At 34.3% G+C, this 72089-nt stretch overlaps 3 protein-coding genes across 3 annotated transcripts; 2 read left to right on the plus strand and 1 right to left on the minus strand.

Annotated features, from left to right (window-relative positions):
* The first annotated feature begins 21628 nt into the window (after positions 1–21628).
* Positions 21629–26378, plus strand: LOC115709434 (WAT1-related protein At1g43650). Its single transcript, XM_030637545.2, has 7 exons — positions 21629–22081; positions 22259–22321; positions 22413–22529; positions 22609–22852; positions 23449–23607; positions 25115–25266; positions 25966–26378. Exons 1-7 carry the CDS (start codon positions 21861–21863, stop codon positions 26138–26140), a joined length of 1131 nt encoding a protein of 376 aa, XP_030493405.2. The 5' UTR covers positions 21629–21860; the 3' UTR covers positions 26141–26378.
* Positions 26379–50286: 23908 nt separating this feature from the next.
* Positions 50287–51186, plus strand: LOC133032184 (uncharacterized). The gene has a single exon (XM_061106050.1). It carries the CDS (start codon positions 50287–50289, stop codon positions 51184–51186), a length of 900 nt encoding a protein of 299 aa, XP_060962033.1.
* A 1189-nt stretch (positions 51187–52375) lies between these two features.
* LOC133032185 (uncharacterized) lies at positions 52376–53036 on the minus strand. The gene is made up of 2 exons (XM_061106052.1): positions 52536–53036; positions 52376–52429 (listed from the first exon to the last, which is right to left on the minus strand). Exons 1-2 carry the CDS (start codon positions 53034–53036, stop codon positions 52376–52378), a joined length of 555 nt encoding a protein of 184 aa, XP_060962035.1.
* Between the last annotated feature and the right edge of the window lie 19053 nt (positions 53037–72089).

A 72089-nucleotide genomic window follows, 5' to 3' on the forward strand; every position in this document is an offset into this window, starting at 1 on the left:
AAAACCCTTCAAACAACATGTGGTCTGACACTTTTCCAGGATACACATGAATAAATTTTTGTAACTTCTTTCAATTCCCAACGTTTTTCCACTTATTTTAATTACCACTTAAATGAGTGTTGTAATCTCTTCTAACAACTATATAATATTGATAGCTTTCAGTCTCGTGATAAATTTGTATAATAACTCACTTAATTACACACTTTAAATTTAAAAGAGCTACAATTACAAATAGTTACTCTTTTTATTTAATTGTCACATTTCAATCTTATTATAATATTTAATAATAGCAGAATATAATCATGCATGATTTTACAAAGGATCGGTGTACAGGTTATAATGTATTTTTATCAGCTCAATATAAATATTAGATTGCAAATATTTAATTATAACTTGGTCAATAAGAAAATACAAAAAAGTGTAACTTGCCCAATGATTTTTATCGGTTCGGCCGGGTTAACCTGTTTAAACCGATTTTCATTTTATATTTTTTTTATTATTGTTTGGTGTTTAAATAATTGATTTGGAAAAATAAATGTATAATATATGCTTTTCAGGATTAAAAGGGTTGTGGTTTAAATTAGTGTTAAAAAACAAATATAAATTAAATAAACATTAAAGAATTAAATAATATTTTTTTAAAAAAAAAATAGAATAAAAACAATATACTCATATGTAAATTTTAAATTTCAACTTCAATATTCAAATACAATCAAAATTATCAACTATAAATTCTAAATTTCAAATTAAACACTATAAAATACAAACTTTAAATGTAAAATAATTTAATTATTAAACATAATTTATATATTATATTATAGATAATTTTAGTAAAAAATATGTAAATCGATTTATTCAGTTTATTCATGTTATTTGGGCGGGTTAGAATAATGTTCAACCCTCCCAATCTATACATCGAAGGTTTGAATTTTCGTAAAATTATTTGAGTTGTATTTTTTGTCGGTTTATTCGATTTAATTTGGACGGTTTATTTAGATTTGACGGTTTGTAAATTTTTTCAAATAGCCTTAGAAAGTAGTGTAAAATTCATCGAAATAGATGGGTTTCAAATAGTGATCTCAACCACAATGTAATACCCACATATAAGCTAATTAGGACTTTTTCCCCTCGGACTTTGACATGTACCAAATCACGCTCCCTTTTAAGGTCGTTGAAAATGCCCCTGAACTATTAAGATTGTTGAATTTAAAGACTTTTATCAAATTTTAGTAAAAAAATCTAACATGGATCAAAGTTCAGAGGGCATGATTTAGTACATGTCAAAGTTTGAGGGGCATGATTTGGTAGATATCAAAGACTGGAGAGCGTGGTTTAGTACATAAACAATCACTGAAATAGTAAAATTGAATGAAATTAAACAAAAGTCTTTAAATCTAACAATCTCAATAGTTCAGAGGGAATTTTTAACGGCTAAAAAAATTCAGGTGGCATAATTTGGTACATGTTAAAGTTTAGGGGGTAAAAATCCTAATTAGCTTTACTAATAAGCACCATACGACATTGTTAATTAAATTATCCTAAATCTTTAATATTGATTTTTGCTAACCAAATATTTTCTTTTCAATATATATGTTAAAAAAATTACTTATATTTGATTTGGTTTTGGTTGTAATACAGGTGTATTTAATATTTCAAAAGGATTGTTCGAGTCTCAAAGTAAATATTTTTGTTTAAATTATTCTGATATCGTTTTTGTATGTTATTTGGTTAGACAATGAGTTTTCATAGTTGAAAATTATCTCTCCTTCAATTAAGTCTGTTGCTTATTCATTTTGAATAAAGTAACAAAAAAAAATTAATACATAAATAATAACATATAGATTGTTTCACTTTGATGGTTGAGTATATGTTAAGAATAAACATTTTAAATTCAAATAATGTTTTTTTAATATAAAATTTATTTTGTATTTTTTTAGTGCTTCTCTTTAGAATTTAACCTTCAATTATTGAAGTGAACTTTTTACTATTATATGTATTAACTTTTAATTATATATATTTTGAGAAAAAGAAATAATTTTATTAAAAAAGGCACGAAGCTAAAGAGATCCTCTGTTAAATGATAGTATAGTTAGTTACATTAGTTAATTATTTTTCTGTTATTGTGAGATGTCTGAATCTTGTTGTAACCAACTTCTCTTCTCCTAGCTTTGTATATAAAAGTTGCCATGTATAATCAGTGTAACTTAGTTCATCTTCATCAATAGAATCACACTGGTTTATTTACTTCTAGTTTTAACTTTTTTCTGTTCTTGTCCTCAACATGGTATCAGATGCCTAAACAGTCCTCGTCATTTCTCAATGGCCAATTATAGCTCAAATTTTAGAATTCTTTCTTCTACTTCGTTACCCAAAACAAACAATCTCACCATCAATCATGTAAAGACCGCATATGGTTAATACCTTGAATTATTAAATAATTAAGATTTATGTATGAGATTACTTAATAATTATGAAATGTATATTTTGGAAATATATTTAATATCATTTATGTTATTATGCTATTCAATGTAAATTACCCAAATACTGTGTTTGTGTTTGGAAGCGGTGGAAAGCGGCGTTGGGCCTTTAGAGAGTCATATTTTGTATTTCTAGAATTTTAGTGGGGTGTTATAAGTTAAATTTTAGAGACGTTAGAATTTTCGGGGTTTGTTATTTGACCAATTTACCCTTGGAAGTTTTTATTTGTTTAAGCTTGGTCAAAGGTTAAATAGGTCTTTTTACCTTAATGAGCTTTGTCTTGTAGTGGATTTAGGGGCTGGTGGTATATTTTCATTAATAGAAGGTAATTATTAAAAAAAAAAAGAGAGAGAGAGAGAAAAGAAGAAAGGAGTGAGTTAGAGGAAACTTAGCATTGAAGTCTCCATATTCATCTCTCTCTTTCCCTCTCTTTCGATCCATCAAGCCAGCAAGGAGGGTGGTTTTTCTTGCTAAAATCTTACTAATCTAGTTGAGTTTTGAAGTTCCAATCAAGGTATTTCTTCTTGCTATTCTTTCTCAGGTTTTCTTTAGTTTAAGTTAGGTTTTGTGAATGAATTTTAAATTTCTGTTGCTGTAAGATATATAAGAGTTTGAGTGGATGTTCTGGAGTTTATTTGTTATTGTGTGAGATGATTTCAGCTAGAGTTAATGGTTGATTTGAGGTTGGAGTAAAGTTTGAGTTTATGAACTCAAACTTAACTCTCTAATGGTGATTTGAAAATTTGTGTGAATTGTTGAGTTTTATTGCTTGGGATTGGTTGAGTATGATGTTTACAGGTATTCTGGAAGTTTTAGTAAAGTTTAGGCTTGATTTGAATTAAGGGGATCGAATTTTTGTCCCCAGCTCAGAACCGGTCGACCGGTTCTGAGAAGCCCCTTACAACCGGTCGACCGGTTGGTACCCAGGAACTGGGGTTCCGGTTGGGAACCAGCCTGCCGGTTGGGACTTTTTTCCCGAGCCCTAGTTTTTCCCGTTTTCAAATAATTTAAGGTGTTGGCATCCTTTTTATCGATAGGGTTAAGCTTAGTCTGTACTTTAAATCCCCGTAAAGTGTTTAGCGTGTCTCTCATCAGATTTTGAATGTTATGGTTTAGGGCCCTGTAAAGCGTCTAGCTGCGTTTCCACTCAGGCTGACCGGCACACTTGAGCATAGAACGAGGTAAGATAGCGTAAGAATATATATATGAATGTGTATGCTTGTTTTGTTTGTTAGTACTACTAACACTGATACGATTGATTGTTAGGGTGTTAGTATAGTGCTGCATATTGATGTGGTTACAGTGTTACCAACACGAGTACCCGGGGTACGTCGTGTTCGTGGTACAACACTTAGTAATTCCCGGGAGTACAGTTAGGGCTCTACCAACACAAGTACAGATCTTGGTACTTTAGTTCATTTGGTATAGTAGTCGTACTTCCCTTAAGAACGTTCTTAACCATTTGGTGAGCTTGGTTATTGGGCTCAGGGCGGCTCAATCATAAAGCCGACATTTCATTATGTTTATATTTTCTTGCATATCTTACTGAGTCTGTTGACTCATCAGTTTGCTACTTTGTGTAGGTAAGGGAAAAGCAAAGCTGGAGGAACAGTGAGGCAGAGCTCGGCATGATTGTACATATCGCGGCAGTGCAACCTGGAGGGTTTCGATCTCTTAATATTTTGGAGTCTGTATTTTGAAGATGCATGTTCGCAAAATTTTAAAAAAATATAATAATAAATAATATATGTACATATTAGTAAAGTACTTTTAACTTGTATTTTGATACTCGGGATCCCGATCCATATGGTTGTTAAGATATAAATTATTAAAATTAATCTTCGAGTTTATTATTATAAAATACGGGCGTTACAGTTTGGTATCAGAGCCACCAGGTTGTCCACTGAAGACCGTCAAGATATGTACAATCAAGGCCAGTGTCGAGTTCAACTCACGGTTCCGTAAGCTTTATTTCTCTTTGCAAACTGTTTTAAGATATGTTGTGTTGTATATATGATTAAATAAGATGTTCAAAACTCTAATTGCGGTCTTGAAAATATTTTGACCACTGTCTGACCTACGTGCCTTGTGGGTTCGCAGGCTAAGTCCTAATTAATGGACGACCAGCGAAACGTTAGAAGACAAGGTGAGTTGGTTGAGACCGGAGGTGGTCGGGGTGGTAGAAATCCCCAAAACCCCCGTGGACACGGTAGAGGCCGCAGTCGTGTCCCGAGAGGTGGACAGGAGAATCCACCTCAGGCCCCGGTTGATTGGGAGCAAAGGTTTGCTGAGATGCAAACTAGAATTGAGCAACAAGAGGAAGAGATCCGACGACTCAGGCAACGGGATGCTCCTGTTGAGCCTCCCCCGCTGCGGTGCCAGCTGAGCAGCATGTTGCTGGTAACCGTATGGAGCCTTTATATGAGAGATTCAGAAAGCAAGCACCTCCAGTATTTCTGGGAGGCCCTGATGTTTTAAAAGCTGAACAGTGGTTGACTGTTATCGAAAGAATACTGAATTTTATGGGAGTGGTCGGGAATGATAGAGTGGCATGTGCCACGTTTCAATTTCAAGAAGATGCCCAGATTTGGTGGGAGATGGTATCCCTCACCAGGGATGTGACCATAATGACCTGGGAAGAGTTTCGGGAATTATTTAACGCCAAATATTACAATGAGGTGGTCCGCAGTGCAATGCGGAAGGAATTTTTAGAGTTGGTACAAGGTGAGGGTATGTCAGTGACTGAATATACAACCAAGTTTGATCGCTTGGCCAAGTTAGCCTCCGGAATCGTACCAACAGATTTCAGCAAGAAAGAAAAGTATTTGGCTGGATTGAATGCCAAGATCAGGCATGACCTGGTTATTACAACGAATGATACCACAACTTACGCAGAAATGGTTGATAAGGCTCTTCGAGCTGAAGGAGCAGTTAAATTTTTGCAAGAAGCCAGAGAGTCTTCTGGTGTTGGTGGGTTCACTATTCTCCCTATGTCTGGTCATGAAAAAGAGAGTGGGGGTTCTACCTTTGAACAAAAGAAAATAACTTTTCCATCTTTGGGAAGTTCAGGGCAAGGTAAAAGGTTTAGAGGAAACCAGAACAGAGGAGGACGTCAGACTTATTCCTATCCTGAGTGCCCGCGTTGCAAGAAGCATCACCCCGGAACTTGTAACCGGAGAGCCTGCTTTCAGTGTGGTTCAGTGGGACATCTCAAGAAGGATTGTCCTCAGTTGAAGAAAGAGGAACCGAAGCCTGAGGTCAAACCTGTGCCTGCACCTGCTCGTGTATTTGCTATAACTCAGGCTGATGCTGCTGCCAGTCCTTCAGTAGTTACAGGTCAGCTTCTAATCAATGGTTTTGCTTATACTGTTTTATTTGATTCGGGTGCTACTCGATCTTATGTGTCATCAAGGGTTCTTGATCAGCTTGATAGACCCAGTGATATTTTTGAGACGGGGTTTGGAACCCTGTTGCCCAATAGTGAGTTAATTATTTCAAGAAAGTGGGTTAGGTCAGTATTAATTAGAATTGAAGATAGAGAATTGAGTGCTGATCTCGTGGAGTTACCATTGGCCGAATTCGATATTATACTTTGTATGGACTTTTTGTCCAAATACTCTGCTAGTATTGATTGTAAACGGAAAATGGTGACTTTTGAACTGGAGAATGAGGAACCTTTTGTTTTTGTTGGTTTGGTCCAAGGGTCTCGTGTTCCAAGAGTCTCAGCGTTGAAAGCTAGGGATTTGTTACGTAATGGATGCGTTGGATCCCTAGCAGTGGTAGTGGATTCCAGTAAGCCTGTGCTTCTTGGACCTGAAGAAGTTAAGGTGGTTAAGGAATTCCTGGATGTGTTTCCAGAGGAGTTGCCTGGGTTACCACCTCAGCGGGAGATAGATTTCATCATCGATTTTAATTCCTGGAGCAGAACCTGTTTCAAAAGCACCCTACCGAATGGCACCTGCTGAATTAAAAGAACTGAAGATACAACTCCAAGGGATGTTGGATCTAGGATTCACTCGGCCTAGTGTGTCACCGTGGGGAGCCCCAGTGCTATTTGTGAAGAAGAAAGATGGAACTCTTCGGATGTGTATCGATTATTGGGAGCTGAATAAGTTAACCATTAAGAATAAATATCCTCTGCCTAGAATTGACGATTTGTTTGATCAACTTCAGGGCAAAATGGTATTCTCTAAGATTGACTTGAGGTCTGGATATCATCAGTTGAGAATTCGAGAAGAGGATATTCCAAAGACAGCCTTCCGAACCAGGTATGGTCATTACGAGTTCCTGGTTACGTCTTTTGGGTTAACGAATGCTCCGGCAGCCTTTATGGATCTCATGAATAGGGTATTCAAGGATTTCCTCGATAATTTTGTAATTGTATTTATCGATGATATTTTTGTGTACTCTCGGTCAGAAGCAGAACATGAGCAACATCTTCGAATGGTTCTGCAGCGACTTAGAGATCATAAACTTTATGCAAAGTTCAAAAAGTGTGAGTTCTGGCTGTCACAAGTGTCTTTTCTGGGGCATATTGTTGGAAAAGACGGAATTATGGTTGATCCAGGGAAGATTGAAGCGGTGAAGAATTGGCCTAGACCTAAAACAGTCACCGAAATTCGGAGTTTTCTTGGTTTAGCAGGTTATTATCGGCGTTTTGTGGAAGGATTTTCCAAAATTGCGATGCCATTATCTGAGTTAACAAGGAAGAACCAGCGGTTTATTTGGTCAGATAAGTGTGAGAGAAGTTTCCAAGAGCTGAAGCAACGATTGATTACAGCTCTTGTTCTAGCATTGCCATCTGATCAAGAAAAGTTTGTGGTGTATTGTGATGCATCAAGGCAGGGTTTAGGCTGTGTGTTAATGCAAGCAGATAAAGTCATAGCCTATGCTTCTCGGCAATTGAAAGATTATGAGCAGCGTTACCCAACTCACGACCTAGAACTTGCAGCAGTGGTGTTCGCCTTGAAAATATGGCGACATTACTTATATGGTGAAAGGTGTGAGATCTATACTGACCACAAGAGTCTCAAGTATTTCTTCACTCAGAAGGATCTGAACATGAGACAGAGAAGGTGGTTAGAGTTGGTAAAAGACTATGACTGTGAAATCCTGTATCATCCTGGAAAGGCAAATGTTGTAGCTGATGCCTTAAGCCGAAAGGGACCCGATCAGATATCCAACATGGTTATGATTTCTTCTCAGTTAGCCTCGGAGATGACTAGGGAAAATATTGAGTTGGTGACTGAGAAATTATTTAATCTGACACTTCAGTCAGATTTGTTGGAAAGAATCAAAATGGCCCAATTAGAAGATCCTGAATTGGTTAAGACTCGAGAAGATGTCTTAGCAGGCAAAGCTAAGGACTTCTCAATTTCTGACAATGGGATGTTGTTGTTTAAAGAACGGGTGTGTGTCCCTGATATCAGTGAACTTAAGAAGGAAATTCTGGAAAAATTGGGCAAGTTGCTTATCGGTTGGCTTTACCTCCATCTTTATCAGCTGTGCATAATGTATTTCATGTTTCCATGTTAAGGAAGTATGTATCTGATCCAATGCACGTTTTGAGTTATGAAGCATTGGAATTGCAACCTGACCTATCATATGATGAACAACCAGTGCAAATTCTGGATAGGAAGGAAAAGGTTCTCCGAACTAAAACCATATCATTGGTCAAGGTACTTTGGAGAAACAGTAAAGTGGGAGAAGCCACTTGGGAGTTAGAAGCTGATATGAGGGCTCAGCATCCTGAGTTGTTCAGGTAGATTTCGGGGACAAAATCCTTTTAACGAGGGGATATTTGTAAAGACCGCATATGGTTAATACCTTGAATTATTAAATAATTAAGATTTATGTATGAGATTACTTAATAATTATGAAATGTATATTTTAGAAATATATTTAATATCATTTATGTTATTATGCTATTTAATGTAAATTACCCAATTTCTGTGTTTGTGTTCGGAAGCGGTGGAAAGCGGCGTTGGGCCTTTAGAGAGTCATATTTTGTATTTCTAGAATTTTAGTGGGGTGTTATAAGTTAAATTTTAGAGACGTTAGAATTTTCGGGGTTTGTTATTTGACTAATTTACCCTTGGAAGTTTTTATTTGTTTAAGCTTGGTCAAAGGTTAAATAGGTCTTTTTACCTTAATGAGCTTTGTCTTGTAGTGGATTTAGGGGCTGGTGGTATATTTTCATTAATAATAGGTAATTATTAAAAAAAAAAAAAAAAGAGAAAAGAAGAAAGGAGTGAGTTAGAGGAAACTTAGCATTGAAGTCTCCATATTCATCTCTCTCTTTCCCTCTCTTTCGATCCATCAAGCCAGCAAGGAGGGTGGTTTTTCTTGCTGAAATCTTACTAATCTAGTTGAGTTTTGAAGTTCCAATCAAGGTATTTCTTCTTGCTATTCTTTCTTAGGTTTTCTTTAGTTTAAGTTAGGTTTTGTGAATGAATTTTGAGTTTCTGTTGCTGTAAGAATTATAAGAGTTTGAGTGGATGTTCTGGAGTTTATTTGTTGTTGTGTGAGATGATTTCAGCTAGAGTTAATGGTTGATTTGAGGTTGAAGTAAAGTTTGAGTTTATGAACTCAAACTTAACTTTCTAATGGTGATTTGAAAATTTGTGTGAATTGTTGAGTTTTATTGCTTGGGATTGGTTGAGTATGATGTTTACAGGTATTCTGGAAGTTTTAGTAAAGTTTGGGCTTGATTTGAATTAAAGGGATCGAATTTTTGTCCCCAGCTCAGAACCGGTCGACCGGTTTTGAGAAGCCCCTTGCAACCGGTCGACCGGTTGGTACCTAGGAACTGGGGCTCCGGTTGGGAACCGGCCTGCCGGTTGGGACTTTTTTCCCGAGCCCTAGTTTTTCCCGTTTTCAAGTAATTTAAGGTGTTGGCATCCTTTTTATCGATAGGGTTAAGCTTAGTCTGTATTTTAAATCCCCGTAAAGTGTTTAGCGTGTCTCTCATCGGATTTTGAATGTTATGGTTTAGGGCCCTGTAAAACGTCTAGCTGCGTTTCCACTCAGGCTGACCGGCACACTTGAGCACGGAACGAGGTAAGATAGTGTAAGAATATATATATGAATGTGTATGCTTGTTTTGTTTGTTAGTACTACTAACACTTATACGATTGATTGTTAGGGTGTTAGTATAGTGCTGCATATTGATGTGGTTACAGTGTTACCAACACGAGTACCCGGGGTACGTCGTGTTCGTGGTACAACACTTAGTAATTCCTGGGAGTACAGTTAGGGCTCTACCAACACAAGTACAGATCTTGGTACTTTAGTGCATTTGGTATAGTAGTCGTACTTCCCTTAAGAACGTTCTTAACCATTTGGTGAGCTTGGTTATTGGGCTCAGGGCGGCTCAATCATAAAGCCGACATTTCATTATGTTTATATTTTCTTGCATATCTTACTGAGTCTGTTGACTCATCAGTTTGCTACCTTGTGTAGGTAAGGGAAAAGCAAAGCTGGAGGAACAGTGAGGCAGAGCTCGGCATGATTGTACATATCGCGGCAGTGCAACCTGGAGGGTTTCGATCTCTTAATATTTTGGAGTCTGTATTTTGAAGATGCATGTCCGCAAAACTTTTAAAAAAAATAATAAATAATATATGTACATATTAGTAAAGTACTTTTAACTTGTATTTTGATACTCGGGATCCCGATCCATATGGTTGTTAAGATATAAATTATTAAAATTAATCTTCGAGTTTATTATTATAAAGTACGGGCGTTACAAATCACTCATTAACTGTTAAACTCAATAAAAATAACTTCCTACCATGGGGACATTAAGTCTTTGCTGCCATCAAAGGTCGCCATCTAATCAAATTTCTTGATCCAAAATCGATTCTACCCAATTTCCTCACCACTGAAGATAAACTTACAAATCATATCTCCGAAGAATTCATTGAGTGTGACATATTCATGATAGTCTTCTAGTTTCATGGCTCTTATCCTCCATGTTCGAGAAGATCCTCGCTCGAATGGTTGGTTGTAACATAGCTGCTAAGATCTAGTCCAACCTTGAAGAATACTGCTCTTCTCAAAATTGTGCCAAGATCAGTCAATTTCATACACAACTTTGCAAAATCAAGCTCACTTATTCTCTGAATGATTATCTACTCAAGATTAAGCAGCTCATAGACTCTCTTGGTTTGATCGGCCATGTTCTCCCCAGTCAAGATCAGATCGAAGCAATCTTCAATGGATTACCTCGAGAATACTTTTTATTCATCACTTCCTTATCAACTCAAAAAGATGCTTATTTTGTTGCTGAAGTTGAATCTTTACTGATGGCACAAGAAGTACAAAATAAAATTGCTGATTCTAAGCTTGACATAGCCAAACCAGAAGTTAATCTTGCAGCTTAGTCAAAGAATTCGTCACCTCAACCTAGATTTCCCTCTCATCCTCCACCAGCCACTCCTCAATCGAATGTTAGTAGAGGTATGTCCTTTTTACCAAGAGTTGGTCATCCTATGTTTGGATCTTATCCTACTCCTTTGTACAACAGCTATGGCTTGCTTTCTCTTCCATCATATCCATCCTTCTCTCAACCATTTCAACCTCCTTGAGGTAGTTTTTATGGTGCTAATACAACTGGTCGAGGTTCATCCAAGACAAAACCTCAGTGTCAACTTTGTCACAAACAGGGGCATACTGTTAACAAATATTTTTACAGGTTTGACAAAACCTTCACTAGTCCAAAGTGTTTTCAGCCATTCCATGGTGGATCTGTAAATATGGCAGAAATACAGGCCATGCTAGCCACTCCTCAGACTATCAATGACTCAAGTTGGTACCCTGACTCAGGGGCAACTCATCATCTCACACCAGATGTCACAAATCTACAAAACACTCAAGAACTCCAAGGTTCAGATCGAATTTACATTGGAAATGGCTCAGGTTTGCATATTCAACACACTGGCTTTTCTACCATTCAATCTCCTTTCAATTCTCAACAACTTTATTTGAAAAATCCTCTTCATGTTGCTGCTATCACTAAAAATCTCATCAATATCAATCAATTTGCTAAATATAATCATGTCTTTTTGAATTTCATCCTAATCTCAAAGATCAGGTCAATATGAAGACTTTGTTGGTTGGGAATATTGAATATGAATTGTACAAGTTTGATCAACCAACTACCTCATTTCAGTCAAGCCTCAATCCTACTGCTGTGTCAAACTAGCACTCATTTCCTATTACTAGTGACGCTACTTTTCAATGCTTTAGTTCCTTTTCCAATGTACCTACTTCCAATTTCAATTTGTGGCATAACAGGTTAGGCCATCCAGCTAAAGCCATTGTATGTTTGTAATGGAAACATGTAATATTTCAAATAACAATAAAACTATTTTCGATCTATGCACTGCTTGTTGCCTTGGCAAACTCCACAAACTCCCTTATCCTAACTCAAAAACAGTCTACATAGCTCCACTTCAAGTGTTACACACTGATCTATGGGGTCCTGCCCCAATAGACTCTTTCAATGGCTATAGATATTACATAAGCTTTGTAGATACCTACTCTAGGTACACTTGGATTTATCTGTTAAGAACTAAGGATGAGGCTCTTCCTACTTTTACTAAGTTTGAAACACAAATTGAACTTCAACTAAATCTAAATATAAAAGAAATACAACTTGACTGGGGTGGGGAGTTCAGATCCTTTACAATTCTTCTAGAAAGTTATGGAATAATTCATAGAGTCTATTGTCCTCATTCCCATGAGCAAAATAGGATAGTGGAAAGGAAACATAGGCATAATGTGGAAACTTGTTCGACCTTATTAGCACACTCTAGCTTACCTTTAAAATTTTGCAATGAGGCATATAGAGTTGTTGTTTATCTAATCAATAGACTACCTACTATGGTGCTACACAACACCACTCCTCATGAAAAACTATTCCACACAAAACTAGATTACTCTGCTTCAAAAACATTTGGCTGCCTATGTTTTCCTATCCTCAAACCCTATAACAAAAACAAGATGAGCTTCAAATCAACACCATGTACTTTCCTAGGGTATAGTCTTACACAGAAAGGCTACAAATGCCTTTCCCTGATGGTAGACTTTACATGTCCAGAGATGTTCTTTTCAATGAACATGACTTTCCTTACAAAAAGCCAGCAAATTCATCTCATACAACAGCATCACCTCCTTCTAATTTCCCGACAGCAACTCCACCTATTGTTTCTTCTCCCTTAGTCTCACAACAATCTCCTAAGTCATCTTTAGTATCACCCTCATTCTCCTCATCCAACTCTTTTTCTCCTGTTTCCAACTCTGAAACAGTGTTTGAATCATCTTCTTCCCAAAAAAATTCTCTTCCCTATCCTATATCTTCTTTACCTCCTTCTCCCTCTCCATCTACACATTCTAACCCTCCTGTAACCAAACTCATCTTAGATCCCAATTTCACATTTGCCTTAAAAGACCTGGGGGAACTTAACTATTTCTTGGGAATACAGGTTGCACATACAGATTCTTGGCAATTACTTGTCCCAAAAGAAATATCTTCAAGACCTATGCAGAACAAAGATGTAGGCTGCCACGTCAAGCTCTACTCCCATGAAAAATGGCCTCAAACTCTTTCAGTTTGGAAGTGATCAAGTACTTGATTCTTCTCTTTATAGATCAGTGGTAGGAGCTTTGCAATATGCCACAATAACCAGGCCTGACATTGCATACTCAGTCAATAAAGTATCACAATTTATGCAATCTCCACTTGAATCTCATTGGATTGCAATCAAAAGAATTCTTAGATACTTGGCAGGTTCTCTTGACTATGGAATTCACTTAACAAAATGCTCCAATCTTGACATTCAACCATTCTGTGATGGTGATGTTGGAAATATTTTACCAGGATCTAGATTTACTTCCAAGTATGTTTCATTAACATCCTAATATGAATTCTAAAACAATGAAATAAACACATAAGAGTTTAAGAAAACCTTACACTGGGTGCAGCGGAATATAATGACTCCTTCCATTCAGATCTCTAGCCCTTGATTCCTTTCTGTAGCAGAGCATAATCAAGATCTAAATCTGGATCTCCTTCTCTCCTTCTTTGATGCTGATTATCCACAGTCTTACACACTATGATTGAGGTACCACTTGATGTGTGTGGGCACTACTCTTAACTCAAGGATTTCAAAAATTCAAAGAGAAGAAAAGAGAGAGGAAAGTGGCGCATGGCTTTTTCTCTGAAGGAAACAATGTGCAAAGTCATAAGTTTCCTGAAGCCAATACTTTCTATTTATAGAATGCCCTCTAGGTTTACGTTAGAATTGTATGGCATTAAAATAATGAAAAAATAAAATGGTAAAAGCCTATGCATGGTGGGCGGCCCAGATAAGGAAATTGGGCCTCACTTTGTAACTTTCCCATTTTGTTATTTCTCATTCCTATTTTCTCAAAAATGCCAATTTTCAATTTAACCTTTTAAATGCCAATTCTAATTATTTAATAACTTAAAAATAATTATTAAATAATATTGCCAATTAATATATTTATTAATTTAGACATATAAAGTCTCTTAATTAATAAATAAACCTAGAATCTCTTTTATTTACAATTTCACCCTTGCTTAGTGAAAATTCATAAACTAGACATAGTCTAACTTTAGAATTATAATTGATTAATTAAAATCAATTAACTGAGTCTTACAAGCAGTATGGTCTCAACTAGTATGGGGACCATGGGTCTATATAACCGAGCTTCCAATAAGTCGAACCGAATTCACCAAGTAAATTCCCTAACTTATTAATTCCTTATTGAATCCACTCTTAGAACTTGGAATTGCACTCTCAGTCATATAGAACGCTCTATATGTTCCATGATATAGATACGTCATTAGTTATCCATTGTTATAACCCTAATGTGATCAATGACCCTCTAATGGATGATCTACATTGAAAAGACACTAAGTTACTGTTACACCTTCATTGTATTTTATCCTTAAAACACTTAGCTCCGTATAAATGATATTTCAGTAAAGTGAAATGAGATCTCCACCATTTATCTCTGTTTAGCCAAGCTCGAAGGATATCATCGTTTCACTTCTAAATTCCTATAGAAGTTATAGACTCCATATTTATGGTAGCGCTCCCACTCAATTATACTATCATGTTCCCAAAATGTACGTATCACCCTGACCCAAAAGTAGGCTTAACTAACAAATCAAAGAACATGTATAGTACTCTTGAGATCGAACCTAACCATATCAGGATTAAGATCATTTGATTTAGGATCAACAGGTGATATTGAATTGAATAGATATTACGGTAAGTTTTAATATATCTAATCAAAGTTCAATATCGGTCCCTTCCGATGTATACTCCATACATCCGATAGTGGTAAACTTCGCCAATGTCCTAGAAAGGACATAACACTTTTCCAAGGTGTAAGAATACATATCGCTGATTATACCATGTCAGTCTAAATCCAGTGTTCTGACAAATCAGGGAATAAACTTTCGAACATATTATTAAGATTATATTCCACTGTGCTGACAACACTATAATCATTAACAAATTCATATGTTCTGGACTTAAATAGAATTCATACATTATATATATAATCATGAAATAAATCATGTGAACCATGCAACATAAAATGTTAAATCTGATCTTTATTAATAAGTAAATCTGATTATATTGAAATGGATTTTATTTAGGGCACAAAATCCAACAGGTGATTGGGCCTGAAATCCTGATTGTCGAAGGTCTATAAGTGGCTATTGTGTTCTTCTTGGCACTAATATTGTGGCCTGGAAATCAAAGAAATAACAAACCATCCCACGATCTTCAACTAAGGCTGAACTTCAAAGCCTTGTTGTTGATGTCACAGAGGTCACATGGCTTCAATCCTTACTATGTAAGTTATGCATATCATCCAGTTTTGTCCCTAAAATATGGTGTGACAATCTTAGCACAGTAATAATGGCTGCAAATCCAATCTTGCACGCTAGAACAAAACATATCGAGATAGATCTATACTATGTAAGGGATAAAGTTCTTCAAGGTCGGCTACAAATGCTCCATGTCCCTGCCTAAGATCAACTTGTTGACTGTCTCACCAAGGCCATTTCAAGCTCAAGATTTCTTATTCTAAAAGACAAACTCAGTGTTGTTTCAGCTTCCACACTTAGTTTGAAGAGGGTTGTTAGATGATAGTTTAGTTAGTTATTTTTCTGTTATTGTGAGTTATCTGAATCTTATTGTAACTAACTACCTACTTTAACTAACTTCTCTTCTCCTAGCTTTGTATATAAAAGTTGTCATGTATAATCAGTGTCACTTATTCATCTTCATCAATAAGATCACTCTAGTTTATTTACTTCTGGTTTTTAGCTTCTCTCTACTCTTGTTCTCAACATCCTGAGATCAATACAAGCATAAAATATCTAAAATAAGTTGGGCAGAAAACTTGGCCACCAAACTCAAGAAGTTTCTAATGAAAGAGAAAATTTAGCTAGACAATGGGCAAGAGCATTACTAGCTCGGTTACAATGAGAAATAGAGACATGAGAAAAAGACTTCCAAACGTGAAGGATATTAGTAAGAACAATACCTTACTCATTGCAATCATTCCTCTTGTTTGAAAGAGAGTTCACTAGGCGCAAACATTTAGAAAATATATTGACATGAGTATATCCCAATTGCACACAAAGGAGAAGCCCATGGAGAAGGGAAAAAGCCTTTGCCACATGAGGTTCGAGCAAACCCGAGATAGGGGTAGCAACCGAACATAAAACGTCACTATCTTGCCGAAACACCATCGCCCCTAATTCCCAAGGACTAAGCAAAAGTGTTCAAAGTCCTAATTCATTTAGGAATTCTTGAAGAACAGATGCAAGTGCCTAAGAATGTCAAAATTGATGCCTATCTGGTAGTTTCAAGCGAAACGGGCTCAGTTCACATGATTAAGTCAACTCCACATAAGTGTAAAGTTAACTTGGGGGCAAATGTTAACCTGCAAACTTTCTTTGGTGATGTGGACATCAAAGTTTGACACATGGCATGAAGGATGATGTCATGGAGTTGAGTAGACCCGAGTCATAGCAATCGACCCAGGAGGGGTCCTAGCCTTGCGCCCAGATTGACTTTGGGATCTCAGGGATGGAAGTTCGGACTTCAATAACTTGAATTCAACTCAATAAATTTTAGTATTCTGTACCATGAAGACATGAAAAAACTTAATCCAAGGCCTGGAAGCTGAAATTACACGTACCTGTAACCCGAAAGCCAACTTGAGCCCTAGGGTTTTACCCAGTGCCCAGGTTGACATTCTCAATTAGGGTTTCAGTTTTCGAGACCGTCTTGGTGCAAAAGGGTCAAAACTTACATTAGGACATCAACTAGACATACCAAGAATATATTTGAGGTATCATAATTAAAATCAGAGCAAGTTCATTTTTGAACACTCAGGGCCCTAAGCACCTAGCACCAAGGTTGACAATCTGTCAATCTAGGTGCCTTTCAAGTATCAGATCAGAGATCCAACTTTTCATCTTCTTTGTCTTCATCAAATATTGGAAAATAAGTCCTTTCAGAGTAAAAACAACACTTTTTAAGTACAAAAAAGGACCCAGCGCTCAAGTTGACACTTAGGGCTGGCCCTTCACCCATGTTGTCAACCTGAGCCATTTTAAATGGAGTTTTTCAAGAATTATTTCAAGCATCTTCTCTATTTTTTGAAAATATTGAGATTCAACTATTTTCGAGAACCAAACAGAATTTTTAGAGGGCGAAAACAGAGACCCAGTGCCTAGGCTAAAATATTGTCAACTTGGGTTGTTTCTAATCAAGTTCAAAAAAAAAAAAAGTGTTCTGGACATCTTTTTATCATTAGAAATAATGAATATTCAAGAAAACTGAGGGAGAAAACTGTAAACCTGAGCCCTTGGAAAGGGGGCCTAGCGCCTAGGTTGACCTGGTGCTAGGCCCAGAACCCAGGTTGACAATCACTTGCTATTCCTCTAACTCTTATAGCTTACTCTGATATAGACTAGGCAAGGTACATTGAAGATCGAAGGTCTATAGGGGATATCTAGTTTTCCTTGGTGATAATCTAGTTAGTTGGTCTGCTAAGAACAACATGTTGTAGCCAAATCAAGTATTGAAAGTGAATTCGCGACTCTTACAAATGCTACTGCTAAGCTTAAGTAGCTCAAATCTTTACTTTCATAGTTACAGATTGCTTTGTCTACTTGTCCTGTCATTTGGGTGGATAACCAGGATGTTGTTACATTAACAGCTAATCCAGTTTCTCATGCGCGCTCAAAACACATTGAAATTGACCTTCATTTTACAAGGGACCAGATCATGGAGAAGTAATTTTTAGCTAGATATGTCCTGCTTCAGTGAATGATTTTGACAAAGGCTTTAACAACAGACATATTTCTTTATTTGAAGTTCAAATTGAAAATGAGAAAACCCCATTTCATTTGAGGGGGGTGTTCTTATTAGTAACTAACTTTCTGTTATAGATTAGTTAGTTAGTTATTTTCTGTTAATTATAATTAGTTCTTCTTGATTAATTTTGTACTTTGCTTTTGTCTATAAATAAAAGAAGTATCTTCTGATATTGAATAAGCTTTTATTCAATATTATCAAAAGATAATTTATTGAAACTCTCTGTTTCTCTTTTCTTTAATCTTTACAATATCTATAACAATAATACATAAATAAAAGTCAACACAACATTTAACCGGCAAAGTATTAAGAATAGACAAACAATCAGACTCAATCATCAAATTTGTGTTGGGTTTTATGCCCTAAATAAAACTCTATTTCAATGTAATCCAGATTATTCAATATCAATAAAGTAACAGAAGTAATTTTTCATTCACTTGTGTATGTTTTGGTTCTCTTAATCAATTGCTTGTCTATTTGATTTATAAATTCATCCAAACCCTTTTCACATACTTGAACATGTTTATTGTGTTGTCAACACAGTGGAAAATAAACATGACTATGTGAATAAAGTATTCCTAGATTTATCAGAACACTGGGTTTCACTGATATGACAATCTACAACAGAGTTTACTTACATTTGGAGAAATTTTATGTTCTTTCCAGAACATAGGTTAAAGTAAAGCTCAGGTTGGATGCATGGAGTATGCATTGGAATGGATCGATATTGAACTTTGAATTAGATTTTGAAACTTACCGTAAACATCTATTCAATTCAATATCATAAGTTGATCCTAGATCACATGATCGAAATCCTGATATGGTTAGGCTTAATTTCAAGAGTATTATTCGTGTTCTTTGATTTGTTAGTTAAGCCTAATCTTTAGTCTGGGCAATACATACATTTTGGGAACACGGTAGTGCGATTGAGTGGGAGCGCTAACATAAATATGGAATCTATAGCTTCTATCTGGCGAATAGTAAGCAAAGGGTGATTTCCTTCGAGCTTAACCAAACGAGATAAATGATTGAGTACTCATTTCACTTAGTTGAAATATCATTTATACAGGGTTAAGTGTTTTAAGGATAAAATACATTGTAGGGTGTTACGGTAATTTAGTCCCTTTACAGTGTAAATCATCCATATAGAGGATCATTGATCACATTAGGATTATAAAAATGAATAACTAATAATGTGTCTATATGGTGGAACATATAGAGCATTCTATATACTGAGAGTGCAATTCTGAGTTCTATGTGTGGATTCAACGAAGAATTAATAAGTCAGTGAATTTAAGTGGTAAATTCTAGATCTGCTTATTGGAAGCTCGGATATATAGACCCATGGTCCCCTCACTAGTTGAGATGATATTACTTGTAAGACTCATTTAATTGATTTTAATTAATCAATTAAAAATTCTCAAGATAGACTTGTCTATTTGAGAATTTATCACTTATTAACGGCAAAACAGTAAATAGAGATTTTGAAGGGCATATTTATTAATTAGGAAACTTTAATTAGTTTCATTATTAATAAAATAAATGATAATATATTATTTGATAATTAATTTTAATTATTAAATAATTAGATTTGTCATTTATGTGGTTGAACAATGGAATTGGCAGTTTTTCACAAAACAGGAAACTATCAGTGTAGGAAAAGGAAAGTTAGAAAAGTGGCAAGCCTTGTTTCCACAATGCCTAGGCCGGCCACTTAGCTTCCTTTTCTCTTTGATTTTTTCAATGCCAAATGTCAGTCATAGCCCTTGGTGGTCTTCTATAAATAGAAGGCAAAGGCTTCAGAGTTGCACACAACTGTACAACCTTTTCACAGCATTATTCTGAAAGAATTTTCTCTCAGAAAATTCTCTCTGAGCCGCCACCCTCTCTCTCTCTCTTCCTTCACTGTTTCGAAATGTATAAGTGCTAGAGTAGTGCCCACACACATCAAGTAATACCTCAATCATAGTGAGGAAGGCTGTGTAGAATTCAGAAACAACAAAGAAGGACTATCGGGCTCAGATCTTGATTATACTCTGCTACAGACAGGAATCAAGGGTTAGAGATCTGAGTGGGAGGAGACATATATTCCGCTGCAATCACTGTAAGATTTCTGATACTCTTATGTGTTTAATTACCTATCGTTTTAGAAGTTCATATTTAGGTTGTTAAATCAACATACTTGTGAGTAGATCTAAGATCCTGGTAAAATAACTTCCAACAATTTGGATACCTCATTTTTTTTTACAAAGATACAATCTTTGGAGAATAGCAAAAACTTCCGCCACATCAGGAGAATAAGTGGCCGAAAAGGGCCACACAGCCGAAAAGGGTTGCCCGTCCTTCATGGTCGCGCAACACAGCCCTAGTGCCTTTGTGATAATTAATTATATTATGGAGAATTACTTCATATACTATTTTTTAACTTTTTTTAAATTTACGGTTAGGTTACTCCAATAGTTGCTCCAGTAATTTTTATGTGAGTTGTTATGTGGATTTTGATTGTGATTTAGGTTGCTCTGTTTGTTATTATGTGGGTTATTATGTGGATTTCTATAAAAATACAAAATAAAAAATTATTATGAAGTATAAAAATAAAAAAAAATAAATAAATAAATAAACCCCATATATTATTACATTGTGTGGTGAATATATAATTATAGTCCAATCTATGAATTTAATATGGCTCACCTATTACTATTACTACTATTAGGAGATAGACTATGCAGCTAGACGTACAAAAGTTTAGTGTATATGAAATAAAGGATAAAAATAAGGTAAAAATTAATGTTTTTTCACCTAATTAGGTTAAATTGATACATATAGGTAAGGACAATTCACTTTGGAAATAATTTACAAACGTTCACTTTAGTTTGTTAGATCTATCTCTGTTTCGAAGTTAGATAATTAAAATACTCCTTAATCCTTCTAAATAAATTAAGAGAAAACTCAATGATTAAGATTTTGTTAAATAAATCAATTTTTAATTAAAAAAAATTACACACCCATTAGTCTAATTAATCTCAGATCAACCACCCCTTAGAAAAAAAAAAATCAAATCACCATATGCATCTTGCGTAAATTTTTGTAATATTTTCTTTTTAATATAATTATTAAAAATGAAAAAAAAAATTATAAATTCATTAAATGTAACTTTATTTTCCTCTTTTTTTCTTATAGTTTGAAGGTAATAAAAGAAAATCAAATTATATTAAGCTCATTTATCTCATTCTATAAATCTAGATTCCAAACATATGCAAAAATAATTTTTTTCACTAGAATTTTTTTTAATAAAATTACACTAAATATAACATTTATTCAATTATTAAAATAAAATTAAGTCTAGTACTAAGTTTAATATAAACACCACAAATTATTTACGCACCAGCAAACATCATCCTTGAGTCTTCACTTTTTTTTTCACTAGAATTTGGTCGTTCTTCAGTGTTCACCTTTTTTTACCCTACCCTATATTATTTTATTAATTTATATAATTTTTTATTTTGGCACACTGAACGTGGTGACTTTCAACACTTTCCATACTAAGGCAAATATGTTTTTTCCATAAGTTATGGCTTTGTGTGATTTTTCTTAAAATAAAGTTGAAAAAGAATAAGTGCTAAAAATAGTATTTATATTTAATATATAATCAAATTATAGTGAGTGGTGGAGTTGAACTATATATGCCACTTTATCAATTATGGCACACATAGTTTAGGGCTGAGATCATAACCAACCAAAATTGTGCTATACTACTTGGCAATTAATTATAAAAGGACATCCCACATCCATACCAAAACTCATCCCACCCATTTTTTTTATTTTTATTTCTTATCCCAAATAACATCACACAAAAACTAGTTAAGAAAAAATAAAGAAAGAAAGAAAAAGAACCCCTTTAGCTAGCTATACACATTAATTAATCAATATTAGTACTATAAAAGAGAGATGAAGAGTGGTAGTAGTTTGATCATAGGCCATCCAATCATGGCATCATTAGAAACCCAAAAGCCTTATATTGCTATGATTTTTGTACAAGTTGTTTATGCAGGCATGGCTTTGTTTTCCAAGGCTGCAATTGCTCAAGGAATGAATCCTTTTGTTTTTGTTGTTTATCGTCAAGCCTTTGCAGCTTTCGCCTTGGCTCCTTTTGCTTTCTTCTTTGAAAGGTAATTTTTTTTGTATTACGACATAATACTAATAAATATTATTTGAGTCTCGGGTTCGAACCCATGCACTTTCCTTTTGTCCCATCTCTCTCTTACCACTGAGCTATAGCTCAGTGGTAAGAATTATAATTTTTATAATATATATTTATGTATATATTAATTAATTAATTATTGCAGTGGGAAAGTGACTCCTTTGTCATGGGGTTTGGTCTGCAAAATTTTCTTCATTTCCTTGATGGGGTAATATAAATATAATCATTCATGAATTATTAATATATGTAAATATATAATTTTTATTTATTTAATATTGTTTTAATTTTATTTTGAATAGGATAACTTTGAGCTTAAATCTCTACTATGTTGCAATTAATTTCACTTCAGCAACATTTGCTGCAGCCACCACTAACGCCATCCCAGCCATTACTTTTGTTATGGCAGTATTACTAAGGTTAATTAGTTATAATTAATTAATTAATTAATTTTGATTAATTTAATGTAATTTTGATGAGATGTGATGTGATGATCAGAATTGAGAGTGTATGCATAAAAAATGTGGATGGTGTGGCAAAGGTGATGGGGTCAATTGTGAGTCTATCTGGGGCATTGGTGTATGCTTTTGTAAAGGGTCCACAATTGAAGTTGATGATGAAGAATAATTGGTATAATGATCATGATCAAAAACCCATTAATTACCACAGACATGAATGGGTTAAAGGTTCTCTTATGATGCTATCAGCCAACACTGCTTGGTCTTTATGGCTCATTTTGCAGGTTCAATATCATATCTCTTATTAATATATATTATATATGTTTGTTACTTATTATTATCACTTGAGTGTTATTATATTTGATACATATATTACATAAGGTGTTGGATTCAATGGATTCTATCATAAATGTGTTGTACAAAATAGTAGTGATCTGTGTGTCAAGTCAAGTTAATAACTATTTGTTTTTTCAGAAAAAATGTTACAATTTGTTAAAATATATAAGGTGTTAAGCACTTTTAATGACATTATTAAGAAAATTTAAATTTTTATACTTAACCCTCACTTTTATATTATTTAAGTTGGAATTATTCGTACCTAAAAGAAATAATAACAAAAAAAAAGTTATTCAGAAAACAAATAAAAAAAAAAATTAAGTTTAACTTAGATATTTTTATATACATATTTTTTATATAAAAAAAAGATATTTTTTGAATTTTTTTTAATTAAAATAGCTAAATTAAGTGTAAAAATTTAAATTTATGCTTTATTATTAATGATTACATCGATTTAATATTTATAGTTAAATTAATTTCTTTTATACAGTAACCATAAATATGTATATATATATATTAATAATATATATATATGTTTGTGTAGGGTGGTATAGTGAAGCAATATCCAGCAAAGCTAAGGCTAACAACTCTTCAATGCTTGTTTAGCTGCATACAATCAGCATTTGTAGCCATTGCAATGGACAGAAACCCATCATCATGGAAACTTGGCTGGGACATTAATCTTCTTTCTGTTGCTTATTGTGTATGTTACAGTCTCACTCCTAATTTATTTTTTCTTTTTATATATATTTATTTATTTATTTATTTGAAGCACTCACAAATTACTTAATGCTATTGTGACCTTGTGCCTTCTTTTTCTATGCAGAAATCATTTAACTACTCAATTTATTGATTATTATTCAACATATGATTAGTTACATAATTAATTGAGAAATGTTTTAGGGTATTCATAGTCTTTAACATTCTTATAAGATATAATATTGCTATTAGGGTAATTTAATATCAGGTGCTACTTATTTTACTTTAATAAAAATTATAAAAAAAATCTAATTAATTACCAAACAATACCTTATAATAGTGTTAGATATATTAGTGTGGCATAATAATACTCTAACTATTCACATTTTCAAACCAAACCAATTACCTAGAAAAGAAAACTATTTAGAGCATTCTAGCCATAATTTCCTGTAGCAGTGATATAAAATATATTGTTTTGAAATGTGATATATAATTAAAAATAAAATGGGTATAAAAATAGCCAAATTAGATAATTAAGTATATGGCCTAGATTATATATACTTTTTGTTAGAAAGATATATTATGTTAGCATGTGTGTTTAATATTGTCGTTTTATGGTTGTTCAAAAAAAAAAATATTGTCGTTTTATGGTGTAATTTACTTATTGGGATGTCTCAAAGACAAAATTCTTACACACTTTATAAATATTTATATACATAGATTTTTTTAAAAAAAATTAAATAAGAGACCGATAGTGGGAATAATATAACTATAAAACATACAAATATATGAGTATGCGACGGTATATAAATTATAAATATAACTTTTATAATACATAAACAATTTAAGACATTAGCAACAAACAAATAGAAGATTGCCTCCCATATATATAAACTTTAATAAATAATCTATTAAAAAAAACTTAGCTTAATTAATAAAATCATGTTACTTGCAAGTTGAAATTATTAAGTGATAATAAAGCCTACTTTTGTTAATTGCTTTAAGTGATTCGTAACATCATATATAATTATATAATTGGAGTGTTATTTAATAAATTAGATCTATCATTATTTTAAACATATATTCATTGCTTTATATTATACAATCAATATTATTATAGTCTTTGTAGTGGTGCCTTTAATTCTAATCAAGTCCCTATATATGATCATAGGATACTTTAAATTTGGTTTATTAATGCTTGCCTTTAAATAATTATATATAATATATAACAATTATTGGTGACTTTTATTTTTTCATTCAATCATCTTTATGATATGATAAGATGATTATAATCAACACTTCATTTTCATCAGTGCAGTGTTTAAAAGATAAGATTTATTTTATATGATTAAAAAAATTCACACTAGACTACTAAATAAAGTAATTATACTATTTTTAAGTCATGCAAAAACAAAAACAAGACAATTACTAATTAGGGCAAAATTTGTAATAATAAATTTTGAAAGGCATACTAATTTTAATTATTTTTTTTATTTTTGAATATTTTGCAGGGAATAGTTGTGACAGGCATAACTTATTGGATTCAAGTTTGGGCTATAGAGAAAAAGGGTCCAGTTTTCACATCACTATTTACTCCCTTAGCCCTAATTATAACTGCTATCATATCAGCTTTCATTTGGAAAGAAACTTTTTACTGGGGAAGGTCTAAACACTTTCATACCACAAATCTTATTATAATAACTTTATATATATCTTTTCAAAAGAAGTTAGGAAAAAATCATTATTTATATTATTATTTGATTATTATTAGTTAAGTATAAATATGTGCTGATGATGATGGAGACCTATATTAAATTATTGTATCACATGCATGAAACCCTAGTTTTTTTTTAAAAAAAAAAAAAAAAAAAAGTAGGTAGAAATAGACTTAGAATTTATTTGCTATAATATGATTCCGACTTGATCGATAATTCTTTACAATATAATCTTTTTTTGAAAATTCAAACAAATTGAAATTCTCAACCAGTTGTTTGAAAATTCCATCTCGGATGATGTCCGAGACAGGCCATGCATTATAGTACACAAAGTAAAAAATGAGTACCAAATGAATATATTGAGAGCATGCATGAAGATGAATATTGTCCTTATTATAATGTCATGTGATAGTATTGATATGTCATTTAGTGAACCATGTAATAATAATGCTAAATTGAGTGTAGAAACATCTCAACTTTTCTTCTTATCAACAACAAAAAGAAAAATACTATCTAATTATAACACAATATAATAATATCATGATCATTATTGTGTGTAATATAATAATTAGAAAAAAAATTATAATTAAGATTGATGCATGGGTAAATTAACTGACATGGTATTCCATTATTAAAAACAATGACAGTGTTGGTGGGGCAATTTTGCTGGTTGGAGGACTCTACAGCGTTTTGTGGGGAAAGAAGAAAGAAGATAATACTAATAATAATAATAATGGTGAATGTGATAATAGCAAGAGAAGAAGTGAAACAAATGCTGCCCAAAGACAAGAATGTAAGGAAGAAACATTATCTAATGTATAATATCATCAGTGCATTACACATCCTACTTGACTCAGATGGATAAATATATATATATATATATATATATTATGAACTATATAAATATATATATATAGTAGTAGTAGTAGTAGTAGCTAGTTAGATTTTATTATGGTGAAAAAAGAAAAGAAGAAAAATGTCACTACCCACCATATGAAAATCAATATATATACATGTTTTATCTTTACAGTTGCAATATAAAGTAATAACTTTTTCTTTTGGTACAAATGTCCTATGAATAATATATATATGTCTAGTCTTGGATCCCATTAGTTATTACCTTTTTCAAAATAACAATCTTCTTGTTGTGTTTCCATTCTTTTTTGTTTTTATTTGGAAAAAAAAAATGATAAAATGAAAATGGTGTTGGACACCACCACTATACAAGATATATAGGGCTCGTTTGAAACGCCGTATTAGGTCGTATTGTATTGGATTGTATTATATTGAATTGTATTTTATGCAATATTTTTATGTAAAACTATATGTGGTATTAACTTTTATAGACACTTAAATATATAATATTTTAATAGAAATTAAAGTTTAACATAGTATTATATAAAAATATGATATATAATCCAATTTAATATAATACAATACAATACAATACGGCGTTCCAAACGAGCCCATAATATATTGTTTTCTTTATATAGAGATTTAATTACATTAAATATATTTTTATTTACATAATTACATATTAAATTTTATATATTTTAATTTAATAATTATTAAAAAAAATTATTAATTATTCTTACAGCCTGATTTTATAATAGTTTCTTGAATATATCTATCTTCATATTGGTATAATATTAACATTGTTCATTTTGGACATAAACCTAATAGATTAACTTTTGGACTCTACTCAAAAAGTCTCCTAACAATAAAAATACTTCCATCCTTATATATATATAATTCAGTACCAGCAAATGTCGATATTTAGATGCACACCAACAATCAACTTGTCCCTACAAATATAATTAAGTAAATAATATTTTTTTGTCCTCGACTTTGACACTTAATTTTGTCCCTTGAATTATTTTTTGTAAGAAATGTTCTACGAACTTTAAAAATAATTGTAATTTTTCTCCTTTGTTAGATTTTGTTCATTTTTTAACAATTTATTGATGTGACCACACACCATGCATATAATTACAATACAAGAGTCTATTTAACCAAATTAATGCTAGCTAGAACCAAATGTATAATGGCTTTAAACATTCAAACATTAACTCAAAAATTGCATATATACAACCTCATATTTTATCGTTAGAATATTATTTATGCAATTATTTTGTTCATAGACTCTCAAATTACAATAAATTAGCCATAGATAAGTATTAAATTAAAATACTATTTGTAAAAATGAGCGAAATGCAACCAAATATGCAAAATTATAATTATTTTCAAAGTTTGCGGGATATTTTTTTTAAAAAAAAATAATATTAATAATGCAAGGCATAATCATATAAGTGTCGAAATTTTAGGAGCAAAAAAATTATAGACATAGCTTAACAGTTTTACATTTCTGCTCGGAGTCCCACGTTCCAATCCCTCTCTCACCCAATATAAAAAATATTCAATATAATTACACTATGCCTGTTTTGGAATGTGAATAGCTACCCATTTCAAATGAATATGAAAATTAAGTTTGTTTGAAGACAATGAAGAGTGAAGAAGACTGAACCCTTAAGTCTCTCATATATATTTTCTCTATTCTCTCTCACATGCTATATATTTCTATTACAACAATGCATAATTTGAGACTCGAACCTAGAATTTCCAATGCACACGCACTGCCACTTAAGCTAACGTCAACTAATTATTTCTTTTCTACAGCTAGTCAGCTTATGTGACAGCATTAGTAAGGTACGCACTATGTAGTGTTGAATGTGTAAAAGTGAAAGAAAGATTTCATTGATTTGGAATTAAGAGTACAGCCCTTTATATACAGTACAACAAGAAGAGTTAGTTAGGGAAGCTACCTCTAACTGTTATAACTGATAAGTAAGTAACTAACTAACATTTAACAAACTACTTAACATCCCCCCTCAAATTGAGCTGAGATAGAAAGACTAAGCTCAGATTGTCCCTTAGTAATTTGAATCGAGGAGCTGATAGAGATTTTGTTAATATGTCTGCAATCTGATCTTGGGCAGGAGTGTGCTTCACATGAAGTTGCTGCTGCATTATGCGTTCACGAACAAAGTAGAGGTCTAGTTTTATGTGCTTGGTTCTTGAATGAAGGACAGGATTTGCAAACATGAGTATTATACTTTGATTATCACACCACATAGTGGGAATGGGAAGCTTGGGAAAACCAATTTCAGCAAGCAGAGATTGTAGCCACACCACTTCAGCAGTTGCATTGGCGAGGCTGCGATATTCTGCTTCAGTGCTGGAGCGAGAGATTGTTTTCTGCTTCTTGGAGCTCCAGGAAATCAAGTTGGAACCAAGATATATACAAAAGCTTGAAGTTGATCTCCTGTCGTCGGGGTCAGATGCCCAATCGGCATCACAAAATCCTTGGAGAGACAGAACAGGGCACGGTTTGAGCAGAAGACCATGATCGAGAGTTCCCTTGAGATACCGAAGTATCTTTTTGACAACCTTTAGATGAGATTCTAGAGGATTATGCATAAATTGGGAGACTCTATTGACAGCATAAGCAATTTCAGGTCGAGTTATCACAGCATATTGTAAAGCACCAACAATGCTGCGATAAGACTTAGGATCAGCAATAGGGTCACTGCTGTAGGCAGACATTTTTTCACCACCACTCATGGGAGTGGGTAGAGAATTGGCACATTCCATCTTGGCTTTGCATAACAGATCTGTTATGTATTTCTTTTGACACAAATGTAACACGGATGACATTTGATGCACTTGAATCCCTAAAAAGTAATCTAGAGTACCGAGATCTTTTAAGGCAAATTGGGCATGTAGATCTTTGACAAGTTGTGTAAGAACATGGGAGGAGCTACCTGTGATGATTATATCATCCACATAGACTAAGATGAAGGTGGTGTGACATTCAGTGAGCCTGAAAAATAGAGAATTTTCTGCCTTTGCAGAGGCAAAGCCAAACAATTGCAGGGCATTGTGAAGCTTGTCAAACCAGGCCCTTGGACCTTGTTTGAGCCTATATATGGCTTTGTTGAGTTTACACACAAGATCTGGAGATTCTTTGTCAATAAAACCAGGAGATTGAGTCATATAAACCTCTTCTTGAAGGTCCCCATTCAAGAAAGCATTGTTAACATCCAATTGCTTGATTTGCCATCCTTTAGATAAAGCAATTGTGAGAATGACTCGGATTGTGGTTGGTTTAATGATTGGACTGAAAGTTTCAGTGAAGTCATGACCATATTATTGCAAAAAAACCTTTTGCAACTAACCTTGCTTTGAATTGAGCTGTGGAACCATCAGCATTTTCTTTTTCTCGAAACACCCATTTGCACCAATAGCTTGTTTTCCAGGGGGCAGAGGTACCATAACCCAAGTGTCGTTCTTCTTTAATGCAAAGATTTCAGTGTTCATAGCTGAATTCCAATGAGGGGATTTGAGTGCAGAAGCCACAGTGAGAGGTGTGGTGGAAGCTAGAAGAACCTTGGGTTTGTATGTGCCAACCTTGGCACGGGTTACCATAGGATGGTTGTTGGTAATTTGTGGTGGTTGGACAGTAGAGTCAGGGGGTTGTTGTATAGGTGGGGGGTCTGTAGATGGTTGTGGGGGTTGTATGTTTTCTAGATGAGGATGTTGCTGCTGAGTAGGATCAGTGGTAATTGGCTGCAGCTGTGTTGGTAAATTGACAGATAAAGGAGCAGCGGATTGCTGCTGTTGCTGGTGCAAATTAGGGGCTGTTGCAGATGCAATAGGAGAGGGAGCAGAGGCTGTTGCTGATGCAAATGAGAAGCTGGTGCTGGTGCAGATGGGTGGGATGCTTGGCTAGCAATTGGTATGACAGATGGAATGTCATTTGGCACATGCAAAGAAGTAGTAGCATTAGTAGATATAGTGAGATAAGGAAACAAAAATTCATTGAAAATAACATCTCTAGAAATGTTAATTCGGCCAGATGGAGATAGATATTTGTAACCTTTGTGTTTCAAACTATATCCAAGAAAAGTAAATTGCTCAGAACGAAACTCAAATTTATGTTTGTTGTAGGGTCTAGTGTTGGGGTAACAAGCACAACCAAAAACTTTTAAAGTATTATAATCAGGTTGTTTATGAAATAATTTGTGCAAGGGAGTGTCATGAGCTAAAATAGGAGTGGGAAGTCTATTAATGACATAACAAGCTGTTCTAACAGCTTCATCCCAAAAGGAAAGTGGCATAGAAGCTTGAGCAAGCAAGGTTAGACCAGTTTCAATAAGATGTCTATGTTTTCTCTCAGCAACACCATTTTGTTGGTGTGTTGTAGGACAAGAAAGCCTATGGCTGATGCCATTTTTGAGAAGATATGGTTCTAAAGCTTGAAATTCACCCCCCCCCCCAATCAGATTGAATAGAAATAATGGGCAGATTAAGTTCTTTTTCAATTTGAGTTCTAAAGTTGATAAATGTGGGTAAAGCTTCAGATTTGGCTTTTAAAAGAAACACCCAAGTGTATCTTGAGTAGGCATCAATAAAATGTATATAGTATCTATAACCACATGAGGATAGCATAGGGGAAGGGCCCCAAATATCAGTATGTATATGTTGGAAATTATTTTACCAGGATCTTAGATCTACTCACAAGTATGTTCATTAACACCCTAAATATGAACTTTCTAAAACGATGAAATAAACACATATAAAGTTTAGGAAACCTTACATTGGGTGCAGCGGAATATAATGACTCCTTCCGTTCAGATATCTAGCCTTTGATTCCTTTCTGTAGCAGAGCATTATCAATATCTGAACCTGGATCTCTTTCTCTGAATCTTTGGTGTTGAAACCTCCTTCTTGCTGAAAGTCTTTCTTCACGATCTTCCTCACTATGATTGAGGTATCACTTGCTGTGTGTGGGCACTACTCATACACTAAGTATTTCGAAATCTCAATGAGGAAGAGAGAGAGAGAGAGAGAGAGAGAGAGAGAGAGAGAGAGAGAGAGAGAGAGAGAGAGAGAGAGAGTGGGTTCAGCCAAAGATAGGGAGAGAGAAGGCTCAGGTTTTTCTCTGAAGGAAAAATAGAAAATTTAAGTGTAATTTTCCTGAAGCCTTCACTATCTATTTATAGCATTCCACTAGGGTTATGTTTGAATTATTTGGCATTAAAATAATGAAAATATCAGTTTAAATTGCCTACAAAAGTGGTTGGCCATGCTTAGTGGATTTGGGCCTCACTTTTTGCAATTTTGCAGTTTTACCTTTTCTGCATCTGATTTTCTCAAAAACGCCAATTTTCTAATTCAACCATTTAAATGTCAATTTTAACTATTTAATAACTATAAATAATTATTAAATAATATTGTCATTTATCATATTTATTAATTGAACCATACAAAGTATCATAATTAACAAATATGCCCCTAAAACTCTTTCTTTACAATTTCGCCCTTAATTGAGAATTATAATTGATTAATTAATCAAAACCAATTATATGAGTCTTACAAGCAATATTATCTCAACTAGTGCGGGGACCATGGGTCTATATAACCGAGCTTCCAATAAGTAGATCAAGAATTTAGCACTAAAATTCACTAACTTATTAATTCTTCGTTGAATCCACGCATAGAACTTAGAATTGCACTCTCAGTTATATAGAATGCTCTATATGTTCCACCATATAGACACATCATTAGTTATCCATTGTTATAATCCTAATGTGATCAATGATCCTCTATATGAATGATCTACACTGTAAAGGGATTAGATTACCGTTACACCCTACAATGTATTTATTCCTTAAAACACTTGACCCCGTATAAATGATATTTCAGCTTATGTGAAATGAGTACTCCACCATTTATGTTCGTTTGGTCAAGCTCGAAGGAGATCATCCTTTGCTTACTATTCGCCAGATAGAAGCTATAGATTCCATGTTTATGTTAGCGCTCCCACTCAATTGCACTATCGTGTTCCCAAAATGTACGTATCACCCTGACCTAAAAGTAGGCTTAACTAACAAATCAAAGAACACGAATAGCCTCTCGAGATTGAGCCTAATCATATCAGGATTAAGATCATTTGATCTAGGATCAACTAGGCGATATTGACTTGAATAGATATTACGGTAAGTTTAATAAATCTAAGTCAAAGTTCAATATTGGTCCCTTCCGATGCATACTCCATGCATCCAACCTGAGCTTTACTTTAACCAATGCTCTGGAAAGAACATAGCACTTCTCCAAATGCAAGTAAACTCTGTTGTAGATTATCATATCAGTAAAACCCTATGTTTGATAAATCTAGGAAACTTTATTCACATAGTCATGTTTACTTTCCAATGTGTTGGCGGCACAATAAACAGGATCAAGTATGTGAAAAGGGTTTCAGATGAATTTATACATTATGTACATATAATCATGAAATAAATCATGTGAACCATGCAACATTAAATGTTATTTCTGATCTATATTAATAAGTAAATCTGATTATATTGAAATGAGTTTTATTTAGGGCATAAAACCCAACAGTATAAGTTGTAAAGGTTGAGTGAAAATGGTTTGAGATGTGGGAAAAGGAAATTTGTGAATTTTCCCTTTACAACAAGCATCACAAAAGTCAGTAGCATCTTTATTTCAATTGGGAATGTTACACTTGGCCATTATGGCAGATACAATCTTAACAAATGGATGAGTAAGCTTTTTATGCCACAAAGAAAAGGAATTACATGAAGCAGAGACATTAATATTGTGATTACAAGATTGAACATTATTCAAAGAATGAGAATTGTGTGATCTCTTGGAGGATGACAGATGAAATTGTGTAGGATCTATGACATAGAGTCCATGTTTAAGATGACCTTCCAGGATTGTCTCATTCGAAACCTGGTCTTTAACAAAACATTTTTTAGGGTGAAATTCAAAGAAACTATTATTATCAGCAGCAAATTGAGAAACAGAGATTAGATTCTTTTGTATATGAGGCACATGTAACATTCTATTTAAAAATAAAAGTTTATTGGAGTTTGTAGTGTGTAGAAAGGTGTTACCAATATTTTGAATGGGAAAGCCAACACCATCACCCATATGCACTTGATCAGGACCAAAATAAGGTTGCTTCTGTGTAAAGTTTGCAGCATTAGCCGTGCAGTGAGCAGTAGCTCCTGAATCGGGGTACCAAGATTCATCATTAACACTGTCAGCAGTGGCAATGTTGGCTGAGTATTTAGGGATGTTTGCAGCTCCTACACCAGGAAACTCATAATTGAACCTCTGATAACATCTTGCAGCAGTATGACCAGTTCGTGAACAAATTTGGCAAACAGGTTTTGTAGCAGTCGAAGAGGACTGAGATAAGGAGGGATTGGCAGGGGGTTGACCACGACCTTGGCCTTGAGGTTGCTGAGAAAAAGGTGCTGAACTAGACCTGTTGGGGACAGCATTCAGGTTCCAAAAGTTCTTGTTATTGCTGGTTTGGTCATGTGAATTTCTGGTATCAGTATGGGGAGAAAAGTTGGGTGAACTTTGTGGTTTATGTCTAAAACCACAGTTAGAAGCAAGATTGACAGAATCAAGTTCTTTATTGTGGGCATCAATTCGGTGTTCTTGAGACAAAAGCAAGGTTTCAATTTCGGCTACAGAATAAGCATCATTTCTAGAGTTGACAGAAATAACAAAAGTATCATATGTAGAGGGTAATCCTTTAAAGATTACAGAAACATGATCTTTGGTGGAGATTTTGTGACCAACAGATCCAAGCCGATCAACAAGAGTTTTAATTCGAAGCAAGTATTCATTAATTGAAAGAGATCCTTTCTTGCAATTCTGAAGTTGAGTAGTATAAAGATCTATTTTGGCTGAGGTTTGAGTAACGAAATATACCTCTAGCATTTTCCAGATTTTGGGCAGAAGTTTCAGCACCAACAATTCGAGTAAGGACACCATCTGACATTGAAGACAACAACCATGAGTATAACAACTGATCTTGAACTTCCCAGTCAAGAAATAACGGATTGATCTGCTGTAGAACTTCATCTTCTTGAGTGAGATACTTTCTTGGAGGTTGATGAGTGTCAGAGATAAATTGTTGAAGTCGATGACCTCGAATTGCCGAAAGAAGTTGTGGTCGCCATAGGAGAAAGTTACTGTCATCAAGCTTGACAGAAACTTTGTGAGAGAAAACAACTGGTGTAAAGGTTGAAGAGGCCATGAAAGGAGAAAAAGAAAATAGATGTAGAAGAAAAACAGAGTCTGTGAACGAAAAAGACAGAGTTGAGAAACAAAAACTATAATGGCGGAAGCGAAAATTTTAGCTCTGATACCATGTTGAATGTGTAAAAGTGAAAGAAAGATTTCATTGATTTGGAATTAAGAATACAGCCCTTTATATACAGTACAACAAGAAGAGTTAGTTAGGGAAGCTACCTAACTGTTATAACTGATAAGTAACTAACTAACTAACATTTAACAAACTACATGTACTGTTTACATTATTTTATGGTAAAATGTGGTCAGCTTTATATGTAGATATTATTAACACATTGTAAAGTTCACATACAAAATAATTTGTAATCATTAAAAAAAACTATATTTATTATTATGCTCCTCTATGTTTTGTAATTCTTATTCAAAGTCCATATTTTCAATAATTTTCTTTAATCTTAAAATCCTTCTAAATAAAATAATATACAAAACAGCAATTTAAAAGTTATTGCCTTTTTATTATTTAAGGTTGTAACTTGTTCATTTTACATAGTGAAAAGCTGGAATTGATGAAGCTGAATTGGAAGTGTAGGAGATAATTCAATCGAAAACAAAAGAAAAATTACATTTAGTAACACTTTTTTTTAACTAAAGAAAATTAGAAGGCAACACTTATAAACGTGTTGTCTCCTAGAGTGTTACTAAAAATGTAGGTATAAGGCAACAATTATAAAAGTGTTACCATATGTTGTAACTTAATAAAAATATATAACAACACTAATTATAAAAGTGTTGCCATATATCTATTTATTTTTAAAATTATAATTTTATTTCAAAATATTATAATTATTTTTTAAAATAAGTAATGTTTTAATTGTATTGCATCAAATTTTACAATCGAATTTTTTATCATAATAAAAAAATTTAATGTTATATAAATTTAATTTAATAATAACACATTAATTTAAATATTCAAATTTATTATTATATGATCAAAATACATTATGTTAGTGTGCTACTGATAAGACCCGATAACTCCACACTCAAGAACACAATAAAACAGTAGCAAAAGTAGGAATAGAACAGTAGCAAAACAATAGAAAATGTATATTGAATGTGTTAGAAACCCAATTACAAATGATAGGAGCCCTTAGGTCCCTTTGGTGCAAATAGAGATTTACTCAAACATTGCCTACCACTCAATTCCCCTTAATATTCTATATATACTATTGTATTCCCTCCAAAACACTTCCCTCAATACAAAGACTCAATTACCCTTTTATTTAATATATGCTAGCCCACCATACTAATCCCAAGGCCTAACATTACCGGCCGCCCGAAATTCACCTTGTCCTCAAGGTGAAAAACATGAAGTCTTCAACTAATCGTGGCTCTTGGGCGTCCTCTGTCGAAGAACCAAGCCAACAAATGCAAGGTGTTCAAGCTATGAGAGAGACGCCACCTCTCAGCGAGTCTACCGCGATCAAAGAACCAGCTGAGCAAGTTGGTAATTCCTCCTTTGGTATGCAGAGTAAGTGGAAAGAAAGCTAATGTCGCCCCATAGAAAGATGCTCCGGAGACCAATTCAAGAAGAGAAAGACCTAAACTTGAGTATACCAAACTCCAATATGGATAAATGTGCTTCAGTAAAGCCACTTCAGTGTGTATTTTTTTGAGTGGGTGCTTTCTCCAATACCCATCCCAAAAATAAGAGGAAGCTGAGACAAAAAAACTCATGAATAATGATGGGATTCTCCTCGTGGACTAATTCAACAAATATGATTTTTCATCCTCTGTGGTAAATCCATTGAACAGTAGTAACCCCTATCTTATCAATTATTATTTTGTTTTTTGTGAACTCTAATTGTGGATCAGTCATCTTGTGGACACCTTCAACGGCTGCTTTAAGGGCCTCCATGTTCACTAAGTTGGCAAGATCAAATTCTATTGTACCATTAACATCTATATTTGCAACCAATGATTTATCCTGTAGATAAAAGTCTAATGACTCTGGGCGACCTCGGCCATCGGAAATGGGAACAACATACATGACAATTCTACTAGGTCTTGTTAAAGCTGGATCAAAAATATCAAGCAAGGTTGTTGCAGCCATTAAAATTATTCCTATATTCGGCTCAAAATCATCCATCCCAACAAGAAGTTGATGTAGCATTTTCTTCGTATACCCTTCCCATTGATGTTGTGTAGAACCAACAACATTCATTTTATCAATGAATATGAGGCAAAGTACCTCATACCAGAATTTCAGCCGTGGCCGCTTCTTTCCAGCCGCTATCATGATGCCAACCACCACTTGATCCCTTACTACATTGCTCCAATAACTGTTGTGCGAGTGAAAAATAGAGAGAAAATCATTCAGAAAATTGTAAGGGCATGGAAGAGAAGTTTTTGATTTACCGCTGTCAAAATAAAAGCCATCCCAAATTTTCTTCTCTCTCATTAACACCTCTGTCAAAATGGGATGAGATTAAAAAAGTTGCTGTAGCGATTTCTTCTCTACCATCAGATTTGAAGTCCAGAAAAACACCTGGAAAATATTCTTCTGCCATGGATGAACCGAAGAAGAAGTGATGACATTCAAGAAGCAAGGTACTGTGTAGGAAAAGCTCACGTGAGGATTCTCTTCAAGTAATACTTGCTTTTGTTTTGTACTGTCCAGCCCCAAAAGAATAGATAAATGAGTTTCTCCTGGGTCCCATGTCACCAGCCCATTACATGGGTATTCTTTGCTTAAGTGGGCCCAATTAATAATGTAATTAAATGAATTGGGCTTGTGGTTTATCTGATGTGATATTATTGCTCTAGTGAAAGAAGAAAACATTAAGGCCAGATTTAAAAAGTATCCCAATGGATTGGGCCTAACCTGATAAGGTTGGAAGGAACAATTTGATAATTTTGAATTCTCCAATCGTCTTCTACAGTACGCCGTCATCAAACAACTCGCACCAGGTACGGGTTCCTTAGTGATCAGCAAGCTAGACTCCTCCTTGACCATCGTCGGCCAATGAAAGTTATCTGCTGTATAGCGTGTCTTCTCCGGCACCGGTGGACTTCTTACACTCTCAAACGAAATATGCTGGAGCTCCATGTCGTGGTGTATGGATGGTAGCATGCGCGACACCACACCCAAATCAGAAATTGTCGTTGCTTTGTTATTAACGACTTCGCTAGCTTGTTGGTCGTGCTTTCCGCGATCAAAGAGTTTGTAAGCCACCATTGGCAGTAGCGGTGGAGTGCTTCTTGTCCAAGACGCATCACCAAGCCGACCTTGATGAATTTTGGGTGGGAGGATCTGGCTCGAGTTCTCATTGTACCACACTGGTATCGTCCCCAGTTTCGGCAGATTGCTCTTCATCTCCGGCAATATAAGCTTGGTCGTTGGAATGAATTGATAGCTTGGTGTATTCTCTGCTTCTTTTTCACAGAGCATCTCCGATTGGAAGCCATGATGTGGTCTTCTGATTTCCACCGTTTTTGTTGGAGAAATGAGTAGATCAATTGGTTGTTCGTTGCCTCTCCGTACGATATCTTCTTCGTCTTCATCTCCATCTTCACCATCGACCCCAACCATATCTTCAGAAATTATTGTTGGTTGTTCGACAAACAGATTGTTTCCGTTCTTCAACTCCTTCAGTGTGGTACTTTGATTTTGAAACCTCACTTGTCCTTCAACGAAGAATGCTTTGGCTATGACTTCAGGGAGTGTTCTTAGCTTACATTCACGCACCTTCCTCTTCACGGCGATGTTCTTCGCAGCTTCGAATAGCTCGGGCGATGCTACAGAAGGCAGAGAATCTTCATTTACGAGCTCCGATTGTATAACTGCCTGCCGTTTGTGTTTTAGAAGCTGTCGAGTCTAGCAAAGGCTCGTTTGTGTTCTAATATTGCTATTTCTATCTTTCCATCACCTTCAACCTCCGTTTCTATTGCTGAAGGAGATCTCGAAGTTAGGTTCGACGCGTGGCAATTTCGGATTCCTTCTTGGTTGCGAACCCGAACAGATTGCACAGCTTGGTGGATCCACTCATTGAGATCGTTGTCCTCTGATCTTGTTGTGACATGACTTCGGAGATCGCGGGAGAGGCGAAGTAACCTTACTTGCCCAAGAAGTACTTGATCCAAAAGCGAGGCAAGGTCCTCCAGTGTATTAAATTCAGAGGGATAATCATAAGACTCCGATCTCCATTGATCCTCTAGTTTCTCCATTCGAGTCGTAGGCGTCTACCGGAATGGCTCGCTCTGATACCAATTGATAAGTCCCGAGAACTCCACACTCAAGAACACAATAAAACAGTAGCAAAAGTAGGAATAGAACAGTAGCAAAACAATAGAAAATGTATATTGAATGTGTTAGAAACCCAATTACAAATGATAGGAGCCCTTAGGCCCCTTTGGTGCAAATAGAGATTTACTCAAACATTGCCTACCACTCAATTCCCCTTAATATTCTATATATACTATTGTATTCCCTCCAAAACACTTCCCTCAATACAAAGACTCAATTACCCTTTTATTTAATATATGCTACCCCACCATACTAATCCCAAGGCCTAACAGCTACAACATTTGATAAGAGCTTTTATAATAAATTTGAAAATTTATAACAAGTGTAATATAACTTTTCAAAAGAAAAGAGGGTATACAAAATGTGCCTAATATCTGTTTCTCCAAAAATTTTATTCTTTCTAAATACTCGAAGTTTCTGAAGCTCCAAAGATTAATTAATTTTCTTCATTCCATTTTGTGTGTTGTTAAAGAAACAATCTAACCTGCAATGAACTAAAGAAGAACAGTAAATGCATGCATTATTATCAAGTCACGTTATCAATAATGTGAATTTATACATAATAAACAAGCTTGTTGGCTCAATTATTATGGTGAATATATATTATCAAAAGATTGGTTCAATTCACTACACAATTAGTGTGCAAATAAGAAAAAATGAAAATTAATATAACACTGTACAAGTAAATAATCATAAAGAGAAGATGAAAAGGAGAAGAAAAAGGTCTGATAAAAAAATAAAGAAATAAAATATTAATGAAAAAGTTACCTCTCATGTAAATTTAAGGAGAGCACACCCACTTCAAATTGATGAATAATGTTGATGCATACAAATTAAATAATGCTCGATTGGACTTGTAAAATGTAAATACAAAAATCTTAGTAATAGCCAATATAAAAGAGATCCAGCATGGAGTTTGGAGACTTTGTAAATTTTTTGAAAAAATTGTTGATATCAATGGTGGTTTGGAGAGAAAAATAGAGGGTGGTTTTTATTTTTTACTTGGTAGCTCATCTTAATCTTCAAAACTAAAAGAAGTTACACTCCACTAAAATTAATATAGAAAATATTATTTTTTAATTTTCTCAATTATTAATAAAAAGGTATACTTTATTTTAGAAGTGTTGCTATTGATTTTAAATTTAATTTTAAAATATTAATGTTTAAAATATATAACTTCTTTAGCAACACTTTATATTTAAGTGTGTCCAATAAAAAATATAAATGAACTAGCAACACTTATTTATCAAGTGTTATTAAATAAGTGTTGCTAGATATTAATGTTTTAAACATATAAATTTTTTAGCAACACTTTATATTTAAGTGTGTCTAATAACAAAAATTAATGAATTAGCAACACTTATTTACCAAGTGTTATTGAATAAGCGCTGCTAAACATCTTATTTGTAGTAGTAAGTATAAATTAGGGTTTCATATTTGTCTTTTTAATTTGCAAAAGCTTTAATTATATATGTAACTAACTTCTAACTCAACAATAAATTCATGTAAAAATTACACATTTTATATTTTTTTTATATAATCTGTGTAAATGTATGGCTTTTCCAAATAAAAAGGATTATTTTATGGAAAATATTCAATGCAAATAAAAAATATAGAAAAACTAATATAAGGTAACTAGCTACCTCTCTGTTTACCCTAAATTGTTTTTCCTATATTTTTAACTTTTTTTTTATTTGTTTCACCAAATAATTTTTAAGTTATATTTTTGTAAACTTTGCAAAAAAAAAATGAATTTTTTTATTTTTACACTTTAAAATAGTTTTTCTTACATTTTTACATAAATTCACATAACAACCCACATAGCAACCAACAGAGCAATATAAATCGCAATTAAAATTCACATAGCAACTCACATAAAAACTACCAGAGCAATTCAAATTGTAAATTTGTAAAAAAAAAAAATAAAAATAATATATATATGGAATAATTCTCCAAAATAAAAAGCCCATAAAAACAAAAAATTCTCGATTTTATACAAAGTCCGCTAAATATCAAATTTCTCTCATTTTTTAAAAGATTCCCCGAACTTTGACATATACCAAATCATGCCCCCAAACTTTTTTGGCAGTTAAAAATTCCCCCTGAACAATTGTGATTGTTAGATTTAAGGATTTTTGTCTAATTTCATTCAATTTTACTATTTTAGTGATTATTTATGTACTAAACCATGTTCCCAAGACTTTAATATCTACCAAATCATGCCCCTCAAACTTTGATATGTAGTAAATCATGCCCCCTAAACTTTCATCTATGTTAGAATTTTTTTACTAAAATTAGATAAAAGTCCTTAAATCTAACAATCTTAATAGTTCAGGGAGAATTTTTAACGGCCAAAAAAGTTCAGGGGAAAAATTACTAATTAGCCTTTTCAAAATACTTTTTATGTTAGTTCGGAATATTCATATTGGCCTATATAAAATCATTTTCCAAAATGATGATTCCAAAAGATCTTGCAAGCCCTTCTACACCAAATATAAAAGACAATAATTTGTTCCTGTCCTAAACTCAAATTTTTTGTTCATCAACTCTGCCATGGTAGACGATATTTTAATGTTTTCTTTAACAAAATGGTATTTTTGTAATAATTTCGTAAAAAATAAAAATTTGCATATTTTTTAAATGAATTTTCTAGAGTGAGGGAAAGGAAGGAAATGTAGAGAAAAACCACGAGTGCAACTAGCAAGTGTGGATTATTTCATAGGTATGGGCTGGGCCTAGTTAATACTTATTCTGAAGGCAAGGCAACTCACAATTGGATCAGTTTCTAGCTGAGCTTAGCTGAAGTATCATAAGAATTGGGCCATGTACCACGATCACCAGCCCAGCCGAATTTTTATGAAGTCCAATATAGTGTGATAATTGATAATATTATAAGTGAAATTAAAAATGTCACATATTTTCTTTTTCTTCTTTCTTTTAAGTCTTGAAAAGAATTGAATTGATTTTGAATTATAGGATAATGCTATAATACACCTCTTAAAAAGTCATTTTTAGTACTTTTCCTATCTGTTTAGGCATTCAAAAAATCTTAATCACCTGTAAATTTTTAGAAAAAATTTAAATTGTTTACGGTCTTAAAAATAAGGCTCAAATGTTTTATTGCACTCGTTACTTCTTATTTTGCACGTGCTAAGCAATTATTTTAATTTTATTTTCGGCATTATAAATTATTTAGAATTTTTTTAAAAATTTATAAATAGTCTTAAAAAATTTACAACGTAAGTGATAAAAAAAATAACTATAAAACTCTTGATTTTGATGTCAAAACTTATTGAGAGGAGAGTATAGATTTTTCTTAAATTTTTCCTAAATAAGAAGTGACTAATAATACCTTATATTTATCTCCTTGGTTATTATGGTGTTTGCTTGAAGAATGTCACTGAATTTTTATTTTTATTTATTTATTTGTAAAATATTCAAAGATTCTATGTTTCTTTTTATACTTAAAGCCGTAACACTGGTAACCCATGTGAAAAAGGAAAAGAAAAAAAGAAAGAGCTTAAAAAGTAATTGATAAAGCCTATTGCCCTAACTACTATAAGTCCATATATAAATATTAAATAAGGTACATCAATTTACTTCCTTTTTTTTTTCCTTTTTTCTCTTTTATAAACAACAACTATCTCACCTACACCACTCTCACTTAGACACTTTGTATAGATTTATTAAAAATTAATTTAAGAGAGACACAGAGCCTTCATGTTTATTAAATTTTTTTTAAAAAAAATATTCCGATTTATATTTTTGAACACAGAAGTTAGCTAAGAAGTTATAATAGAGAGTTAACAGTAACACTTATCTATTATTTTTTTCTATTGCAAGTATCGTGAGTTAGGGAGGGCCTGTATGGTCCCAAAATTATTTTTTACTTTTGAAAAATATAAAAAAAAATTATTTTTTTTAAAAATACTACATATTTTTTTTTTTTTTTTTGAACTAAAGGAACTTTATATTCAAAAACCAACCAACAACAAACAAGGCACAAGGCCACACCAGCACACACGGCTGCTGCACCAGAAAACCAGCAGCAGCCCAAGGAAACAACCTACCAACTATTTACAACATTAGTTAAATAAATGTGTCTCTTACCCTCCTTAAAAGGGCCCTTACACACTACTCTCAACTGCACAACCTTTCTCACTTCCAAACTCAATTTGCTAGGAATCATACAACTAAAATCAAACACACACTTATTTCTGTTCTTCCACAAAAAATAAAAAATAGCAGCCATGACAGCAATTAGAATGCGCTGAGTCAGATCCTTGGTTGCATTGCTGCAATACTGAAGCATCTCAACAGTCGAACGAGGCCAATGAAAGTCCCCCAGCCACCTGTTGACAGCTTCAAAAACCTGAGAAGTATAATAGCAGTTGAAGAAAATATGATCATGAGTTTCCACTTCAGAGTCACAAACGGGACAAAGATTATTTGGGGTAACCATTATGTGATGAAGATAATCCCGAGTAAGCAAATGAGAGTTTGCAATCTGCCAGAAAATAAATCTGTGTTTTGGGAGCACAAGAGTATCCCAAATAGCATTAGCATAAGCAAAAGGAGTCTCTCCCACTAGAGAATTATAGCACTTTTTGGCGCTGAGTTTATCTCCCCTAGCAGCTTGTTGAAGTTTAACTTCATCCAAGGTCTCTCTTATACTCAAAATCTTCTTGAAGTACCAACTTGCATCGTCTTTCTTTGCATAGTCCCATATGCTTTGGTCTTTTAAATAGATTGAGTTAATCCATTTAACCCATAAGCAATCCTCCTTCTTCGAAAGAGCCCATAGGTACTTAGCCAAAAAAGCTTTGTTCCATTTTTTTCCTTCCCGAAAACCAACTCCTCCAAGCTTTTTAGGAAGGCACACCTTTTCCCAAGAAGCTCGGTGGAGTTTGCTCTTATTCCCGGATCTTCCCCAAAGAAAGTCACGACAACTTTTGTCTATGGCTGCTGTGATTTTGGACGGGATGATGAAAATGCTCATCCAATAGTTTCTAATTCCAAGCAACACCGAGTGAATCAACTGCGCCCTTCCAGCAAAAGACAGGTTCCTACTCGCCCAACAATTCGTATTCCCCGTTCGCCTTGTCAAGAATGATCCCACAATCAGACGCCTTCCATTTAGTCGGTCTAAGTTGGACACCAAGGTACTTCAGCGGAAACCCTCCTTCCTCTATCTTCACAATATCCAGAATCACAGCTTTTATATCGTCCCGCACTCCTCCAAAGTAAATTTGGGATTTAGAGGAGTTAGCAGACAGACCTGTGTCATTACAAAACTTAGAGAAAGCTTCAAAGATTAACCTCACCGAGTTGATATTACCCTTGCAGAAGATAACAAGATCATCCGCAAAACACAGATTGGTCAAACGAAGATGTTTGCACAGAGGGTGAAACCCGAAACCCTTTTTACTAGAATAGGAGCTCAGCAACCTAGTAAGGTATTCCATAACTAGGACAAACAGAAGCGGCGACATCGGGTCACCTTGGCGGAGGCCTTTCTTCCCTTTAAAGGAACCCTGAATTCTTCCATTAAGAAGCAGATGATAGCTAGTTCCTTTCAAGCATGTCATGATCCAGTTGATAAAACGAGAAGGAAAGCAGAGCATCCTAAGAAGATCTTCCACAAAATTCCAGTCGACCGTATCATAAGCCTTACTGAGATCAATTTTCATAATGCATCTGGCTGAAACATTCTTTCTGGTATAGCCCTTCAAGAGATCCTGAAAAATCATTATGTTATGAGCCAACAATCTGTTTTTGATGAACGCACCTTGATTACTACTGACAATGGAAGGCAAAGACTTCGTATAATCTGGAGCAAATCATTTTTTAGATACATTTATATATAGTGTTACAGCAGGCAATTGGTCTATAATCCTTTGCCGACGAAGGGTTATCCACCTTGGGAATTAAGGAAATGACAGTTTCATTTAAGACATTAGGCAACCGGCCATTAGCAAAAAATTGCAAAACAGCCGAGGAGACTTCATCACCAATTTGGCTCCAAAGATCTTTGTAAAAACCCGATCCAAAACCGTCTAACCCTGGACTTTTTGAGGGGTGTATGCTGAAGAAGGCTTTTTTTACATCCTCTTTATTGAACGATCTGATCAAATTACCTTGTTGCTCCAAATTCAGGCAGTTACCATGCTTCACACTCTCTTCATCTATGATGCTGATCGCAGAGCTTTTACTCCCCATGAAGTTCTCAAAGTGCTTAAGGAAATGATTCACCACTTTCTCATAGTCATCTATAATTACATCCCCCTTCATGAACGTGGTTATTCTATTTTCTAGTCTTCTTTTCCTCATAATAGCGTGAAAATAGCTGGAATTTTCATCACTAAACTTGACCCAGTTCACCTTACTTTGTTGTCTAATCGCCAACGACATTCTGACCTTAGCTGTCAAAAATAACCTCTGCTTTTCCTTAACCAACTGCTGAATAAACACATCATTTGGAAAATTGGCTGCTTCCTCTTGAATGTTGCAAAAGGTTTCCTTAGCCTCCTTGTAATCCTTCCTTACATCTCCCACTTCAGCTCTATGAAAAGCTTTTAAAACATGCTTAACCTGAAAAAGCTTTCTCATTATCTTATCAAGACCATTTCCTGCAATCTCTTTGTTCCAACAATCCATCACAAGTTGCTTGTACCCAGGATAAGAAGGCCAGTGATTCCCAAAACGAAAGGGTTTGAAGCCAACCTTGTTTTGCACCTGACACCTAATAATGCAATAGCAGTGATCCGAAATTACCTCCCATTTAAAACAAGCCTCAGCATTTGGGAAATCATTAAGCCAGATATCATTCATGAAAACTCTATCTAGCTTAGAATAGATTATATCTCCCACCTCATGCTTATTCGTCCAAGTAAAGAACGACCCCGAACATTTGAACTCCTCAACTTGACCCAAGGCAAGCCAAGCTTGAGCGTCCAAAATGTCTTTATTCCGAATAGGCCTCCCTCCACTTCTATCTTGGTAACCAAACATTGCATTAAAATCACCAATAATGATCCAAGGTTCACTCAAATTCCCAAAACTAGCAAGCTTGTCCCAAAGCTCTTTGCGAACCTCCATGTCATTGCTCCCATAAACTGCCGTGACTATAAAACTCTTGATCTGACCACTGAATTTTATAGTACAATGCACAAGTTGATTTGTCTCCTCTAACACCTTCACTTGAACAAACTTGTCTTGCCAAATAAGAAGAATTCTTCCAGAAGTAACTCCACTAGAGTAATAGTTCCAATTGGGAAAATTCTCCATCATCATTCCTTGAACCTTCTCATGTTTAACCTTGGTTTCAAACAACGCTCCAAACCCAATTTTATTTAACCGACACACATCAAGAATAGCAAATTGCTTTTCCTTTTTATTCATACCCCGCACGTTCCAACCCATAAAGTTATTGACTTCCATCATTAAAAGTAGGAGGGTCCAGTGCCTTAAACTCATCTTCTCTTGTCACCTGCAGAGCAGCAAAACAATTAATTGACTTAGAGCCTTTTGTATTATCATTCATCGCCTTGCCCTCCATTTGTCTCACTGCTTTCCTCTTGGGTGTAACCCAATCTTTGCTAGCTTGAATTTTATCTTGTTCTTGCCTTCTAGCATTCTCCTTAACCACAGGCATCATACCACTACCATTTTCTTCATTGTTAACGATCAATCCAGCATCTTCCCCAGTTACACAAACTTCTTTTTCCTGCTCCTTCTTTGCCCCTATCTCTGCTTCCGGTTTTCTCTTCCAAACAAATTTTTTCTCTCTGTTGCAGTTAGCAAGAATGTGACCCAAATTGGCACAAGCTGAACATCTCGAAGGCAGCCACTCATATTCTACCCCTTGTTCCACCAATTGCTTCTTTTCATTTATATAAGAGATAGTTTTAGGAGGATCATCAGTTATCTCTATATCCACAAGAACCCGAGCAAATTTCACCATAGTTCGATCTTGCGTAACTTTATCGATCATAATCGGATTGCCTAAAGTACTAACTAAGGCACTCAAATTTTTCTTTCCCCAATACTGCAATCCTAACCCATTTAAACGGATCCAAACTGGAACAGAGTTTACCATTCTCAAAGCATCAAGATCAGTTGACCATGGCCTTAACACCACTGGCTTCTTATCAAAGTGAATTACTACATATTTCTTTCACGAGGGCTAATCATATGTTTTTCTTTTGTCCTAGAACTCACAAATTTTCAAAACCGGCTCTACCTTTTACTAATAATTAATGATATTTTATAGTATTCATGATGGCAAATTATAAACAAATATATTTTGAGTTGACAAATAACTAAAAACTATATAAATAAATATTTACATATTTAATTTATATAAAAAATATATATGATTCTTTTTTAATTGCCCCCCTCCCCCCTATTATCCTATATGGCTAAATTCAATAGTGAATTATACTAACAAGTATAATATATTATGTTTCTAAGTAGTTAAGAGTCACTTTTAGCATATTTCTTCTTTTGCTAACAACATGTTCATTTGTTAATTTTTGAGTTTAAGTACAAGAAATTTGTTTTGATGATATGTTTAAAGGAAAATAAATTTCATTGAATAGATGTCTTAACCACCCAAAGATAATTTCGAAATCTACAAACTGCTAAAATACTCTTATATCAATGTATTAAGTTCAATAATATATAATCAACAAGCAATTTGATGAAAATAATCAAAAACAGAGGAATTTGAACTTCATCAAATAGACAACTCAGGTTTTATTTGAACTTGCACTCAAGATTTCTAAACAATAACTCAAATAAAATTGTTCGGTTTGACCAAACTATTACTACTGGCTGATTTCAAATAGTTTAGTCCGAAAAATTATAAAACCACTAATTGTAGATTGTATGAACAACTTTAGCAACCAAAACATTATTAAATTTTTTTGGTTCTTTTATATACAAATTTTTTAGAAATATAATTTTGGGTAAAAGTGATTTAATTTACTTGTATTTTTTTAATATAAATAAGTTTTGATTTTATTTTTTAATTTAAATAATGTCAAAATTAAAATTAATCAAAGTCCCATATACAATTATACACTTTATATTATTTAAGCTATCAAACATAACAAAATAACTAAATTAATTTGAATTGTTATTTATTTAGGTTATCTACAATGCAGGCAAGCATCCGCGTTATGCAAGAATTACGATGCTTATATTTTTAAAAAAAAAAGTCAAATATTTTGTATTGAAAATGGTCTTATATTGCTAATTGAAAATCATTCCTAGTGTTTAATACTTAATCAATATTATAATATAATTATTATTTAACAATGCCCTATATTAATGTCTAATGTTGTGGAAGTTTTGGTACAATAATTTTTAGGATATACTATATATCGAGGTGACTAGGGAAGATTTGAAGGGAGGAAAATATCAATGTAATTTAAACTATAATTTTTCAAAATTTATTATGTAATTATATCATTTATGTGTGTTATATTCCTATATATATCTTGAGAAACCTATATGATACTGACATTTATGAATAAAAGTAAAAATAAACCAAATAGAATTGAGTGACTTTTTAAGCTAGATTAGTGGTGATCAGGGAATGAAGAAAAAGGAGAGATCATAATTCGAACTCAAAATTTTAAGTTACAAACTATTAATTGATTGTAATAATCGCTACACTACAAAAAATAATTGAGTGACTTTTTGGCTTAGCATAATTGTTTTGTCATAAAATAGAGACAAGTGGTATCTTTGTTGATATGGATACCACGTTTGGATGGGCAATAAGCATTTTGATTTACTTTTCATGTTAATTGAGAGGAATCTTCCTTCCATATCATATATTTATATATTTAGGTTACACAAAAGGAGAAGAAAATCTATAATTTGGAAAAGAAAAAGAAAAAGATCTTAGATGGAGTAGAAGATTCCCACAAACTATGTATAGTGCACTACAGGTGGACTTTTGAAGTAGGAACAAATAGAATCATGTCTAAACAATCATAAATGATCACTTCAATTTAAAAGTTTATGGGTCCTTTTCATGTATTATATTATATTATATTGTATTGTATTATATTGTATAATATTATTTAATATAATTTTATATTTAGTTGCTACAAAAAAAATTACTTTCAGTGATAAATTTATAGTCATAATATATATTTTTTTTATCATTAAATGTGATTTTTAGTTACAACAAAAAGTTACTTGTGAATAAAACACGAAATTTAGATACAAGTTGTGATTAATTTAGTTTTAGTTACAACAAATATTGTGATTACAATAACAAATTGTGATTTTTATAACTAATATATTTGACCACGAATCTTTTAGTCACAAGATAGTAATGATAATTTATAATTAGTCACAACTTTTTTACTTTTAGTCGTAATTTTTGTTGCAACGAAAAGTAAGATTTTTTGTAATAAGTATTGATTTATATTAATAGGTTCTGTAAAACTATACTATCTTTACCATAACCAAACCCCAAACTCGGACCTTAGTCTCAAACCTGGACTAAAAAATCAGACCTAGTCTGAACCACAAACCCAACCTTAGGCCCTAGGACCCAATTCCGACTGCAGACCGCGAACCCCGACATAGGACCATTTCTAAATATTATAAATAAGCTATATACAAATCATTTTTATGTATGAAATAATATTGTTCGTAATGTATTAAAATTTATGACCGTGATAATTAATACAATATAAATTTTTATTCAAATATTATATTCTTTCTTATTTAATATAATACTAGTCTTATACGACCTATCAAACGAACTCTATATACTATATAATATATATATATAAAGAGAGCATTAAATTAGCGATATTACTTTTATCCTTATCAACAGAGTAAAAGTATTTATGTTTTTGGTATTTAAAAAAATTGTAATCTATTTAATTAACATATGACGGTTTATATTATAATTATAGTAAGTATTTTATACGTTTCTAATTTTTTTTTTTAAATAATTTACGATACAGGAAACATAGGTTAAAATAGTCGATTGTACCCGTATAAAAAGAATAATAATACTTGAAACTGAATGTTTAAATTATGTTTTCGTTACTGTAAATTATTTCAAATTTTTCAAAGATTTATAGAATATATGTTATAATTATAGTATACACAAAGATATATACAAGAAATTTAAATTATAATTTCATTTAGTGCTAAAAATATAAACATGTAAGGCTAGCTATGAAAATAAAAATCTATGCTGAAATGTTCCTATATACCCATATGAATATACTTATAATGTGCTATTAATTTATTTGTATTTTTGAAAAATTTTCATTTTTATAGGTTTTAAGGTACACGTTTGTAAATGAGCCAAATATTTGTTCTTTAAATTTCTCTCTTTCATAAAGGAGCCAAATATGACCTTAATGTTGTTGGATTAAGTGCTCTGTTTTGAGCTAACTCCAGTTGTTGGATGTGTGTGGAAGCTTTTGATCATATGTCTTAGCTTACCATTGATATCGTGTTTGAAGTTTTCTGGTTTTAGTGTTGTATTGGTATGGCGGACACAAACCTTAGCTCTTTGTTTAAAGACTCGGTTCAAGTTACTACTAAGGATCTTACATGTGATCTTAACCCTGGTGAAGTCAATCGAAATGAGGAACCTAGTCGAATCCTACTTGGCAAACTTTATTGCTACACCAGACTGGGACGCAAAGCCATTTTTGGCTCCCTGAATAATGCTTGGATATCCTTGACGGGATGGAGTTGGAAGGAAAGAGAAGATGGACTACTCCAGTTCACTTTCCAAACGAGTTTTGATGCTGAGAATGTTCTGCATAGAAGATCGTGGCTTGTCTGTGGGTACTTGCTGGTTCTCATGCCATGGCCATCTTGGCTCACTCCCGCGGAGGTGTCCTTTGACCAAACGCCTATCTGGGTGCGTCTTAAGAGCATACCACTTTTTTATTGGAACAAGACAAACCTGCAAGAACTTGCAGGGAAAGTTTCTGCAGTATATGAACTTCCCCGGCTCATTGAGAAAAACTTCGAGCGAGGATCATTTGGCATGGGCACTCTTTGTTTTCGTGCAACCGTGGATGTTAACAAACCTCTATTCTCGGGTTTCTTTTTGCGGAGAAAAGGTATTAAGGATCTTTGGATCCAATACCAATACGAGAAATTGCCAAATATCTGTTTCAAATGTGGAGCTCTCTCACATGATCAGAAACACTGCTTCAAAACCCCAACTGTGATAAAAGATGATAAGGGGGCTTTCTTTCCTATGTTTGGTTCTTGGATGGACAAGGAAGCTGTGGAGAAGTCTCTGTTTCACCTCCCCCTCGTGAAATGGTTTAACGATTGGATCACCCAACAGGAAGCGCTCAAGGATCCGACTGTAAGAAATCAATCGAAGATGCAGAGAAGATGGCATGAGGCTAAAGCTACTGAGTTGTGAGAACTACATAGGCAAATGCCAAGAAAACAAAGACAAGTGCAGGTGGTGGTGGAAAACAGAGTGGAGACATGAGAAGTGGTTTTAAACCGTTTTGCGACAGTGCTTCTACTGGGAACGGGTGAAATTACGCCTTTCGAGAACACGGCAGAGGGGGTGGTTGAAAAAGTGATCCCTGAACAACCACCTGAGAAGATGGTGACCGCGCATGACACTCCAACCAATACCGTCACTGAGACGATGAGTACGGAGGAAGTGAGACCTGAGGATGGCTCTGTGCCCCTTTCCCATTTTGGGGAAGCAAACAACAAGGGTGAAATCCCCAGTATTCACACCCAATGCAAGAAAGGAAACTTACCTGGAAATAGCAAGGACAGTCTGGGCACGCTTAATGATCCTGAGAATGAACTCTTTTTAGCTGATACTTGTGAACTAGCCGTTAGTGATAGGGAGAACTTCCATTTGAATAATAACTTTAAAGTGGGGCTTTTCTTTAATTCTCTTCTTGGGCCTCAGGCCCAACCGTTAGACTGGCCCTCTAGAGCTTGTTGGGCTAGAGCGTTTGGGCCCTTAACAGGGTCAAACACGGTGGACAAATTTCAGATTGAGCCTACCCTTTTTAATCCAATTCTGGATATAAAAGATTTTAAGTGCCAAGAAACAGAACATGGGCCTAGAAAAAGAAAGGCGATTGATGGTTTTTATATAGTCCCTGGAGTGCTTCCTTCTCACGAAGAAGCCTCCACTTCAGTGATTGCATCACGTGCGAACAGTAGCTCAAAGGAGTCTTTGGTGGTTAAGGACGATCATGCAGCTTTCTCCCCAGGGTCCAACAAAAGAAAGCCTCCAAAGAGAAAGAGGGGGAGACCGAGGAAGTTTACTGAGTCTCTGGTGACAGCAGTACCATCACCAAGCAGTAGAGGGAGATCTGGTCAATCGAAAGTTTGGACCGGGGTCAATTCAAAAAGTCTAAAGAAGAAAGGAGAGACAATTAATGCATTTTAGATGACATAATTAATGATCATCTGTATCCTTAATTTGTCTATGTCAGTCAAGAAAGTATTAAATTATTTTAATATTGTTCAAGGCTAAGATACTCAAGTAATCAATTTGATTGTTAAATTATTATCTTACTTAATATTTATTTTTATTTATGTTGTTTTTTTTGAATAAAATTAATTAATAAATTCGTTCAAAACAATAGAACGCACTTCAGAGGAACAGTCCTCCAGCTGAAGCACACGACCTGTAGAGAAACAAGAGTCTCTTACCAAGCAATGAGCCAACTTATTTGCAGATCGTTTTACAAAACACAAATCAACAAAAGATAAAGCCAAAAGTAAATTTCGAACATCTTGAACAATAAGACCAAACTGTGAAGGCATAAAAATACCACTTTGAATCGCTTGGACACACACCAAGCTATCTGTTTCCAACATAACTCTATCACATGAATGAGTTACAATCCAACTCAAAGCTTCTTTAATGCCTATTATCTCAGCAATTTTAGGTTGAACACAACCAAACTTCTCCTTCTTGAAAGCTTCAACCATAGCACCATGATGATTTCGAGCTACACAACCTATGCCAAAGCGCCCCTCTTGTTCAAATAAAGCCCCATCAACATTAACTTTGATCTTGTTTAACTCAGGTGCAATCCAACGCTCAAGATTTCGCCCCCCATCATCCAACGGAGCCAACGAAAGACCCTTCCTTCCTTGAGCAAATTTATAATGATCAAGCACGATTCTAGCTGATGCAACGATATTTGATGCAGACCAACTCTTCTTTTGCCAAACAAATTCATTCCGCGCGCGCCAAATAGCCCAACTCACCACAGCCACTTCCTCCATTTCACCTTCGTGCCCTCTGCCGAAGATCCCCAACAGTCAGCTGCTGAATGTTGCAGCCGCAGCCCCGACGTCAATCATGCTACGATTCCAAGCAACTGCTGAAATTTATGTTATTTTTTAGTTTTATAACTTAGTGTTATGTTCTTTTTATTTTATTTAATATTAGTATTTTTTATTATTATTTTGTAATTTTTAGTATGTTAGTGCTTTAAATCAATTACTGTTTTTGTGATAATTTTTTATTTGAGGACTAAAATATAAGATTGTTTTTTAAAATAAATTAAAATAAAGGTTAGGATGTAAAATTTAAATTAAAATAAAAAGTTAGAGAGAAAGAGAAAAAGTTAAATAAATAATAAGAAAAATAAGTATATATTACATTAATTTATATATATAATTGAAAAGGAAAAGAAAAAAAAATAGTCTCTACTCGCTTTTGATTTTTCTTTGTTATTTGTCAAAGTTGAGACCTCTAGCTTTTGAAGAATTCCAAAAATAAAAATAAAGTAACTTCAACTTTGAAATTAACAATTAACACACCCTTTCATCAAAAAAAAAAAAAAAAGCACAATTAACACACCCTTACCTAGCCTACATATACATGTTTTTTTTTCTTATATTTGTATATGTGATTATATATAAAAGAGAAGAAGAAAATAAAATCAAATATTTCAGTTAATTTTCAACAAAGTTTTAGTTTGTGTTATATATGTATTTTTGCAAGCATGAAATAATATAGGGTAAATAATTAATGTATTTTAGAGCAAACAGAAGAAAAGTATATATCTACACAAATCACTAGAAGAGTTTAGAACAAAAGAAAATACTCAGAATAGTACTGATATTGTACGTACAAGTGAAAATGAAATGAATACATAAACATATAGACAGTACCAGTTAGTTACTAATAATTAATAAATATACAAAGGAGTAACATACTGTTACCAGTAACCAAAATAAGTAAAGAGTAATTTGTGTGGTAAATATTTAAATTTAACTCTTAGTTGTAGATAAATATTTAAGTTTAACTTTTTACAGTAATAATTAAGTGTCAAATCATTATCTACATATCATTTTTTAATAGTATATTTAAAATTAATTTTTAAATAAGAAAATAAAAATTTAATGACTTGAATTAATTAAGGTACATACAAAAGTTCAAGAATTATAATTTAAATATTATCTCAATAATTAAAATTAAATATTTATTTATAATTAAAAATTAAATTTAAATATTTATAAGATATACGTATTACACAACACAGTATTATTTGAAATAACACAAAATTAAAGTTAATGCTTAATGGCTTTCTATTTCGGTATTGGGTTTCCTTATTGTTGACCTCGATTTTAGCCAACGACAACGAGTCTATTTGTATAAGCTATAAGTGATTTATAGTAACAAATATATGAAAAAGCAATGTAAAGACACAGGAATTTTATAGAGGTTCAGCCCCGAGCAGTTCGGTAATAGCCTAATTCTCGTTATTCGTATTGACTTAAGATCAAGGAGAAAGATTCCTTTTCTTATAGCTCTTACAACAATATCTCTGAATGTATAATTCTTAGATAATATAATTAGGGTATAGTCTTAGCTCAACTGTTTTTCGACCTCCTGCCCAGTGAACATGCATCACTATTTATAGGGCTAGTAAGCTTGGGGAGGAAGAGTTTCCCCTCTCGTTACAATTCGTATAAACAGAAAGATCCTGGGATCAATGCTGAATGCAAGGATCGTGGGATTGAGGCTGAATACACTGATAATGGGATCGTGTGTATGCCATATCCACGTAAATTGATCCCTGAGTTATAGGGATTGTGCTGATGACTCACGATGCGAAAGCTGAATTTGCTAAGTGTTGGTTACTCTACGCGGATTGCTAAATACTTTGTTCTGGGCATGCCAGCGAGGCATCCTGCTCGGACTATGCTTCCCGAGCAGATGTTCCAAGTGGATTCCACGTGTCACCATTCATGTGATGCCACGTCAGAGTGCAAAAATTAGGATAACATTTGCCCCCCAAGTCTGTACAGGACTTCCGAAGTTGCGTGTAGACTTCATCCGAGCTGCTTCTGCCTTTGGATGAGGACACGTGTCGAGTGCGACCGTCCGAGACTCGATGTGAAGCTGACTGGGCGTCCCTTCGATTTTCAGCTAATAAATGCTCTGACAATTAATATTTTGAAATCCAATTTTCTCTCTCCACGGCTGACGGCTGCACTTGATTATTTTTTATTTCCCATATTCGCTTTTAAGGAGGGAAACTGAGGCGTCTGAGGCTCCTTTGAGATGATTACCTCTTTTCGTGACTTGCCTATAAATATCAAACAGCATTGGCACATAAACTCATTTTCATCACCCTTCTTTGCTAAGTAAGCTTCAGAGCGAAAAGAGATTCTTGGCCTCAAAGTTGCCGAAGTGCCTTCATACAAACTGCTTGTTGGATTGACGTTGCTCGAACCCAGACATCTGACTCTCGAGTAAGTTTCTGATTTCCTTTATGCTTATCTTTGCATGTTTATATTCCGAATGCACCTTCAACTTTGCTGTAGAAAATTTCTAGGAAACCCTAGGCCCAAAAACCTCTGTGATTCTTCTTTACCATGTCTTCGTGGGATTTTACAGTCATAATGCTTGTTTCTGAACTGCGTAACGTTTGTCTTTCATCTTGCTTATTCTAAGCTTCATGAACTTTTTTGCCCTAGCTCGAGAAATTTTTTTGACTTCTTGAGTTCTAAGTTTTCTTTAAACATTCTCGTTCTTTAAATCTGTTGAGTACTCCTGGTCGGCATATTTGCTTGTTTATCGTTCGATATTCTGACCAAACACTCATCTTGTGTGTTGCCTTTTATAGATGAACTCAGGTGAGTCTTGGGAAAACAGACATCGGATCGACCAGGACCTGCTTCAACTTCTGCACGAGGATCATCCTCGTCTTTGTTCTAGCCCACCTTCCTCTAGCGAAGGGCATTCTCCAACTCCTGTACTCAGTCATAGAATGATGACTTGTGCAAAGAAAACCACGCGTCTGGCTGACGCATCTGACCCTCAAGTGGCTCGACACGCCACTTTGCCCAGCGCCAAACAGGATCCAGCCGTCCAGATGGAGGGGGATCATGAAGGGGATGCTGAGGTCCAGCAAATCGAGGGGAAGGACGATGTACGTCCTGGCAGTTCCTTCGAGGAGGAGGAAGAGGCAGAGGTTGAACCCCCAAACTACGGGGAGTACAACGAGGCTAGGGAGCCAGTCAATGCTGACGGAGACGTCCTGGTTGAGGGCGTGGATTACGTCAATGAGGAACTTGCTGCTGCGGTTCCTCATAGAAGGCAAGGTGTCTTAGGTGCCAGGTGGGTAAGCCCTCCGTCCAAGGTTACTGAGGCGCGCCTTCTGTCTCTCAACCAGGACGGATACCTGGGTAACTTGGATTGCTACATTCCCGCCTACAACAATCGTGCCACAAACCCTGAAAAAGGGGATGTGCGCCTGGTCGGGTGCCCATGGTCAGCAAGGGGCATTGATGCCTTTGCATCAATACTTCAAGAATGTGGCGGACTTCTTCGGCCTCTGCCCGGCCCAGTTCACTCCTAAGGGCGTCAAGTATCTATCTGCCCTCTTCGTCCTTTATGCCTCCCAGAAATGGGGTATGCCCTCTCCCAACGAGGTTGCTTGGTTCTTTGATTTGAAGTCTACCCCCAAGCAAGGCAGGTCGAGGTACTTCTATTTCTCTCAACGAGGCTTCAAGTGGTTGACGGGCACGGACGATACGGCCATCAGCAAAATCGAGCGTTTTGTTTATGAGTACTTCATGGTGGATGGCACGGGCATCACTCGCACTCGGTTCCAGCATATTCTGATATATCACCGCCCTCCCCTCACTCTTGCTCTTAGGGATAGAGCTCAAAAACTCGCCCGACTTCTGGGGGAAGACCAGAATATTATCCAGTTGACCTCTGAGGATACATTTTTGTGAGGTGCGGGCTCTATCCGAGGGACTTCAATCCTATATTCGTGACGGGGAAGAAAAGGAAATTCGGTGCTAGCCGGACCGAACGAGCTCATTCGGAGGATGAGTTGATTCAACTGAAGCACGAGGCTAAGTTGAAGGGAGGTGCAAGGGTCAAGCAGTATGCTCAGGAGCCCTTGTATCCTGAAGATGAGGCTGACGAAGAGCAGGTGACTGTTGGGTTTTATGCCCTAAATAAAACTCAAATTCAATGTAATTTGTATTATTCAATATCAATAAAGAAACAGAAGTATTTTTCATTCATTTGTGTATGTTTTGGTTCACCTTATCAATTATTTGTCTATTTGATTTATAAATTCATCCAAACACTCTTCACATACTTGTTCTTGTTTATTGTGTTGTCAGCACAGTGGAAAGTAAACATGACTATGTGATTAAAGATTCTTAGATTTATCAGAACACTGGGGTTTTACTGATATGACAATTTACAACAGAGTTTACTTGCATTTGGAGAAATGCTATGTTCTTTCCAGAGCATTGGTTAAAGTAAAGCTTGGGTTGGATGCATGGAGTATGCATCGAAAGTGACCGATATTGAACTTTGACATAGATTTATTAAACTTACCGTAATATCTATTCAATTCAATATCACCTAGTTGATCCTAAATCAAATGATCTTAATCCTGATATGATTAGGTTCAATCTCAAGAGTGTTATTCGTGTTCTTTGATTTGTTAGTTAAGCCTACTTTTGGATCAGGGTGATACATACATTTTGGGAACACGGTAGTGCAATTGAGTGGGAGCGCTAACATAAATATGGAATCTATAACTTCTATCTGGCGAATAGAAAGTAAAAGATGATTTCCTTCGAGCTTGACCAAACAAAAATAAATGGTGGAGTACTCATTTCACTTAGCTAAAATATCATTTATACGGCGTTAAGTGTTTTAAGGATAAAATACATTGTAGGGTGTTACGGTAATTTGATCCCTTTACAGTATAGATCATCTATATAGAGGATCATTGATCAAATTAGGATTATAACAATTGATAATTAATAGCGTGTCTATATGGTGGAACATATAGAGCATTCTATATAGCTGAGAGTGCAATTCTAAGTTCTATGCGTGGATTCAACGAAGAATTAATAAGTCAGTGAATTTAAGAGGTAAATTCTTGATCTGCTTATTGGAAGCTTGGATATATAGGCCCATGGTCCCCACACTAATTTAGACAATACTACTTGAAAGACTCATTTAATTAGTTTTGATTAATCAATTATAATTCTCAAGTTAGACTATGTCTATTTGTGAATTTATCACTAAGCAAGGGCGAAACTGTAAGAAAGAGTTTATAGGGTATATTTGTTAATTAAGAGACTTTGGTTAGTCTAATTAATAAATATAATAAATGACAATATTATTTAATAATTCATTATAGTTATTAAATAGCTGAAATTGACATTTAAATGGTTGAATTTGAAAATTGGTGTTTTTGAGAAAATGGGATGCAGAAATGATAAAACAGAAAAATTGCAAAAGTGAGGCCCATATCCACAAGCCATGGCCGGCCACTTGTATAGGGTTTATCATTTAATATTTTCATTATTTTAATGCCATATAATTCAAACCTAACCCTATGTGGCTTACTATAAATAGATAGTGATGGCTTAGGAAATAATGACATGCATCTTATTCCTTTCAGAGAAAAACCTGAGCCATATTTCTAAACCTAGCTGCCACCTCTCTTTCCTCCTTCTTCTTTGGTTGTTTCGAAACCCCTTAGTGATAGAGTAGTGCCCACACACAACAAGTGGTACCTCAATCATAGTGTGGAAGATCGTGAAGAATCCAGATTCAACAAAGAAGGACATTCGGGCTCAGATCTTGATAATACTCTGCGACAGAAAGGATACAAGGGTTAGAGATCTGAGTGGAAGGAGACATATTATTCCGCTGCACCCAATGTAAGGTTTCTCATATTTTATATGTGTTTACTTATAATCGTTTTAGAAGTTCATATTTAGGATGTTAATCAACATACTTGTGAGTAGATCTAAGATCCTGGTACAATAATTCCAACAACTGGCCTCAAAGCCATGGTAATTGATTTTCTTGCAAGAAATTTGGACTTAAAACGATTTGTTTCTGATTTGGATGGTGTCATGTTGTTTTGTGTGTTGTATTGATGATTGATTGATGTTTGTGAATTTTTGTGAAACATAATTGAATTTTTGGTTCTGAAATTATTTTTATTGGATAGTTTGGAAAAAATTAAGCAATTTACTTTGTTACAGAACTCAATTTCGATTTTATTTGAATTAGTTATGATTTTTTGAAGATTTGAAAAAAGATAGGGTGATCACCTGTCCCGCGCGCACGGATGGCCCATTCCCTCGGCCAGACGCGTGTTAGGACAAATTTTGTCCGAGCAACGCGCGCATGGGGTGTCTGAAACCCCATTCCGCGTGCGAAAATGCTGCTGGGACTTCCTAGCACCGAGGTTTCTCGGCTGTGACACCCTGTGGCGCGCGCGGATGGGTATACAACAACATACCATCCGTACAGCCCATAATTTTTTCGTTTTTCTTCGTTTTTTCATACTTTTTCATGGAATTAACTTCTGATTTTTTGTGTAGTTTTGTATTTAGATATTTACTATTCCTTTTTCAATTCTAATTATCATAATTAAATTAATTGATTTTTTTTAAAAAAAAAAATAATTTATGATATTAGTGTAATTTGAACTTGAAAATAGGTAAATATCTAACTTTTTTGCTTAATTATCTATCTTATTTTTAAATTTGATTATTTTTTCTCTTAATTTTAAATTTAAGGTCAGATATTAAATTTTTTAAATTTTTTTTTTAATTATTTGACCTTATTTAAATTTAAAATAAGATAACTATAATCATGATATTTTGAATAGATATAAGATATTTTGCTAACTTTTAAATTTTGTTATTTTTTTAAAATTAAATTATAAAATTAGAAAAAAGATATTTATTTATCATTTTATTTTATTGAATATTTAATTTATAAAATAACATGAAATTTAGAAGGTGGTTAACAATTTTTTTTGAAATGATATTTAGGTTAGTTGAAACCTAATTTTTCAAAACTGTATGTTTAATTTTAAATATTATTTTATTTTATTTAAAAAACCGAAAATATTTTTTATTTTATTTATTTATTATTTTCGAAATTAATATTTTAAATTAAATAAATCCTACATCCAACTATCCAAATTCTACTTGTTGCAGGAGTATGTGTTTTAGCTTGTGTGTAAGTTTTATAAAAACCTATTATTGCTTGATCTAAATTGTCATGGTTAACTTGTTGACTGATCCAATGATCTAATTTTAACCTATGGTTCAATTGTCAATAGGTCAAGTAAATAATTTGTAACAAGTAAATTTTACGTTCTTCTTTCATCTGTGTATGACCTATTAACATGATAGGATCCATCCAAATCTGTGTGTCTGTGTGAGCCTATATATTTACTTTTGTTATAGATGCATATAGGTTGTTGTTGCTAAATAAAATGTCACATCTTGATAGATTTTATTTAGGCCCATTTAGTTTTTGGGCCTATTCAATTGATAACAGTTGTTCATTTTAAGGTTAAATTCCTCTCTTTTGGGCCTTGTGTGAGAGTTGGGGGCCATAGAAGTGGGTACGACGACATACTGAACCCAGCTCCCCCTCACATGAACTACCCCAATTGTGAAGGCCCATTTGCCTGATTTGGATAACTGTGCTAGGTTAATTAAATTAGTTTAGCCAAATAAAATTGATTAGCAACATAATTAATTTCATTTATTTTGAAATTAATTTAAGAAAACATAGTTTAATGAATTATATTCTAGATAAACTATATGTATTTTCTTGTATTTGAATTAAATATAGAATTATAACCAACTAGATTCGTTCTGAAGCTTAATTTTATTGTTTCATTAAATATTCCTACTTAAGTTGAAAATTAGTTATTTCTAACAAATCAACTTAAATTTGAATATCTTTTGAATTTCAAATTTCAAAATTAAGTTGAGGAATTTTAGGAATTGGTTATTAAGATTCTTTGGATATTTTTTAAGTTGATATTTTTTCAAATATGGATAAACTTAAAATGGAATATTTTCAAATTAAGTGGTTACAACTTAATTTTAATATTTAATTAAATTATATTTTGAAAAATATTTAAGTTGTTTTTTTCTAGATTCTTCTAAACAACTTATATAAGATATTTTTCAAATTTATTCCATTATATTTTAATTATTTATTTAATTTCGAATTTATTTTTCGAATTTAAATAGTTGAAATTTAATTAAAGTTGGATTTTTTAAAATTTAATTTTTTTTTATAAAACCAACTTTAGTTTGTAATTTTTCATCATTAAAATATGGAATAAAATAAATGATTAAATAAAATACATATTTTTTTTAAATAATGAGCTTTAATCAAGAGACATTCGATCTCCATTGTTGGTTTTACATAGCTATTGTTTTAGTGAGTAATCCTCCCTAATGGAGGAACGTTCATTAGCAAGTTAGCGCCGTTTAATCTCGAAAGATAAGTATTTTTGTAAGTTTTTTATATGTGTATTGATCACCCTAATGGTGGCGACTGTATAAGACTTATAAGAGTATGAAACAATGGTGGAAGCTCATGAAATAGTAATGACCTTGACTCTTGCCTAAACGGGACAACGTTGGATTCTCTTTTCGATCGAATAAAAGGTTGCTAGAATGTTTATCATTTTAGATGAATTGATAACTCTATTCAATGGATGATGCTTTGACTATCGCCTAAACGGGACACTGTATCAGTTTGTTGGAAATCTTGGAAAATAAACTATGTCATATTTAGTAATTTTTTATAACATATGTGATTATTTGTTATTTTCTGAACTTGTGTATGAATTTATTGAACCAAAACCTTACTTCTGTTTTATTGATGTGTTGTAGTGCCAATATGAATAACCCTCACCCCGATCAACTCTTAGTCAATGTCTTAGCTAATGAACTCTATAGTGTGAAAATGCATCCTGGTAGTTGCATTAACTCGCACCTATTGATGATGAATCTGAAGTTCCAAAAGGCAAATCTACTTGGAATTGAATTATCAAAGGAACAATGGGTACAATTCATTCTTAATAGCCTTCTTCCGGAGTATAATGGAATTGTTGTATCTTACATGATCAACAATTTTAACTCCTCCGACATCGTTAAGCTCGAAGCAGAATTACGAGCTCATGAACGGAATTTGATTGCAATGCCACCTCATGGTTTTGCAAACTTTAATCAGATGAAAAGGATTAAGCATGAAGGCTCTAACAAAGCTGCTTCTTCAAGTACAATTATTAGACATTCTCTTCTATGTTCGAATTGTAATGAAAAGGGACATCAAGAAGAACGATGTCCCCGGCTTCTAAACAATTCAAACGAAGGTAATGCTTTTGTCTTTGAATCATGTGTTTTAGAGAATGACAAATCCACATGGATTGTTGATTCTGGGTCTACTAACCATGTTTGTTCTTCACTGCAGTTGCTTGAAACTTGGGAAAATCTGCACCCAGAAGAGTTAAAGCTTAAAGTTGGAAATGGCGAGTTAGTATCGGTCAAAGCAAGAGGAACGACCCGTATCAAGTTTCATACAAAAAGATTTTTACTTTTATAGAGTGTTTTATTTATTCTAAACTTTAGTAGAAACTTGATTAGTGTTTCATATTTACAAACACAATTTTATATATTGAATTTTTCGAGTTCTAATTGTTCAATTTCTCGTAATGGATTTCATATATGTGTTGCTAACATGGAACAAGGGTGTAAAGACCGCTTAGTTTAAATTTAAAAATTAGCAGATAATTAGGGTTTAATTATGAAAATTATTTATTGATATTTAAATAATTATTTATGTTGATTTATTTGAATTCAGAATGCATTTTTATGTCATATAGTGAAATTTCATAATTTTGCATTTTCGGTGCCCGGCAACATGGAACGCGGTGTATGGCTCAGTAGAATCACAATCTAGTATTTTAGTATAGTGAGACGGTTTATTTAGACATTGGGAATGTCGGGATTGGTCGGGAATTTAGAATTTCCCAAAATACCCTAAGTGATTTGTGTGACTTTTTAGTATGGGCAAGGGCATTAAGGTCTTTTTGCCTTTTGAGTTTTGTCTTTAGTGAAGGTTTAATATTTAGTTTTAAATCTGATTTTTTTTTAGCTTGGTTTGGCTGAAATAATGTATTAAATTAAGGAAAACAATCATTTTCTCATTTTTATGAAAAATTAGAAAAGTTAAGCAAATCTTGCATTTTTCACTCTCAAACTCTTTCTTTCTCTCTTTCGGCCTAGAGCAGCTAGGGTTGGGGGATTCCTTGTGTGTTTTCAAGCTGATTTTAACAAGGTTCTAGTGATCTCAACTCTTGGTAAGTCTCTTGCTTTTTGTTCTTGATTTCTTGGGTTTTAAGGGAATGGAGTTTTGCATGTTTTGAGTTGTACTTGCTGTAGTTGTTGTAGTTGTTTATTGTTGAAATCAGAGGCTTGATTTTGAGTTTTCATGTTGATTTATGCTTGGTTTAGTGGCTGTTATGTTGTTGGAGCAAGCTTTGGAGTTTTGAACTCAAGCTTGGCTCATTAGTGACAAGTTTAGTTTCCGTGAATGTTGTTTGTGTTGAGGATGTTTTCTGCAGTTATACTATGATTATTTAAGGTAATTTAAGCAAGTTTTGATGCATGTTAGTGGGATTTAACCAAGCTTGAGTTTTAAACTCAAAGCTTGGAGCTTTAATGGTAGTTTTTGTAATTATGCATGAAGCTTGGTTTTATTGCTTTGGAATTGTTCATTGGGGTCTAAGTAGCAGGTCTGGAAAGTTTGAGTTGGTTTGGGGTTGAATTGGTCGAGTTATGAATTTTTGACCCTTTCCTGCACTGAACCAGAATTTCGGTCCAGAGAGGCCTGTAGGAACCGGAATTCCAGTTGGCTTCCAGGAATTTTACCAAGAACCGGTCTACCGGTTGGGGCAAATTGGGGAACTCTAGTTCTTCCCATTTTTGTGTTATTTAGGGTATTGCCATGTTATTTATCGATAGGGAATCTTCTAGTTTCGAGTTTAAGTCCCTGGGAAGTGATTTAGCGTGTCACTTATCAGTTTCGTGATTATTATGATTTAGGAGCCTGTAATTCACCGAGCATTTTGTTCCACTCAGGTTGACAAGCACACCTGAATTCGGAATCGAGGTAAGATTAGTATAATGTTATGCATATGCTTATACATATTTAGCGTACATGTCAGTTTCCATCAGATTAACATATTAGATATATGTTAGGCAAATTTTATATAGCCGTCAGATTAGCATGTCAGGGCAACAGTGAGGTGTACATAGAGTTGCACCGAGATGCCAACAGATATATGCTAGGCTATCAGTTAGTATGGATTAACTGCTACCACATCGGTACGACTAGAGTACTGAGTATAGGCTGGATTCGCGGTTAATCATACGTTGTCATGGACGTCCCTGATTCAGTTAGGGTTATAATCAGGTGTATGGGCGCTTGGTTATAACCCGAGATTTAGTATATTTATTATATGATGCTTTTCTTACTGAGTCTGTCGACTCACAGTGCTATGTTTATCTGTAGGTAAGGGCAAGGCCAAAGCTGAGGAACCGTGAGGACGAGCCAATGAAGATTGTACATGTCGTAGCGGTTAGGCCTGGAGCGTACGATCCTCGGGACAACAGTGCTTTTGTAGTTAGTCACTGGACGAAAAATATTTTGTAAAGAATTAGTAAACTTTTGTAAAGTGTTTTGTAATCGGGATCCCAAAATGTTTTGTATGAAATATATATATAAGTTTTAATTAAATAACAAAATTTTAATTAATCACGATTTTTCATGAACCTCGTTAATTAGCAACGAGCTGCACAGTACGTTTAAAATCACGTCAACACGCCTATGCTAGTTAGGGTGTTACAAAGGGCTTTATGTTTTAAGACCTGATACGCAAATCTCACTAAATACTGAACTTTTTAATGTAGCTAAACCTATAAGCCTTAAAAGAAAAGAGATTGATAATGATGAACAAACTTATCTATGGCATTTACATTTAGGTCACATAGGCTTTGATAGACTCAATAGGCTAACCAAGGACGGTCCATTGAAAAATGTCGTCTTAGGTGAATTGCCAGTATGCGAGTCTTGCCTAGAAGGAAAAATGACCAAACGTTCTTTCTCTGCAAAGGGAGAGCGTTCCAAACAACCCCTAGGGTTAGTGCATTCTGATGTTTGCGGACCTCTGAATGTAAAAGCCCGAGGTGGTTATGAGTATTTCGTCACTTTCATTGACGATTTCTCTAGATACAATTTTCTTTACCTAATGCAAAAGAAATCTGAAACATTTGAAAAGTTTCAGGAATTTCATGCTTTGGCTCAAAACCAATTAGGTAAAACATTAAAGATCTTGCGAACTAATAGGGGTGGAGAATATATGGATATGCAGTTCAAAGATCATTTAATTGAACTTGGACTTGAATCCCAATACACTGCCCCATGCACTCCACAGCAAAATGGAGTTGTAGAAAGAAGAAATCGCACTCTTTTATAAATGGTTAGGTCTATGCTGAGTTATTCAACTCTGTCTACGTCCTTCTGGGGATATACTATACAGATGGCAAACGACATTTTAAATGTTGTTCCGTCTAAAGCAGTCCCTAAGACACCCGTCGAACTGTGGAATGGTCGTACACCTAGTTTATGCCATTATAGAATTTGGGGTGCCCTGCTCATGTCTTGAGGAAGAAAGAAGGCAAACTAGAATCGCGAACTGAAGTTTCCATGTTTGTCGGAAATTCTAAAGAAACTAGGGGTAGACTGTATTATAGTTATAAGGATAATAAAGTGTTTGTTTCTACAAATGCTACTTTTCTTGAAGATAACTATATTAAAGACAACAAACCGAAAAGTAAAGTTGTATTAGAGGAAATGCTTACAGATATAACTCCTTCCAATGTTCCGTCCTCTTCCACTCAAGAAGAGGATAATCCCACACCCTCAGTTGAAACCACTGAGAAAACTACTACTAAAGTTCTTGTTCAGAAGATCACCGCTCCTCGTCGTAGTGGGAGGGTTTCTACAAAATCATCTCGTTATGGCTTAGAAGGTGAAATCAATATGGTCGTTGGTAACGGTATTAAAGACGAACTATTAACCTATAAACAGGCAATGGCAAGTCTAGAACGGAAACGGTGGTCAGCCGGCATGGATTCAGAGATGGATTCCATGAAAAAGAACAAAGTCTGGGAATATGAAGACGCACCCGATGACTATCGTCCAATCGGATGTAAGTGGGTCTACAAGAAGAAAAGAGGTGCTAGAGGCGAAGTCGAAACTTTTAAAGCTAGACTAGTTGCCAAGGGTTATACCCAAAGAGAAGGTGTGGACTATGAGGAAACTTTTAGTCCAGTCGCCATGCTCAAATCCATCCAAATTCTTCTCTCCATCGCAGCCGCTTTCGACTATGAAATTTTGCAAATGGATGTCAAGACAGCCTTCCTTAATGGGGTTCTTGAAGAAACCATCTATATGGAGCAACCAAAAGGTTATGTTCTTCCAGGGCAGGAAAAGAAAGTTTGCAAGTTAAATAGGTCTATTTATGGACTTAAGCAAGCTTCTCGCTCGTGGAATAAAAGGTTTGATGAAATCATCAAAACCTACGGCTTTCTTCAGAATAAAGATGAACCTTGTGTTTACCAACTCAAGGAAGACCAAGTAGTAGTATTCCTGGTCCTTTATGTTGACGACATTTTGATTATTGGCAAGAATATCAAGAAAATGAATGACATTAAGGAATGGCTAGACACTCAATTCGAAATGAAAGATTTGGGTGAGGCTGCCTATGTTCTCGGTATTCAAATTATCAGAAACCGGAAGAACAGATCCCTTGCTCTCTCTCAAACAACTTACATTGATAAAGTTTTAGAGAGATTCTCCATGACCAACACCAAAGGGGCGACTATGCCTTCTAGATATGGTATCCGTCTATCTAAGCACTACAACATTCAACAGCATTAGCGGCGGGCCACTCCGCCGCTAACACCCTCTCTCTTGGCCGCTATAGGGTATTAGCGACGGACTTCGGCCGCTTGGTCTGCCACTAATGCGTGACCGCTATTAATAGTATTAGCGGCCAAAAAAGGGGTCCGCCGCTATTACTATTAATAGCGGCGGAGCAATAGCGGCGGGACCCGCTAATGCTCTTGTCAGTTTCGTGTTTTGAGACTGACAAAGAGCATTAGCGGCGGGGTCCCGCCGCTAATGCTCCGCCGCTACTACCCATAAAAATAAAAAAAAAATACGTAATAAATATTTATAAATAATTATTTATATATTAATCTTATATATAAATATTTATAAATAAAATTCCAATTAATATAATTATAATAATTCAATAAAATTTATTAATAATTTAAAAATGTTTCAAAAGTAAATAACTTTAACATATTAATCCTAATGCAATATTGTCTCAAAATTAAACTAAATTATTAAAAAACATAAATAAATTATTCATTAACATCTTCATTAAGATCTCTAATTATAAAGTCTTGATCCGGATTATTATTGCTACGAGTCCCCGAAGCCTGTGGCGGAGAAGGCACATATGCTTGGTCTGATGATAAACCCAGTGTTGAATTACCGAGCTCAGCTTGGTTAAAAATGGGAGTTGAATAAAATTGGTTCTCCTGCGATGAACTCCCAAATAATCCAAAATCAGCAAAATTTGAGCCGAGCGGAGGAGACTCTGATGGTGTTCGGTATAAGAACTGATTTCTCAATGGCAGACCAGACTGTTATTGCTGTTGAGGAAAAGATTGGGGTTGCTGCTGCAAAAAATTTTCAAATTGCTGCTGTGAAAAATTTTGGAATTGTTGTTGCGAAGACGGTTGTTGTGGTTGAGGAGGTTGTTGTTGCTGTTGTGGAGGAGCGGCATAACTCTGAGAAGACGAACCAGTAAGCGACTGCGACTGACTATACGTTTGAATAAAGTTCTCAAATCGTGGGTTAAATAAATGAGCACTTTGTTCAGGCGTCAAATTACCCCCCAAGTGGCACGCATAGTTGAGAATATTTCTGCCACAGTGCTCATCATTTCAGTAGTTGGTGGGGGAGGCATCGTCGATTGACTTTGAGGGATTGACTTCTTTCCTTTGCCCTTGAGCCTTTTACCCACGCCTCTTTGATAGTCAGATCTTTCGCCTAGAACTATTTCCAAAACGTCAAACTGATAACCAGTATCAGATTCAGTACCAGATGTATCGCTCTGGGATTGCCGTTCAAGTTTTTTCCTGTCAAGCTCCTTCAGCAGTTCCTCATATTTAAATAAAAATTATTAGAATACATAATTAATATAAAATATAAATTTTAATAATAAATTATTTTATTCACTTACATAATCTTTTGCAGCAGCTTCATTAACGAAATGTCAGACGACTTTTTCACATGAATCTCCTTCCATGCTTCAACTACATGCTCTCCAGGAGGACCCCCTATACGAACATAAACAATTAAGTTAGTTTATTATAAGAAAAAAATATTATTAACAATTAAAGAATTAATATATACCATTCTGTGCCATATGGAAGCCAACGATTTTGTGCCTTGCGTTGTTGGATATTTCATTAGTTGCCGATTCGAATTATTTTTACTTGAGCGATTCAAAATTGCCTCGCTAACAAACAATTCGCAAACCGGTTTCCAAGTCTCGGTATTCAAGTATGCAGGAGGGAATTTTAGAACTGTCTCCCAATCTTTTGGTTTTTTATAATGTTGTTTAAAATGCTTGTGTCTGAGTGTCTTTCGCTCACTATACCTCTCCGCCATCGCCGAATATAAAGTCCCCATAAGTAGGTCTCGGTGGGGATTCCCATCGATATCAAAATAGTACTATGCAATAAAATAATTTAAAATTTTATTAATTTACAAATAAGGATATAAAATAATTACAACCATGAATAATTAAAAATCACTCACTCTTATTCGATTGAGCACTTGATCCTTATATTGTTGGGGTACATCAGAAAAATTTAGATGATGACCTGGGCACAACATGCTTACTTGCTGGCAAATAAATCGAACATAATTGCTTGCTTCAGTGCCAACAACTTTGCCAGTTTCAAGATCCACCTCCACCGTTAAGGGCTTACCAGCTTCTCTCCTTTTTTTTCAAGGTTAGTGTTTGCTGCAAGCCCACGACCCTTTCTGACCATAAGTCGAACTTTATTTATTCGAGAGAAAAATAATTTTATTAGTAAATTGAACATTCACCATTTATATTAAGAACAATGTTAGATCTGAAAAAAATATGAAAACCTGATTCGCAGGACGAGGGTACCCTAGAAGGATCAGGGGGATCCCTGCCATCACCATCCCTACCGTGGTATGTCACTAGAGTAGCTGATATTGTACTTTACTTTGAAGATGAAAAATAAAAAAATGTAAAAATTCACAAAATGTGAAACACATAATTCAAAGTTGACACAAATATTAATACGAAAGAAATTAAAAAGTCATTTAATTGTAAAAAGTTTTAGTAACAAACATTTAGAAAATTAAAATTACACCGACGAATCACTATCATTTCCATCATTCACCAAGTTCTCATTTTCATCCTCCACATGTCCAACTAGTAAATCATCTAGGTCTTCTGCTACATAATTTTCATCAAGTTCATTATTCTCTATCTCAGAATCCACTAACTGATCGGACGATTCAATAATTACTAGAGGTTCATTCGATTGCAAAATCAACTCTCCAAGATCAACCGTCAACACAAAATTTGAAGAGTTAGAATCACTAACAACATCAACATCTGTCTCATCTTCATTGTCATTAATGTCCCAAATTTGTCGATGGCTAATATCTTCAACAACCTTCCAATCGCGACCTCTGAGTGGATCTTCAAGATAGAAAACTTGCTTGGCCTGGTTAGCAAGGATGTACGGTTCATCTTGATACCAAAATCCACGTATATTTATACTGGTTATATTATTTTCAGTGATTTTCTTCTTTCTTAATGGATTAGTGTTATACCATTTACATTCAAACAATGTCACTCTATATGCACCAGTATAAGATATAGTGATTACATCTTCAAGTGTGCCGTAGTAATTAAACCCTTCAGTTCCAACAACAGTCACACCACTATTTTGTGTCTTCCGCTTTTGGTCTCGCTTAGACGCAATAAACCGAACACCATTCACCACACCACCTTCGTAAAATGTTGCTAAGTAATCGGAGCCAGAAGCTAGAGCGAGTAACTCATCACCATTTTGTAAAGTTCCAAGCTTGTGCAACTCATATATCTAAATACATAAAATGTATTAATATGAGAGGAATATAAATGGTTGAATTAAAACTTTACAATTTTGTCATCATACCTTCTTATGAAACCACGGACGGAAAGTTTGCCTATGCAAAACATTGTGGTTACCATTAGGATATTCATGCCTGATCTTCTCCAAATGTTCACTGTGAAACATGATACTGTCAAGGTACGATAGAGGGAAATAGAGAATAAAAACTAAAAATTTAATAAAATAATTTATAAAAATGTAACAAACTTACTCTAAGTAAGCTTGAATTTCAGGAGAATTTTGAAGAATGTACCACTCAGCTTTTTCACGACCGATACGATCAAGAGGCTTGATAATTCCGCTAGTCAGAGGACGAGATTGAGAATTAAAAACTGAGAGATAGCGCGACACAGAAGGCGCATCTTCATTTCGATCAAGACGATTAAATCTTGTTTCACACCCTTTAAAGTACATTGAACAAAAGGTTACTGCCTCATCAACAACATAACCTTCTGCAATTGACCCTTCAGGACGTGCCTTGTTTCCCACATAATTCTTCAACTTTTTCATGTACCTTTCAAAAGGATACATCCACCTCATAAAGACCGGGCCACCTGTTGGAATTTATTTTACCAGGATCTTAGATCTACTCACAAGTATGTTGATTAACACCCTAAATATGAACTTTCTAAAACGATGAAATAAACACATATAAAGTTTAGGAAACCTTACATTGGTTGCAGCGGAATAATATGACTCCTTCCGTTCAGATATCTAGCCCTTGATTCCTTTCTGTAGCAGAGCATTATCAATATCTGAACCTGGATCTCTTTCTCTGAATCTTTGATGCTGAAACTCCTTCTTGCTGAAAGTCTTTCTTCACGATCTTCCTCACTATTATTGAGGTATCACTAGTTGTGTGTGGGCACTACTCTCGCACTAAGATTTTCGAAATTGAAGGAAGAAGAAAGAGAAAATGGGTTCGACCAAAGATAGGGAGAGAGAGAGGCTCAGTTTTTTCTGAATCAGAAGTGTAGAAATTTAAGTGTAAATTTCCTGAAGCCTTCACTGTCTATTTATAGCATTCCACTAGGGTTAGGTTTGAATTATTTGGCATTAAAATAATGAAAATATCAGTTTAAATTGCCTACAAAAGTGGTCGGCCCTATACAAGTGGATTTGGGCCTCACTTTTTGCAATTTTGCAGTTTTACCTTTTCTGCATCTGATTTTCTCAAAAACGCCAATTTTCAAATTCAACCATTTAAATGTCAATTCTAACTATTTAATAACTATAAATAATTATTAAATCATATTGTCATTTATCATATTTATTAACTGAACCATACAAAGTTTCATAATTAACAAATATGTCCCTAAAACTCTTTCTTTACAATTTCGCCCTTACTTAGTGAAAAATTCACAAATAGACATAGTCTAATTTGAGAATTATAATTGATTAATCAAAACCAATTACATGAGTCTTACAAGCAATATTATCTCAACTAGTGCGGGGACCATGGGTCTATATAACCGAGCTTCCAATAAGTAGATCAAGAATTTATTACTAAAATTCACTAACTTATTAATTCTTCGTTGAATCGACGCATAGAACTTAGAATTGCACTCTCAGTTATATAGAATGCTCTATATGTTCCACCATATAGACACATCAATAGTTATCTATTGTTATAATCCTAATTTGATCACTAACCCTCTATATGAATGA

This window comes from Cannabis sativa, chromosome X (genome assembly GCF_029168945.1).
Source record: "Cannabis sativa cultivar Pink pepper isolate KNU-18-1 chromosome X, ASM2916894v1, whole genome shotgun sequence".
Classification (NCBI taxonomy): Eukaryota; Viridiplantae; Streptophyta; class Magnoliopsida; order Rosales; family Cannabaceae; genus Cannabis; species Cannabis sativa.

Coding starts and splice junctions, on each gene's coding strand:
- LOC115709434 (XM_030637545.2), top strand. CDS start 21,861: ATGAAGAGTGGTAGTAGTTTGATCATAGGCCATCCAATCATGGCATCA. Junction 22,322..22,412: donor TTCTTCATTTCCTTGATGGG/GTAATATAAATA, acceptor TATTTTGAATAG/GATAACTTTGAGCTTAAATC. Junction 22,853..23,448: donor CTTTATGGCTCATTTTGCAG/GTTCAATATCAT, acceptor ATGTTTGTGTAG/GGTGGTATAGTGAAGCAATA.
- LOC133032184 (XM_061106050.1), top strand. CDS start 50,287: ATGGCGGACACAAACCTTAGCTCTTTGTTTAAAGACTCGGTTCAAGTT.
- LOC133032185 (XM_061106052.1), bottom strand. CDS start 53,036: ATGGAGGAAGTGGCTGTGGTGAGTTGGGCTATTTGGCGCGCGCGGAAT. Junction 52,430..52,535: donor TTGGTCTTATTGTTCAAGAT/GTTCGAAATTTA, acceptor GTTTCTCTACAG/GTCGTGTGCTTCAGCTGGAG.